At 41.9% G+C, this 71243-nt stretch overlaps 6 protein-coding genes across 12 annotated transcripts in view; 4 read left to right on the forward strand and 2 right to left on the reverse strand.

Annotated features, from left to right (window-relative positions):
* Nucleotides 1-647: 647 nt before the first annotated feature.
* On the forward strand, nucleotides 648-12608 carry RB195_019284 (uncharacterized protein; the record flags this gene model as incomplete). Its single annotated transcript, XM_064187069.1, has 6 exons — nucleotides 648-746; nucleotides 10065-10167; nucleotides 11427-11543; nucleotides 11680-11751; nucleotides 11893-11998; nucleotides 12389-12608. The coding sequence occupies 6 exons, from the start codon at nucleotides 648-650 to the stop codon at nucleotides 12606-12608; spliced, it is 717 nt and encodes a 238-aa protein (XP_064042950.1).
* A 6390-nt stretch (nucleotides 12609-18998) lies between these two features.
* Nucleotides 18999-41090, forward strand: RB195_019285 (uncharacterized protein; the record flags this gene model as incomplete). Of its 4 annotated transcripts, none has more annotated exons than XM_064187072.1 (27): nucleotides 18999-19373; nucleotides 20218-20468; nucleotides 26416-26781; nucleotides 26895-26997; nucleotides 28839-28925; nucleotides 28986-29069; nucleotides 29125-29226; nucleotides 29322-29402; nucleotides 30514-30596; nucleotides 30745-30856; nucleotides 30941-31036; nucleotides 32376-32461; nucleotides 33843-33936; nucleotides 34024-34088; nucleotides 34142-34234; nucleotides 34391-34548; nucleotides 34847-34965; nucleotides 35016-35198; nucleotides 35323-35409; nucleotides 35637-35696; nucleotides 35755-35847; nucleotides 35977-36076; nucleotides 36135-36266; nucleotides 36376-36550; nucleotides 37714-37806; nucleotides 38782-38840; nucleotides 40381-41090. In XM_064187072.1, 27 exons carry the CDS (start codon nucleotides 18999-19001, stop codon nucleotides 41088-41090), a joined length of 4047 nt encoding a protein of 1348 aa, XP_064042951.1. The 4 variants fall into 4 exon arrangements, with proteins under 4 accessions (XP_064042951.1, XP_064042952.1, XP_064042953.1 ...); XM_064187073.1 differs by having other exon boundaries at nucleotides 35983-36076; XM_064187070.1 differs by lacking the exons at nucleotides 38782-38840; nucleotides 40381-41090 and having other exon boundaries at nucleotides 37714-37810.
* A 5007-nt stretch (nucleotides 41091-46097) lies between these two features.
* RB195_019286 (uncharacterized protein) lies at nucleotides 46098-50363 on the forward strand (the record flags this gene model as incomplete). Of its 3 annotated transcripts, XM_064187075.1 has the most annotated exons (12): nucleotides 46098-46195; nucleotides 47114-47181; nucleotides 47264-47381; nucleotides 47443-47610; nucleotides 48095-48197; nucleotides 48252-48331; nucleotides 48384-48505; nucleotides 48592-48710; nucleotides 48986-49066; nucleotides 49817-49991; nucleotides 50055-50185; nucleotides 50253-50363. In XM_064187075.1, the coding sequence occupies 12 exons, from the start codon at nucleotides 46098-46100 to the stop codon at nucleotides 50361-50363; spliced, it is 1374 nt and encodes a 457-aa protein (XP_064042956.1). The 3 variants fall into 3 exon arrangements, with proteins under 3 accessions (XP_064042956.1, XP_064042955.1, XP_064042957.1); XM_064187074.1 differs by having other exon boundaries at nucleotides 49817-50185; XM_064187076.1 differs by lacking the exon at nucleotides 47114-47181 and having other exon boundaries at nucleotides 46183-46195.
* Nucleotides 50364-52588: 2225 nt separating this feature from the next.
* RB195_019287 (uncharacterized protein) lies at nucleotides 52589-53095 on the reverse strand (the record flags this gene model as incomplete). The annotated part of the gene is made up of 1 exon (XM_064187077.1): nucleotides 52589-53095. One exon carries the CDS (start codon nucleotides 53093-53095, stop codon nucleotides 52589-52591), a length of 507 nt encoding a protein of 168 aa, XP_064042958.1.
* Nucleotides 53096-54160: 1065 nt separating this feature from the next.
* On the forward strand, nucleotides 54161-63645 carry RB195_019288 (uncharacterized protein; the record flags this gene model as incomplete). The annotated part of the gene is made up of 16 exons (XM_064187078.1): nucleotides 54161-54174; nucleotides 54241-54333; nucleotides 54414-54495; nucleotides 54549-54671; nucleotides 54727-54825; nucleotides 54912-55001; nucleotides 55883-56002; nucleotides 59053-59208; nucleotides 59269-59345; nucleotides 60069-60160; nucleotides 60363-60495; nucleotides 62355-62480; nucleotides 62542-62693; nucleotides 62763-62841; nucleotides 62902-63022; nucleotides 63532-63645. 16 exons carry the CDS (start codon nucleotides 54161-54163, stop codon nucleotides 63643-63645), a joined length of 1671 nt encoding a protein of 556 aa, XP_064042959.1.
* A 4123-nt stretch (nucleotides 63646-67768) lies between these two features.
* Nucleotides 67769-71243, reverse strand: part of RB195_019289 (uncharacterized protein) — a gene marked incomplete at both ends in the record, with an annotated part of 3677 nt that continues 202 nt past the window's right edge. Inside the window, 2 exons of one of the 2 annotated variants that reach the window (XM_064187080.1) lie at nucleotides 67769-67900; nucleotides 68843-68917. In XM_064187080.1, coding sequence (XP_064042960.1) covers nucleotides 67769-67900; nucleotides 68843-68917 — 207 coding nt within the window. Of the gene's footprint in view, nucleotides 67901-68842; nucleotides 68918-71148 lie in introns of those variants that run through there. The other variant, XM_064187079.1, reaches the window with a different exon arrangement.

Genomic DNA, 71243 nt, shown 5'->3' on the forward strand with positions numbered 1-71243 from the left:
TGCTGGATTTCTTTCCAGCTTTGCTTCTAGGACTTTTCCATACTTTTTTTAGAAGTATATCGAACAATGACACCATTTCAGTATCTATATTTAGATTCACCCTGTCACGAAATTGGTGCCGAAACCCAAGGGAAAAGTGGAGTACAAGGGTGTATAAGAGCGCAAGTTCTAGCATTATTCGTAGGAACTAAAACGGCTCCGAGGCCGTTTTTTAGGACGACCAGAGGCGATTGAGCGGGAAAACACTTTTCCCTAGGGTCTCAGTACCATGTCAATTTCGTGATACGTTCACTTTAAGGACAGGATATGTACCAGTCATATAACTTTGCCAGTGCTCTTGTACTATTACATCCACTGAGTTCTGCTGAGCAAACAACATCGGATATGCTTCGGTCCATTCAAGAAAAGGTTTCAAAAAATTACTTCTTTCGTTCTTGTTCTTCTTCTCTTTCCTACATTGTTTCTTCTTCCTCTTTCTATACTCCGAGGCTCTTTCGCCTGTTCTTATCCTCCGCTTCAATTACATACCTCTTCAAAAATATATATCGTCAATAACGTATGCAATATGTGTAATGTCGTCGAGTACAGCAGTGCTTCTAAATAGGATCAACTAAAGCATTTTGTTTTTTCAGTCGATCTGAGCTAAAATGGTGGAGCTGCAGCGTCTTCAGACCGCAGACGTTCGCTACGCGATCTCACGATCATGCGGGGACATCGTCGAAGCTCTTATCCTGCTGCATTGCCCGGTAAGCATGCGGTTTCTCAAGTCATAGATCAGGAGCTTTACCCAAACATTATTCACAATTTAACTGCCATTCAAACGAGAGGTGTGTTGTTAAACGGAACTCAGAATTCAATTGAACGCGGAAGCACTTGGATAGAGAGGTTGGCAAAATGTTTTCAAAATGGTTTCGTTCTACTCTGTGTTTCTGACGTATATTTCTTTGATTATTTCTAAAAAAAAGTCTGGTACCGAGTGCTTAGGAACTCCCGGTGATTGCCAACGTTTTTAAACTTTAAAATGTACCAGATGAGAAACGAAGTCAAGTTCTCGTTGATTGCGTATCCCTGTTCCACCTCATGGTTTCATACGTAACAGTCAAATTATAACTATTTGTAAAGAAGGTCGTTTTTCTCTGTTTTCTTTTCACGAAGAAGCAACAAACCATGTTCCTCAGGACGGCTTCAGGTGTTGGACAGCGCGGGTCTTTCTTGTGTTTGTTACGCATAGTTGTTCTCATTCAAGGTAGGTGTTGTGCAGCGGAGCTTTCAAGACTTAACTGACATGCACGTATGTACGTGTATGTGAATGCGGGTATGCGTATGCACATGTATGTGTGTATGTACATATGTGCGTGTATCATGCTATACAATAACGCGCTTAGTCGGTGTGTGTGTCACGAAAATAAATCTTTGCAATTTTTGTTTGATACTCTGGTAGTTTGCAAATTTGCAAACTATCATGCGGGCTTATTCTGTCACGTGTGTGCGTCTGTGTGTGTCTCAGTCACGAAATTCCAAAAAAAGAGGGAGACGGGTGCCATGGCGTCGAATTTTTGCGCGGCAGCCCCAATGATAGGATGGGTTTCTATGACTCATTCGCGTATCTATTTCCATGCATAGTTCCCTGATGCTGCTAACATCCTTTCTCCAAGAAGTGGAAACACACATACAAACGGCTGCTTGGATACAACACTGGCCAACGCACGTTCACGGGGTCTGACGTGGAGTTTTATCTTCGCCACCCCGATGATGATATTCACCTCTTTTCATGTTAGCACATCATTCTGTGCTAATAGTTGAGAGCGGAGGAAACCCAAACTTCGAAAAATGTTTCCAAATTGTGGAGATTTGAGAGAAATATAGATGTAAAATCGAGTTTGGTTGTTCTCCAAATATAGTACTGACGGGCTTGGGAAAAAAATCACGAGATCTCATCTACGCCTAAATTTTTAAGGAAAAAAATTGAAAAAAGCGTTAATAGAAGAACAAAAACAATTACAATTTTACGAAAAAAGTCACCACTTTTATATGACTGAAAAATTGTTTTCTGTTTCTGCGATACTGCGATACATATGTATCTCTGAAGATGGAACCACTTCGGCCAAACTATATGTAGTCTCTTCATTCAATTATTTCTTCATCGGCTGCATCGATTTTATTGATTTGGGTGTTCTTTAGCTCTAGACGAAGTAAAAATTTGACCGACTTTGTTTTCTCTCATGCTGAATATGGTTGCTTCTTTTTTTTCCCATAAAAACCGATTTTAACGATTTGCTAATTTTCGTACAATTCATTCAAAATTTAATTAATATGTTTCCATCTGATATTTTGGTGTTGACTAAGAAGACAGTAGTCATCTAGGAAAATTTCAACGGTATCTTTCCATGGATTTTCTTGCACAGTGCGTATGGATCGTATGTATATACGTACGTATGTATACGTAGATATATACACCTGTATAGATGTACTGATGTACGTATGAGTGTATGTGTGCATGTATGTATGCATTTACGTTGGTTGATGCTTCGACTGCTGGTTTAATCAGCAATTACAGTGCTTGTAACGGTGCTGTGGTTGAAAACAGTTGGAACTGTGATTGATCTTGGTGCGTTTCTTTTGCCCTTAAATTGGGAAACTAGGATCTAAACCACAGGTTAAGATCCCCCGAATGTTTAGATTTTTTCTTCTTTTTTTTAAATTTCGGCATGCGGAGGCGATCGTTTGCAAATATCGTCAGTTTTGATCATCAGTCAAAATCGGGCATCGGGCAAAAACAATGGTGAGAAGTTAAAATGCTAAAGAACTGGAAAAAAGCCAGATGCCAGTTACCTGTGAGAAAGTGCCCCATCTTTTGAATTAGCAGTGATGCTTGCATACAAATTAACTCAACCACGATATGACTTCGCACCAATAACTGCTCTTTTCTAAATTCAATCGAAGGCGGATAGCTAAAGTGATTTTTCTAAATTTGCAGTTTCCAGCAAGCTGAAGCTTGGAAAGTCGTTTGTTTCGTTGCGATTGTACTTCTGGAAGGGTACTTTTAAATTTGGAATCTACGGATGGTAATGACCTCAGTGCAGTATCTAGTGTATGTCTCGTTGATATAGTCAGGCTAAATCCTTCTTTCGTTGTGGTAGGCGCTCCGTTTTCCTTAAAACACGTTGCTGGCAGTATGGAAAGCACCTGATAAAGAGTGCCATTGACTCAGTGGATCTAAATGGGAACTTTACAAAAGATGAGCAGTAACTAGCCGCTTGTTGAACTCTTGCTACCAATACACTTTCCGACAAAAATTGCTTAATTCGCAAGGGAAGAACAAAAAGGCATGAAGCTTTTAAAGCACAAAACGTAGGCAGCAGAAAAACCCACGTTGGAAGTAGACAATTCCGACAGCGTTTTATGGAAAGCGTCAGAAGTATAACTATAGTGAGGTCAAAGCGACATAAGCTCGGTTCAGTTGCGTAAGGTTCAGTTGTGGCTGCGCTCGAAGCGGCGTGCGATCAGAATGGGGCCATAGCGAAGTGCGGCGATGAATGGTTCACTCTCGCTTTTCGAGAGCGGCTGCTTATGTAACTGCACCTAATTTCACGTCATTTCGACCTCCTTTAGCAAATAGAACTGTGTTTCAAAAAAAAAAAACTCTATGTTGTTGTCTATGGTTAATCCCGTTTGAGTTGATAAAGAACTCACCTCTGTTACGCGTACGTACGTTTGCCGCAGATATCGTCGTGGTACATCTCCGTGTCCGGAATAGAAAGCAGACATTCACGATAGCGCGAATGATCGGCGTTGAGTTTTTTTTACTAGCAGATGCATATAAAATATAGTTCTCAAGAAAGAACAAAACTTAACTTCTAGTAACCAGGAATCAGCACTTCTAGGAGACACCTGAACACTTCAGTTCATGCGACGAAACAACTATTTACACTTGTACGATTGACGAAATGAAAACTCATCCAGTAGATTGCGTCACGGGACAGGTATAGAAAGATGCCTTGGAGGTGATTCTACCGCTAATACAACTCAGATGTCAACACTCCCAGCTCGTATAGGTTCAAAAAATGTTTCGTTGGGTAAAATAAGGCCTCAGTGTACGTTTGAGTATTTTTGCACTCCCATTCTTGAGAATAATCTTTATGCGTACTAGTGCGAAGTGCCGAACATCGAAAACTTCTGCTAGCGATGTCCTTACGAATCGCAGGGCAGAGGCGACACCATAAGCCATAAACGGAAAAGTCGGACGTCCACAGACGCATTTTCCTAGCAGAAACATTTGGTGCATTAGCCGCCCACAGCTGAACTACAATCAAGTGCAACTAAGAAAAGAGCGGGAGTAAAACATTTAGGGTTGTTTCGAACTTTTCGTAACTCAGTACCTGTGGATCAGATAGTTGCGAAGGATCTCTCTTTTCAAGCTTCGAAAAAGTGATACCTGAAGAATTGCGAATTACCTCAAAAGCGGTGGTAGGAGAAGACCTTTGCAGAAAGTAAACCATGCGAAATCTAGCATGTCCTGCAACAAGAGATTTCGTATTTCCTGGATCTCTTTACTCCTTAATTCTTTACTTCCTTCCGCGGACGCAACAACAACAACCTCAACAATCTAAGTCCGGCCTTTTGCAATATTTGTGAGGTGTGGAGCGAAGCTGGTGAAACAAATGTCAGTGTTGGTTAAGAAAATTCTGTGAGTGAGACCGAAATTGCAGAGATCACCGCAATCCTAATTGTTCACAAGTCGTTCCTGAATTCCGGCTTTGGAAGTCATATTCAATGACAATAGGATCTCCTAAGACTTTTTTATTTACAGTTTAAAAATTAGGTATTAATAATAATAATAAAAACAAAATAATAATAATAATAATTATGAAATTATGAAAATCATAAAAACTTTGGAATTTACTTCTGTAAAGTTTGTACACAGTTGATTTTCCACCTAAAATTAAGGAAAAAAAGTTATAAATTTGAAACTTTCAAACTTGAAACAAATTCAAAACATGTGAAATAACGAATCCAGTCAATAGCAAAATTCCTCTTTTTCCGGAAGGAATGGAGAGAAATTCCAGTTTTTCTCGCTTTGCTCGCTGTGCACTGTTAAAAACTCGATGATTAGGAGAAAAAAGAATTCTCTTTTGTTCCACCAACTACGTACTGATTTCCAACATATTCAAATCTTCAGAATCTCCTGGAAGCGATGAGCGGTGTCAGATGCAGTGTCCTTGTTTTCAACGAGAACCCGCAATAAGTCTCGGTTTTTGCTTTTTCAGCAGTACTTCCTGTTGCTCATTTCGTTCACCTTGGAGTCGTAAGCGCTAAACTGACGTGGGTTCGCTGCTTGCTCAGCCATTTTGCAGTAATTCGCGGTGACATCGCACACATCCTCACTAATTCGAAAGAATTGCTTCCACGTAGCTCCACACACCAATTCAGTTTTCAAGTTGCAGGCAGAGCGATGGCTAAGAAGGTGAGCTGTCAAAAGGTCCTGCCACATGTCTCGCTCCATTCATCAGCACAACTCTTTTCTTATAGCTATTTTTGATCTTTTTCTGCTCCCAGAAGAGATTTCACCCAGGAAGGTGGTGCAGTATGTGCGTTTTTGTGTTGTGTTTAAAGTGAACTCTCGACTTCTCCAAGAGTAAATGACACGTTCAGGAAGTATGGAATATATCATAGTCTGGTCCAGTACAATGGCGTAAGCGGTTGCCCTGACTTAGTCCAACAGATCGAGTCGCTCGCAACTGAAGGCTCAACCTCGCCGCTTCGAGCAGCCCCTTACAGAACTGCATCGAGCTCTAGGTCGTTTTGACCCGATTTTCGTTCCAGCGCAAGTTTCTGCTAGTTTTATGAAAAGTAATTGTCATGCTGATACCAGGTATGGCGGACTAGGTTACTAGACCCACACCAACCTGCTAAGTCGTCTTTTGAAGCTGATTTTGAGGGTTTAGGATAGTGACTAGCAGTTCTGCACCAAATCTCCTTTTATCAACCTATCATTGCCGTAGGAACACTTATGGAGTGAGGTGGAAAAAGAATAAATGTGGAGTCATTAGAAAGACAATGGTCCTTTCATTCGTATAGAAATTAGAAATCTTATTGGAAAATATCAAGGAAGGTTATTCCTTGACAATATGTCGTTCTATAGCAGCCTTGGACTGCTCAATGCTTCAAACACTTCTTCATCTGAGAATTGAACCGTATTCTCAGGGAGTAGCAGTTATTTGAGAGCGGTGTCTTGCTCATACACAGTGACTAAGAAGGTCGTGAAAACGATCGATAAATCAGCACAGTTTTCCTACCAACTCATGTGAGCTTCACAGCAGTTGTTGTTTCCTCAAATGTTATGAATGTTGAATAGTCCTAAAACTTCTACTCTGATCCATATTTTCTTCGGACATACATCAATTTATTCAAAAAAAGTTGTGCATATGGTCAGTTCAACACCAGCGAAAACAGCACAGATTTTTAATTTCTATGTGCTTTAAAATGCGATGTTTCTAATTCATAAAACTCTTTCTAGAGCACATAGTTGATTTGAGAAACCTTTTCGGAGTAGAATGGTTGTTGACATCGTTGCCAGGACGTCTCCTGCCGTCACGCACATTCCATCCTCGCATTAGGTAACATTTTTGTAAAGGTGTGAGGTGGTGGAAATAGGGTGGCAAAATCTCTTTTCACAAGATTGGGAAGCTCCCACATATTTGTTCCGAAGCACATAAACTCACACTTGGACCAATCAATCGATGGTAGCACCTATCCTCTTTAAGTGCTCGTTTAAAACAAGAACTGCTTTCAGCAGCAAAACTCTCCTATTACTCCTATCACTCCCTATCCTAACTTTCATCTTTAAGGTACTTTATTTCCAGACAACATTAGGATATTAATCTTCCATTAATTTAGAGAACTTTAAACTCATGATATGTCCTCCCTGATATCTGGGCGATTTTGGCATGCGATCCGACTGGATTTTCATGAAGCAGATGATTACATAAAGCATTTATGAAAGTTTTGGGTCGTTCCATGACTTTCCTTGACTTCTTACTATTCTCTTTTCTTTTATAGCGGACTTTCGATGTCTCCCTTCAAAAATGGACCAGCGTGACAAAAAACTCCTCACGGCCAACTGAGGAAACTGCATTACTCCCCGGAAAAAAACAGTATGTACAGTCTTAGTGGATGTTTGGAAAGGAAAATTTGAAAACGAAAACAAAGCTTTTGAACTACACCGTCTTCGCCGCAATTTTTCCTCAGCAACAAGCAGCAATGGCGGTCATTATTTTCAATGCTGATGTATAATAATGTAACGGTTTAGTGCTTTGAGTCAAAATTAAATGTTATCCTTTGTTCGTTAAGCACTCGCACTGACATAATTTCGTGAGGATTGGAATCCCATGGAATAGCCAGATGGCCGACGACAAAATTATATAGCTTCAAGACCACTGATATATGTTTTCGTCAATTTCTCATTGCATCAACGGTCAACTTTTTTTCCTCCATTATAGTTATGTACATGACATTTCACGTTAGTGAGTGATCCAGTCACTTTGCTTTTTTTTGGTCCACAATTTCACAACAGCAATATTCCCATTCGCTTCGCTACTGCAATCTTTCCAACTTCCATTCCTCCCGATCTCTCTTGAAACAACAATTAAACAGTACGTTCGTAGCCCAGAAAATCAAGAATCAAGAAAGAAAATAGTACTTTTCTGGAATCTTCCTGGGTGATGGGGGACTTTAAATTCCACTTGGCTTTCGATGACGTCATACGTGGTATCCATAATCAAAGGAAAAACTTAGATTGCGACTAATCTTTTACAGAAGCGCCGATAACGTTTTTTTTTTGAAAAATATGCTTACATACAGCGTTAGTAGATGAAGTAAACAGCATTCGGAGTCCTTTTTAGGTTTAATCCTGTGAGCTGTTGGAATTTGGGAATGGCTCCCGGCTCAGCTTCTTCATGCTATCACGCTGTCCTGTAAATAAAGCGCGGTTTCCTCTACTTTTGATCCACTGCATTTGCTCTTGAAAACTGTTTTTGAAGTTTGAGATTTCTGGAAAACTTCCTTTTGTCTAGAATTTACTCCTTTTCAATGCTTACAATGATAAGACAATAAACAATACTGATAAAGTCAAAAAAGTTTATGCGAATGAAAAATAAATTCACGGGACGAGCCAGTAGTAAATTGAAGTGGAACGCTTGGGCGTATACAGGCAAAGATCAACGCCGTGCACTTTGTTTTTTATCCTTTAACCTTCATCCCAAAAGTTTGGGAATCAGAGTAACTGGAAATTGAGCCCTTACTTCTATTTCTCTAAGTTAATTAAAGGCATTACCACACGAATCTGAGGTGGTACGGGTTTCAGGTGGAGTATCCGTATACGGGATCGTAGATTATGAAGACGTGAGTAATTTCTTCCATTTATTACTAATTGGCGTAAAAGAACGACCCGGAAGATGCGGCGCCGCACAAAGCTGGCGCGCTCCAGTCGAACTCCTTGTACAAAATAGCGCGCCAGAACGTCCGAAGCCGTATCTTCCGGACCGTTTTTTACGGCAATTAGGAAGAAATGGACGGAATCACCCCCTCTCCATAATCTACTGTCCCTTATACGGATACTCCACCTAAAATCCGTACCACCTCGGATTCGTGGAGTGATGCCTTTAATACAGCCGGCAACGTCTGCGAGATTGGGCTTGGCGTGGATCAGGAAAGGATCGGCGTTGTTCGTGCTCTCTTGGAAAAATGTTTGGTCCACTTTTTTCTCTGTTTGTAGATTCAGATTGTTTTGAACAGGTGCATAACTACTGCTGCATAAGTTCACCTGACTTGTGCATAACCACTCTGTTTTCAGAAAACTGACTTGAAAACTTGTACCCTGTATACAGTCCTGATCAAAACATATTATGTAGGCCTCCCTCGATAGATTTGCATAACAACGAACATTTCACTCTCTGGTTTCCTGTCACCACGCGTAGCTCCTCGTTCTTTCGATTGCTTAATCGACCCAGTCTTCCGAAGGTGATGTGGCCGTTACGTAAAGTTTCGTTGCGATTGCTTGTAGGCTGAAAGTCTGTCACGCGAATGTCATGTCCGCATGTGAATTGTGACGTTGTGAGCACAGTGCATGCCTAGGAGAATCATCTTCTCGATGGATGCACGGAGACACAAAATTGCATGTACATTATCTCTTCGAGCAATCGTTGTTAGGACAGAGCCAACGCAAGGCTTTGCTGCTTCAAGCCGTCGAATGGGCTGCGATACGCGATTTTCAGACCCTGAATAAAGGCGTATCAAAACAACCTGAATCCTGGTGCATTGGCATAGGTGGTTGAGGTCGAGATGGCGGCGCAGTGGAAACCTTCCTCATCTCTGAAGTCCGACTGGGGCTAATAAATGTTTTACCTCCACCGCAACCGCTTGCGCAGTTGCACCGGGCTTCAGTCGTTTTTGCCTTGTTGCATGTGCTGGTGTCGTAATCAATGAGCAGCATATATTCTTCTTTCTGGGTTCTCTGAAGGTCAGTATAGAGTTCGGGGTGTTACTTCTGAGTGAGTGCTTGATCCCGATTAATTCTCCCTAATCGTCCTGGAAAACAGCCTTATTTCCTACAAGATACGTCAGGACGTTTTGCGTCTTCGGGCGAGCGTTCGACAATAAACGAGTTCTCCACAGCAGCCTATTCAAGTAAAGTCCATGAATAGGCTGCTGAGGGAACCTGAGCGTGCGAAGAGCGGCAAGTCGTAACCTGCCTCAAAGAGCGAAGACAACTTTCACGCCGCTTTTCAGAAAGATTGAGGGACTTTGAGCGTGGTTAGCTCAAACTCTTTCTGCAAACTGATTTATGTACAGCCGAAACTTCACATTGTCCCACAGAGGTCCCAACAGTTCCATGATATGCTGCTTTTAAAGAATAATAGCAGGAGGTTGCATCGAGATAGGGATTCGGTAGAAAGCACTGTTTCGTCTTCTTCGTCCGATATCTTGTTCCTTGCAGGCTAACCTTGGACATACAGTGTAGAGTGATGAAGCCTCTTAAAATTTTCTTCTCAAATCTCTCAATTTAGGAGAAGATGTCAATGAGAAGTTGCGCAGAGAAGAGATCGTTGTACGCACGCGAACCTGCTCGATCGGCTTCTGCTCCGCCACGTAAACGGTGGTTTCACAAAGGTTCGTACAACTTTCAGTAGAACTATGATTGAATTGTGCTCCCTCGAAATTTTGTTGGCATCACCTGAGCTCATTTGAACTGGTTTACTATACACGTTATAATTTCCGAGGTTAGGTCCTTTCCAATAGTAATTTGGATCTTCAAAAGTATGGTCGAAAACGCGAAACAATAAATCCTGAAATCTTGCCTGACAAAACACTTGTTTTCTTCAACGAAAGAGATGGAACCAACTCTAGACGATTACATTTCGCCACTTGGTCAGGGTGGAAGAAATTGTCTCGCGGAGAAAATTGGCACCTCTGGCTGATAGCTTAATAAAAAGTGCTTTGCTTTTCCGCAGCCACTCTTGAAAACGACATCCAATTTTTTTAGCGGGAATAATGTAACATTAAAAGTTTTCGTGGAAGCGTTCTTCAAGTAGTGTCGTTGCTTCTGCCGTCGTGCATAATAGGTTGTAAGAAACGTTCCACCGAAAATTCTTTTAAATTTTCTGTGACTTTACTCAGAGCAATTAATATCCAACAATATATTTACTACGGAAGTTTATAACCTTCCCGTTCCTGTCTGGTAAGCCATTGATGAACCCCTGCATAGGATTCAAGCCAAAAAGTTGTCAATCGCTGTCTTGAGGTTGTCGAACTCGTTGAACCCCATGAAGAAGGTGCTTTTATTTCGACAGGGACAACGGTAGACCGACGGCGCAATGCCCGGCGAATGCGGCGGGAGGGCAGCCGACTGCTGGCCGATCTCTGCATTTTTTTTGCATTTTGCGGTGTCCATTGCGACGTGCGGAAGTTGTTGTTCACTTATTTTACAAATCAACAAAAGCACGCACGGTCACCTTCACATCGCCACTTAGGAAAAGCTTCGAGAGCATCCTGCACGGTTCTTGCATTTGCTGAAGCATTTCATTTATTTCTGAAAGAAACCTGGATTTTTAATTTTTTTTTTTGTGCAAGTCTTCCCGAGCATCCTAATGTTATCCTCCTGTATATTGAAACGAGACGTATTTATGGTTTCTGCATGACCTTTGTGCATGCCTTTCGTCGGATGCAAGTATCCAGTCACAACGATGAGAGACCGTTAGGGGAAAAACACGCGGTTCCTTTATGTAAAGAAATCCTTTCGTTCTTAGGTCTTTCGAAATTTACCATTGCTTTCAGAACTCTGGTCCACTGCGTTTCGTGACTAGCAGAATAATCCGGATTTGTAACTGGTCACTTTCTTTTTTATTTCCTATCTCCACCACTTTTTTCAGCTCCTCTCGAAAGAGTTCACTCACAGATGACGGTATGTGACGAATTGACTCGCAAACTAGTCGGGGCGATTACCACATGGCACGATATCCACAGCAATCTGCTCAGACTCAGCATAGGTTCTCAGTTTCGGACCGTTCTTCATTCCTTCCTTTGTTCGTGAGCAGGCGGTCGAATCCCGCCGTCGGAGAATGTTGTGTGCATTTTCTGGGAGTGGAATTGGTACATGTTTTCGTGAAGACAGATTTTTTTCAGACAAATCCTGCTCAGACATATCAATCAGTGATCAGTCATCGATTTCCTCTGACTCGGACGAAAGTGCGAATGGTAGGTCGCCTACTGAATGGAGAAGAGTGCTTTTCTCTAAATCAGTGCAATACTTCCTGTAGTTAGTCATTTTAGTGAAAAAAATAGAATTTCGGCCTATAGATGCATATGTGAGTGGCGTGAAAGTTGGCTCTTCTTCAGGTGCCGACTACGCGAACAGCAATGCAGCGAGGTTTTCCCTTTCGAACCCGGAACTCACGTCAATGCAGATCAAACAGATGTTTCCGGAGCTCAGCGAGCACTGGAGGTATGAAAACTTTTCTTAAATTTCACTTCACCTTTTAAGGAATAAACTCTCCTTTATTTAATTTTTTTTCTCGTATGTCACTTATTGTAATAAGGATACTATTGTAATAAATGGATGCCATTGTAATAAACTTCTGCAATACTGTTGTTGATGTGTGGTGCGCTGAGCGACTCAAAAAAGGAAGATGTGCAGGAAGCCTACCGACGAACCCTCCGGAACCCAACCGATGTCTTCGTCGCCGATTTCTGGTTCTTCCAATTTCCGCATCAAAACAGTTCGTTTGAAATTGGGAGCTACTATCAGTCGAATCCCAACGATTTCCAAAAGAAAATAAGCAAAGTGAAGGCGTAAGATCATTCAAAAGATAGCGCTATACCGAGCTCATCGTAGAAGATCGTTGGGATTGGGATTTGCCTGGACTCCAATACGTGAACTAGCCGAGGAACAGCTAATTCGCGACCAAACCTACGCCGGTAAACTGGGAACATGCTACGTTAATCGGATCAGAAGTGAAGAAAGAAGGATGGACTGCGGTACCCCGTGTGACAATCTTGGCACTGTCATCGGAACTGCACTACAGAAGAGGCGACCGTCTGATGGAAGATTGTAGCGGCTCCTTTCTCCCCAACAACAGGACAATCGATTGGAACACTACAGACTCCAAACAGCGAAATCTCTATGGCGAAGATGGAAAGCTCTGAGTCTTTCTCCTATCCGTTCTTGAGTTGGAAGAGGTTGGGGATTTTGACTCTGTAGAACTCTAGTTCTCTCGATTCCTTGGTATAAGCTGAGTCAGTGCGCGTCTTCTGCGCATTTTATCCACAGAATCTATCCTTTAGTGTTTTTAGATCGGTGCATAATCACTGCGGCTTTTTTCATCAAAAATTGTCGTTTTTCAAAATTTTTGTTCGTGAAAATAAACTTTTCGTTTCAGTTGATGGAAATACCATCGAAATTCATGCAGCGTCCGCCATATTGTGCTGTACCGGTTCGAGAAAGGTTGGAATGCAGCAGAGACATTTTGCGACCTCAGTGACAATTCCGCTTCTTTCCTCCTACCCGCCCCACATTTACACCTTCTGGTATTCTTTTGGGTGAAACAACTCGCCAAACCCAAACCTACTTTTTTGAGGTTTCCGAAAAGAAGAAACAATTCATCCCCAGGGAATCTCCAGGTGCGGAGCTTGCTCATTCAAATCTGTAGCAAATCGCTGAAAATTCGAGCACCTTTGGCTTTGTTCTTGTCGCAGAGTTCCAGCCAAACTCTGTATTCTTCCGTGCTTTGAGCGATGGTCGGACGTTCCACATTAAGATCTTCAGCCAAACGTGCCTGGTCCTCGAAATTTCTCTCTTCCTTCTTCATCTACAAGGTTTATATCGCCCAATTTGAACTTCTTGAACTATCTTTCAATTTTGCTTTTGCCGATTGTTCCTTCGCCAAGAAGTTCGTTCAGATCGCGATCGCATTCCATACTTTCTCGAATTGGTAGAGTGTAGTAAGACGGATGTGGATATGATCTTCGGTAGCATTTTCATTGATCCAAAGGAGACGATTATTTTCACACAAAAAATCTAAAAAAGCGACGATTATGAGAGAAGAAAAAATGATTAATAATGCACCGACCCAGTACATTGTTTCCGAATGATATATCGGTACAGAAATATGACGGATGTGGATATGATTGGTAGAGAGGGAACTTTCACCCGAAAAAATAAAGAGAAGACCAGATATTTGAATCGTAAAGGTATAAAAAGGAAGTGCAAATCCCTCGAGATTCTATGTCATCAAATGGGCGGAAAAAAATTTTGCTTAAACGCAAACGCGCCGATCCGACCACGTTGCGGAAGGGGTTTTAAAAGAAGCTTCGTATTTTGCATTACGTTTTGTCGCACTTACAGTTATAGTGGTGAAATGTGATGGATCTGCGTGGCGTTTGCAAACTTGCTGTTCTTTTGTTCGCCGCTTTCTTATAACTCCCTTCAATAGCGCGCATTTTTCAGAAGGAGACTTTTGGGATCAGCACTTTATGATCTGTCCATTGAACTGCCTCTATTATAAAGTTGAAACTTTTTTCGTCATACTTTGAACCTTGCTGCTAATTGACCTCACGAACGAAGCGCTCTCAATTGTATCCCAACAAACAACGGCTGCACATAACTACTGTTGTTAACTCCGCAGCATAGGAAAGAAAGAAAGCAGTGAAAAACCACAAATCTGCAAACATTCAGCAGATTCGTCACATTCCACCGTTAGGACTGTACAAGAAGCTGGACTTTTTTTAAAGTGAACTCTTTCACGCCAATATCCAGTATTAATTTGTGATTGTGTGCGAAAGATTTAAACCTCATTCTGAGCGCTCAGTTCTTCCAACGGCAGATCTAGAGCGATGATAAGAAATTCCACCGCGACTACACGATCGATGATTCAACACATATCCAGAGCAACCAAGCAGTTGTAGTACCTCAGAATTCGATAAATTGGTAGTAGTGAGCGCTTGGTGCTATTTCTGCTGCATGAACCAAGAATTTTAACGTGCTGCTCCCATGTCCAGCATCCATTCCTAAAATGGTCTCATTTTTGTGCGGGATACGGGTAGCAACGAATTTCTTAGTCTTGTCTCGACAAGACGTATTATGAACTTCAGTACACGTGGGCTCAGACTACAATTCACTTCAACTCGTAGTTTTTTTTCAAGACGAAGATAACGAGGAAGAAGTCCATACTTATGACTCTGCTCACCTATTCTAGTCTCCCTTTCTTTTTTCTATACCATCTGAGATCGTTTCGTGTGCATTTTTTCTGATTCTTATAGGATTCTTTTCCACAGATAGATTAGAGCAGAATAAATTCTACTCTACCTTATCAGTTTTTTTTTCTATTCATTTCAATCAGGGACCTAAATGTTTTCTTCTGTTTGAGCCCTTCTACGAGATACGGGATGCAGACGAGCTGCTACATAGTTTCGCACATGGTTGACTGACTTTTTAAATCACAGACTTGGAAGTAGCCTTGGCATCGTGAAACAGTTCTTGCGTCCATTTGCAGTAGCTGGTTGGTTAACGATTTATGAATCAATTCACAGGTTCTCGCGCTTTTTCCACGAATACATCGACAATCCATTCATTATATGGGATTTCTTAGTGTGTTTTCCCATGTTCGCCTGTGAAGAGAATTCTGTTTTCATGGAGTGTACATTGACACAGTAATTCCTTCTCTTCTGTAGTGAATACATCACTGCAACGGTTTTAATCATTGAAAAGGCATCCCAATGCTCTGTCACTAACACAAATATCTCAATCGGTAGATTTTCTTCCAAATATCCTAAGTCACACTTTATCTAAGCCATTTAGGATTGTGCACGTTTTTAGTTCTTCCACAAGGGGACCAAGTGGTTAGTTTTGAGCTCCTGCATATGTCGTATTGTTCGGAAGCAGGTTTCTTTTGTATTCTCCCTTTTTTCTCATTTTTGACCGTAAGGAAAAATGCATGCAAACGATGGATTTCGCTGCAGCCAATCTGTTATCCCGTTAGCGACCGAATGTTTTCTGTATGGCTGCACGAGACGTGGAATCAATCAGTCATTCTTCAGACTTTTGTTTCGTCATTTTTTCGCTGCAGGAAGAATTAACTCGAGCTCCAGAGCGGTGGCGGAAGTAGCGCAGTCGGTAGCAGCTGTTATGCCCGAAGAATCTGGATTAGTCCAGTTTGATTCAGCTCTGCTAATCCTTGTCTTTCAACACAAAACTTCTCAACTGCATTTCCATTTATTAGCAACTTCCTTCTAATTTTCGATACTATCGGTTCGAAACCACCCTGCCTACCAAGCATCTCATTGTTCCGGGTTTAATAGCTTGTCTGGGAGGACAAAAACACTGTCTTGACTCATCGGACACTCGCCCCCTGAAAGACCTCGAACGGTTCTCAGTTGAAGTCGAACGTGTAGGTCCAAATCCCCGAAGTGATTAATCAACGCGATGCGCTTTATCCGTCAACTTATGCATGCTCCAGAACATTTTTGCGTAGTGTTACTAGAAGGTAATTAATTTGTCGAGTTCCCTTATTGTAAAAATGCTTCCAGAAGCAGAAGTGAATGATCAGTAGACCGTCTCCTGTCATATTTACCTCGGTGTTGCCGGTCTCTCGCGTAAAAAATGGGGCATTCGATCGTCAGTTGGTTAAGCGCCACCTTAACCAACTTCTGCACATGTGACGCACAAATTTTTCTGGTAGGACCGAGAAATGATAAGAGACGAGAACTCGAAGTGGTCCGCTTCATCTCCCCTTTTACTAATTCGTTTTTTCTTTCCAATAAATTTTCTGAGAACCAAACATTGAGTTACTTTTGTAGCTTCCATAAACAAAATCCAATTGCAAATTATCCCCATCTTGTTTCATTTATTAATGGAATGAATTAAATGCGTTAAAGACAGCATCGTCATTTGAGGCTAAGAAGAATGGCGAGTAATCTGTTGCCTCATGTCTTGGCATTTGAAAAAGTGTGATGAATAGTTGCATTTTTGCACTTAGCTCATCATGTGACACCTTATCGTAGAAATATTTAGTAAATACTAGTAAATTTCTATAGAAAGGAGAAAATCTGGTTGTCTGAACTCTATCGAATGGTTCTGCGTGTTTAACTCTGCTGAGGTGCAAGGATGTACAGTGTCTGAAATGGTTTTGTTTGAGTTGTTCCTTATGAATTGCAGGGATATTTAAATTGTCATCTTTTTTTGTAAGCTACCACGAAAAAGTCTGTCGAATGTGCAGAATCCGGTATGATTGCGGTTCTCGCCGCATCAGCGGCGCACGAGGTCCCAGTGAGTCCCGGATTGCTGTGTTCCCGCTTCCTTTTCGCTAATGTTGCGGGGTGAATGGGTGCACTGAGTGAACTTCCTGGCAAGCACGGGTGCTGTCACGTGCCTCCTCTATTAAGCCGATCGAATACGAGTAGTTACATAACTAATATCGCATCAAGAGAAGCTGCCACAGAGCATCGTGAAAAAATCTCGCTGCGAAGATTTTCAGAACATGGGTCCCTCACTCTGGTGGAGGATGGGATTTTTCCTATACATTCCCAAATACTGGACTGTGACATGAGTTAGTTTTTCATTAATAGTTTGTTTTGTCGAGAATTGTTGTTAAATAAAACAAGGATAATAAAAACAAATTAATTATTTTACCTTTTGAACAATCTACTAATCCCTTTACGTTAAAAATCGCCTGTATCAAAACTAGTATTTTTGAACTTAGAAATTTCTGAGCAGTAGACCTCCAGCTGCTTTAGTGGTGATTTGACATCGGTGGGAAGCGGAGGTGAATTTAAGATGTTGATTTGTTTTAGCCTGGGAATTCCATTTCGGGTTAGGTTACATTAGCCAAAGTTGAGGTATTCGAGTGAATGATTACAGCTGATGAATGACTGATGCGGAACAGAACAAACTCTTCAAGATAGTAGTAATAGTAAATGCAGTAATAGCCGTATTGAAAATTCTAAGAACTTCTGCTACAACCTAATAAATGCAGATGCCGAGAAGAGGACGAAATGGGAGTTTTCTCAAATTCTGTTCAAAACATCAGCCAGCTCGTCGTGCAGATTCCTCCAAACAATGTGGCAACAAGTGCAGCGCGATTTTCTCATCATCCGCAGCTGAATGCAAGTGCGCTGAATTCCCTGAAACAAGGAATGAGGTTGCTGGCCTCATCTGTTGCTATAGAATGTAATTAGAAATATCATTTTATTAGTTCTTTTTATCATTTCGCAGCTTTCAAAGGCTAGTTTGCCAGTACCTAGCTATGCATGAGCAGAAAATATAATGCAAAATATAAGTACCGAAGCGCGTTGTGCCTTGCTCTTCGATGATTTCATACCCATGGCCTCGAATTATTCTATCCGAGAAATATGAACAGATGCACCACTCTTCTATTTTTCATCAGCCGTTCCAACAAAATCTCGTTTCTCTCCCTCTTCTGATTGCGAGTTAACCTAGAAACGAAGAAATGTGACCTTAACTGGAAAGGTTGTTCAACATTGCACTGGAGCGACTAATAGTCGTCGAGCATCCGAACTAGTCTTTTAAATATTTTTCGTGTCTTTTTTCTGCTTCTTTCTCAGGGAAAATTCAAAAGAAGAGTAATTTCTACACTTCCATTTTGTTTGTTTGTTTTTCCTTTTTTAGCAAAGAAATCAAATTATAAATATAAAACATGGGTTTCCAACTTCGTTGCGGACAACTAGTCGCCTGCGTAATTTTGGATACCTGATCGGTTCCTTTTTCACACAAATAGGAATGAAGCCAAGCCAAGTAATTGCGTGGCTCTTTAATGCGCTTACGTGCACGATATACGTTGTCTGTGCTATTTTTAATTTTTCAATAAGATTATCGGTCGCACTATTATTTCGTCTTTTAATACATTTTCTCATACGTTTCAATTCATATCTCAGTCTGGTTTGTTCGAGCCTTTTTATCTTCAATGCTTCTATTTTTCGTGCTGAGAAGAATGAGAGCGCGTTGAGTAGTTAGAAAAGAATGACGTAGAAAAGTTGAGTTCAAACAACAAAACTCATGATTTCTCTGTGAGACCATCAATGTCGCTCACGTGACTGGAATGTGTTTTTTAATCTCATTGTTGTATATTGTTTGTACATTTTGTATCAATTTGTATACTGCCACTCCAGTTCCATGCCTCTCACTGCCGCTGACCTCAGAATTTTTCTGGATTTTCAGACTTTTAGCGGCTCCGCCCGCCGAACTGAGGTCTCGTGTCGGCGACTCTTTCCACCGCATCATTTCCAGCTGCAAACGGCTCCGGTCGCTCGTCCGCCCGCTGCAACGCATCTCTTTTCCGCATAATCATCGCGAGTTTCCGACCAATCATCTGCCCTCTGTGGGTGGAGCCTGAGAACGCATCACTCGCAGTCCTCTCGCAGCGCATGCAATGCTTCTATAAGGAACCTCTACGTACTCCGACTGCCGTTTGTTCGCAACGCACTACACTGCGATGATGTTGACTCTACGAAAGGACAGCAACGACGTCTTTCACGTGCGCCACCAGGTACCGTCGACGAAGCGCACGCAATCCGACAAGGAACGCAAGAAGAAGGAGAAGCATGGGCGTCGTGAGCGGTCGCAAGAGACTGAGGAACGGCGGAAACGCACTGGTAGGAAGCTGAGCGAGGCACTGTGGAGCCCGAAACAGATGTTGCTGAGGCGAAAAAAGCCGCTCGGCCCGAGTTTGTCCTGGGAACCTGAGCGTTTGGACGCTGTTGGCTCAACCGAAGCGAGAAGTCGAATCCATTCGGACGGCTCCGATGGCAGCGAAAACGAACGCTTGAAGCATGGAGACTGCATCGAAGAACCGCGGTTCGAGCTGGAGGTAGATTTTCGTTGTATTTTGACGTTTAAAAACTTACTATTAAATTCTGGCACATTAGCACAGGAAAAATTAGCCATGAGGACCTTTCTTCCGTCCGCGACTGCAGCCCATATGTTATTGTTGTTATCGTGGAATTCCGCAAAAAAAAGATTTTCCGAAACCACGCAGTACATAGCTTCACTTAGGTCTGATTTAATTATTCGAAAAGAAAAAGTGGAAGTACAGCTAAATCGAACCAAAAAAAGGAACAGAAAAAAGTTGTAGTCCAAATGTGGAATAAGTGGTCCACATGGTGAAAATAGTGTAATTCATATGTGGACTACGTCGTCACCAACGTGTTAAAAAAATGCGAGTCTCAATCGCATCTGCATCTGTATTCAAAACCGTGGCGACGCAGTCAGCTTCTGACACACCGTTTCCTCTTCCTTGAGCTCATGCAACTCCTCATATCTCCTTTTGCTCCCACGCATTTGTTTTTTGCATTTAAGCATCTGTTTTGCGTAGTTTACACCGTCTGTCTTTGCTATTAGTGAGAAACAACGTACAGATCTACTTGTGGTTTGGAACTAAAAACCAAAAGTCTTTTGAATTCCCTTGTTTTTTATTCTCCTACTTTTTCTCCGTTGTAGATTCTTTTAAAATAAGACAAAATCACTGCTGCCTTTTACTTGGTACTTTTACGTTTTTTGCTTGTTCGGTTTTAATTAACGTATTGGCGCAACGAAGAAGTTCCTAAAAATACTCGGAAAATTTTAAGTGGTCATATTTTTTCTGCCTATAGCTGACACTAAAGCTTGAACAACAAATGTGTAGTCACGCCATTTTCCTATTCCTTTTGCTTCAGTTACTGTGCGGGCACTGCGCTCTCGTAGCTGCACACCGTCGTGAACTGCTGAAGACAGAAATCGAAAGCGCTGTGAAGCTGCTCGCGCGTCGCCTGGGATCCGGAAGAACATGGCAGGGAACCACCAAGGTCCCACTACAGGGCATGCCAAACATCGTTGTTTCCTCCATTTCTTCGGACGAAGACGAACTGACACCGGAGCGGAACACCAGCAGCGAGAGGGGATCGTCGCTGCAAACATCCGAGACAAGGTGAGCGAGTGTTTTCGCTTACTGGTAAATTTTTCTCCTATCGGAATTCCTTTAGTCTTTTCTCATTTTTTTTCCTTTTTTTTCTATCCTGTTCCAATTTCAAACTATACAACACCGGCTGTTCATTTTAAAGTTGATTTACGCACAGAATACGTGAAAAACGAGAAGCATTGTAGTCAAGAAAGAAAATGCGCTCTACAAAAAAGGATATTCGCTCTCAATCCTTCCCTTCAATCACTGCGATTGAGTGCATTCGAAATGAAGTTTGGATTAGTTTATTTCATTACATTGTTCATAAATCAAATAATAGAGAACACTCCTCGTCAACAGCATGTGCTATTAACACAAATTGGAGCCGTACTGTGATGCCATGGGCAATTTCTTTGAGAGAGAACGAACTTGTAGGAGGTTGAAAAAGCGCGCGAATTCGTTCGATAATTGTGTTTGTCAAAATCAGGGGAAGAATTACGCAACCAGAAAAGTTCTGATCAGAACTGCAGAGGAGGCAAAAATAAGGATCAAAAGCTGTAGCTCATGTTTTTGGAGATTTTTTTAATTAAGAATTCGCATCTCTGAGGAAATGCAACATCTCGCAGTGACTCTCGACAATTTCCTCTGACATCAACCGCTTTCGCTCCCTATTCTGTCGACGTCGGAAGCGTGTTGTTCTCCGCTCTCTCCCTGAATGTGCCCTAATTTGTGATTCACTTGTTCCTCCTCCTGTTTACCAACACGGTTCCGGTCCCCCGCGTTTGAATTTTTTTCTTGGTTTCCTTAACGGGTGAATTAGTCATGCCGAGTATGTCACATCTCAACGAAGCCGTACGCGCTGAATAACGAGAATCCATCAATGCATCACAGTTACGATTATCCGCCGTGAATGAGTGTATTCAACCAGCAGTTTTCCGTCTGCGAAGCCTACTTGATAGGAGGAAGCCTGCAGTCCTCGATGGCGATCGCCAGCTCTTCGCAATCCGATTAGCACGTCGCATTTGCGCCACTCCATTGAGGGAAATAACTCTCATCATAGTGATAACAAACTTTCAAGGGGACGAGCATTTCATCAACGAAACCGATTAGCCAATAATCCCCCATCGTCATACACTTTACTCACTCAAAATCACTTCCGCATTCTCCTAACCACGTTTGTTTATCATAGCAATTTTAACTTTTGGTGGATGTAGAATGCTGAACATGTGGGAAACAAATCCTAGAAAATGTTGCAGAAAATCGCAAGAAATCATCGCGCTCCAGTTTCTTTTCAGAAACGAACCCGGTTTCTGCTATGCTGTCGTCTGGCACATGATTTAGCCACTTTATAAGGTCATCCTGTCACCAAGTATGCCAAAACTTCACATCATTTCTCCGTATCTTTTCTGATTTCTCGTACCCATAGCGTAAAATCAATTTATGTTCCGCGTACGTGGTTCCTTGCAGAATAGTTTTAAAAAACTTACGAGATGTCCAATTGACGTCGCTACTTATGAGATTGAAAAAATTATTTGAACACAATACAGCAGAGCACCCAAAAGCCATAAAAATCCAAAGCAGAACCAAAGCGCCCTTTCAAAAATAATACGCCTGGACTGGTCTGTGAAGTGGCACGATTTCGAATTTTTCACTACTGGAACAAATTTGTTGGGACTTGTTAACAATGAACTTCTTCTTTCCTGAGCTGAGTGTCAGTTTGGAAAAAGAACTGTTTTACATCGACAATCGCTGTTCGCGTGGAGCAAATGTGTGCCGATGGAACACATTCGTCATAGAAATGCGTCCTTATCATTTCGAGGTTTCTAAAAGCATTACGGATTGAAGAAGCAGTCCGTAGTCGTTTCCGAAGAAACATTCTACAAGATTTTCATACACTACAAAGACTTTCAATTTCGATTATTCTGAAGAAGATTTTGCAAAACGGCACGTGCAGTTTCTTGATCGCGTTCTTATCGAACTCCTTCAAGTAGGCGGTGAATTGTCAAGACTAAAATCAACAAGGCGGATGTGGCGCAGTGATAAGTGGCTCCGCAGCGTCTACGAAGACGGTGGTTCCACACTTCTGAAAACTAACCAAGCCTTTCATTACTACACTGCACTTCTGTCTGAACACTTTTGGACAACTTGGAACAGTCAATAATCCTCTGGAAGGAAGTGGGCATCAAGCAATTGAAGGTTGATTGCTCATGTATGTACTAGGTTGCTCTTTAAGCTTCTTTCAACGCTTTTATTTTGCCATTTCTATTTCCTATTCAACAACAAGAAGTATTTAAAGTATTTCAGTTAGCCAACAAGAAATTAATGGTGTTTGTCTATCGATTGAGTTGTTTGTTGATTCCTTATGCCCGGAACGACTGTAAATTCAGAAAAATGACACCATACCCAGAGGTACCTCAATGGTTATCAAAATTCAAATTAAAAAAAACAAAAAAACAAAAAAAACGTCCAACAACCCTAAATGACTGGTAGCCTGAAAGGACAACACGAACACCACAGGCTTGGTGAGGTAAAGTTTCCTAGAGTTTGCATTGTCCAGGGAGTGGAATTCGCCCGTATTTTGCTGTTTTTGCTGCAGTTGCTTTCGGTGCATTATTTATTATATTCTCGTAGCCTGTATTATACTAGAAATACTGCGATTCGGAGCTGTTAATATAATCTTGGAAAGAACAGTAAGTAAAAAAAAAAGGTGAAAGAAACTTATGAGACAACTCTACAAGTACGATGGAATTGTTACTTTGATAACACTAAGGATGTGGAACGCATCTGGATATCTTCATGAAAACGCTCTTCGTAACAAAACGAAACAAAACGTAACGTAACAAGTTCGTTTCTTCCTTCAGAAACGGTGCTTAAACTTACCTAAATGCCATCTCCAATGATATAACGATTTATGCTTCAGGCTAATGGAAGTGAAAAGTCGTGGATAGGATAAAATACCGTTTTCTCCCCGACATACACTCATCTTTTTATCCGAATGTCATTTCTTATCTTAAAAGCTTGACACTTACTTCGGTACTTCTTCAACAATCCGCTTAATAGAATTGTAATCTGTCTCTTCCCGCCGCTAATCTCTTTTAGCCTCCTACAAACGTTTGTCTTAGCGGTAGCTACGCATGCAGCGATGGGAGAAAAGTACGTTGAGGGTTCGTGCTACACTTTTTTTTTGAAAAATTCGCATTGATAATGACGGGAAGTCTGGTATGCAGAGAGTTATGGGGAGTGCGGGTGCAAACTGCTGCGGTGTCTAATCTGCCGGCGTCCTTTCACGTGCTTCTTCGTTTGTGGAGCTCTCCTACTAGTTATTCCATGATTAATATGCAAATTATGTACTCAGCAGTCAGCTCTACTTCAGCAGTGCACAACAAAACAAATAGTTGTACGCGAGAGAGTAAACAATTACAACACGATATGCAGTCAGAATTAAGCAATGAGATTCAAGGACGGGAAAGAAAAAGGAGAAGAAGGAAGAGAGAAAAGAAGCGCTGATAAGGAAAAATTGGGATCCAGACAACGAATTTTGTTGCTTTTTCGCGCTGTAGACGTTAAGAAGACGTTTTACGTTTTCTACACTCCTTCTAAAAGCAAATATCAAATAATATTAATCGTCCGTAATGGATCCGCAGCTGTTCGTCGATATCAATTCGAATGTCCACCAATAATCCACAAGAAGCTTGCATACGATGCCATTCTATTCCAACAACTTTCACCAAGTATTTTTCTTATCTCCTGACATTTTTCACCGAATAACTCATTAAACATTGGAGGGGAAAAAGAGTTTCACCTCTTCTTACCTCCTTTTCACTACCTATTCCTCAAGATTACATTGCGAAGATTCCCCACAGTTCTGGGAAACCAATCTTTAAAATCCTTGGAATTTATTTGCATGTGGCCGTAGTAGAGTCAAATGTGGCCTCTTTGGATACTATATATACGTATACTCCATCTGAAGTGCTTCCCTGGAAACTGAACACCTAATTTCGTCTGATGAGTTGAGGCGGTGTGTTTCTGCGTCAGTTTTAGCTTTTCTATACCTTATCACGTGAATTGCAGTTACTGTAAGGAGGTGTGTTTAGTGGTGGGAAGTTGAATTGTTGCAGGAAAAATACCACTGCAAATACTGTGCTTGCTGCTCGCTGCTGTGGACCATTATTCTTTTTCAGGCACTTTTGTTTTAAGCGCTGAAACATCTTAAGGAAATTGAATCTAAAAAAAATTTTGATGTCAAATTCCGACATAAGCGATATCTGAAACCATTTTGCAATCGGAAGGATTTCATCGCTTATCCAGATGGTTGACAAATGATGTTACTTGTGTTCCAACAGAGTATTCTCTATAGTCTGCGAATCCAGAGATCTTCCACATGAAATTAAGTGCGTAATAGCCATAATCGCTCAGCTAATAATGAGAAATCTCGCCGGCTTCATAAAGCGAATTATTGGACGAGCAGGTTAATCGACGTGACGTAAAAGGCAGCGCATCACGAAATTGACGATGTTGCGCTTTCTGTTAGATGATATAGAGTTCGGACTGTAGATTACGAGTATAAGCTTATCCACCCTCAATTTTCCCTATTCGTCCTGAAGAATGAACCGCCTTATTTTCTGCAAAGTCCGTTAGAACGCCACACTCTTGTGCTTGTTCGGTTCCCTCATCATCCTAATCATTGGTTTCACTTGAACAGGCTGCTGACGAGACCTAACTGATTTTCGACCGCTCGCTGGTGGACGCGGCGTGCGCACAAATGTGGTTCTACCTTCACGCCTTCTAAGGTACCTTCAAGGAACCAAGACCGTTTCCCACGCTGCTTTCCAGGTTTTTCACGGGGAAACAGGCATAACTTATACTCGTAATCTAGAACTCAAATTCCATCTTCCTCCACAGGAATCCCAACATCGTTAGTTTCGTGACATTCTGTCTTCAGGGAGGTAGCGTATGCATCACGTTGCAGAGATTAACTGCATTGCTACCTGTGCAGATTCCAACCTATCAGCCGCATGACTAATGACCATGCAGCTGATAGGTTGGATGTCCAATTTTGAGTCCAGATTTGAACCTTCTTCAAACTCTGATAACGCATAGAGTGAAGTCTTCGGGAATTCTTCATTTAGTTTCCCACAGCGGCTCGAAATAACAGCCTTTATAACTCGTCGCTCGGCCCACACATTAAAGTCTCATGGTTTTTTCTGATGCATGAGAGAATAGGCTACATAGTACTACATAGGTTCTTTGCACGAAATTAACGATACACATTCCGACTGAGAGAACCTCATATTTGCATGACAGCTCAGTAATTGACGTCCTTGATCTACATCGCCTTGAGTAAAAAGCATCCTTTTTTAACTTTTCGCATAATGTTTGATATAAACGACTTCAAATCCACTGTATCACATGCTTCTCGCCCCAACATACTCTTACGTTCTGATTTCTTTCTTCTCCGTTGTTGAAGCTCTCAGTTAAGCTGTTCCAGTTTACTAAACCAAAATCCCCGAATACCTAGCTACCGATTCTTTCAAAATGTCAACCATTAGTTGTGTTAACCGGTATGCGTAACCAAAATAGCTACGGGTTGCAGTCGTTTGTGTGGCTGGCGCTGAATGTGTTGAACCGGTGCGCTGCTGCAGTTGTTTTCTACTTGACACGCGGTTCCTCATCTTTCCGTCCTCTTTCGATCGGAGACGCGTCACGTCTGGCCAGTTGCACACGTTCAGCGCCAACTATACTTGGGTCATTATCTCAAAAGCAGCGAGAAAGCATGATACCTTTTTCTTTTTTACACAGTTGTGGCCTTCACTCACTCATTTCCATCATCATTTACAATATTACTATTGATCTTGTTAATTGTATCACTGGTTGCTTTTATTTCACATTTTTCTTGCTTGCAATAGAATGGAGAACTCCTCTGCTTTTATTTAGATTTGTTTTTTTTAAAGTTTGCCCTAGTTGCCCCTCATTTCAGTTCACCGTGCAGCTCTGCTTCAGCGTCACCGCAAGTACAACGATGCGACAACGACATCATTTTGGTGGACTCCCAGTCGTCACAAGATCAATCACCTCCACGACTTTTAATGCCGCCAGCACTCCTCTCACCATATCCGGACTCTGCGTCACCTCCTCGCTCGAACTCAGTTGATCTCTCAACGCTACGAAGAGACATTGAACTGCTGTCAATTTCATCTGGCGACAGCGCTACTGAATCTGAATTCGAACCTCCTACTCCAGCCGAGAGTGTGAGAACTACGCGGTCGAAGAGTCATGACCCGGCATGTCCTGGCTCGGTGCTCAGGAGACCAAGCAGAATCGAATATCTTTCGGAGTTGTTCAGGTCGCAGAAGATTTTGTTCTGATCGCTTGTTTTTTTTTTGTTCAGAGACTGTATTTGAATGTGTACTTTGCTGAAACGTACCCTTAATTCCATTTCTGCACCTGGAGTTCTAGGAAAGCTCTCGCCAAATCTCCTGTGGTAAGAAGAACAGCCGTGGAGCAGGAATCGAGGACAGTGAACAAACATAGGACAAGTCGTTACTGGCTTGACGAACAGGTATCCAACAATCCTCCTTTCAACACACTTATAAGCGGTGTCGAATGCGTTCTACCGCGTTCGTGCGACGCGCTATCGATTGGAACAGGGTAGAGATAGTAGGATAGTAGGAGTAGGAGTAGGAGTCTGTCAAGCAGGGAAAGATTGTGCTTTTCAACAAACGTAGCCCGTTCATGCGGTTGAACACAGCTGTCGTAAACTATGTATAGGCGGTGGAACGAAATCGTTCTTCTCTCTTTTACATTCACCAAACGACCCCAAAAATCATTGGATCCCGTCAAATGTTACAAAGAGGAGATTAGAGACTACGTATCAGCTCTAATAAGCTGGAACACACTATCATCTCAGCAAAAACTCAACCCAAGACCAGAAAATTAGATCAAATGCCATTAGAATGCTGTTAGGTGTTATTGGAAGGACGCAAAGAAGCGAAGTCGCAATTCAAGTTCAAACAGTACCTGCAGAGCACTGAAAGCGGAGAAAATCCACCTGCAAAAACTCTGAGGCAGGATGTTGTCTCCCATTAATAAGGTAGCTGCTTTTCTATAGGAAAATGCATTCGTAAGCTTGGAATGATAAGGTGCACGGCATTGATCGATCCCTAAAGAATGTGTTTGCGTTCGACTTCAACTCAGACTTCGTTTGAGGTTTATGCAGCCTTACAATGACTTGCGGGGCTAGCCGATGTGCCAATTCAGTGTTTTTGTCCTCGCAGACAAGTACCAATTTATCGTCTCCGGAGGGATGAAAGGCTTGGTTTGCACTAAGGTGGATTCGAACCTCCGATCGATCGTAGGCACAGCGGAACCTCTTACCGACTGCGCTAAACAGCCCCGACTCATAAGTTTAGATCGCGGAAATCCTCAACACATTTCACTAGCAATAAACACAACTTATTAACATTTTGAGAGAGAGCACAGTCCCGCATCAAATTACACAATTCTCCAGAGAAAAGAGAACAAAGGTTACCTGAGTCAAGAGATCTGCTTACAACCCTCGCACAAGGAAATGCAGTTCTAAGTGCTAGAAACAGCCATGCTGATCCTCCTGAAATCGCCTTGAGATGATCTCAAGAGGATCAGAGCAACTGCTTTTAGTTTTTCAGGAAAATTGCAAAAAAAGGACTATCTACATGTTCTTTGTTCGGTGGAGGGGGGTCTTTACCCGCAGCCGATTATTTGCAGCCAAATAAGTGCCTGCAGAAGAGGCTGTCGGTAGGCCAGAGCAGGCATATCTTAGACTAGTTGTGATCACTAAACCACGCCATTCATCACCTCGTTACTGAGATCATGTGCCGTGTTTACATTGTAATTAAGCGATAGAGTCGACTTCTGGGAAGGTTCAAAGAACAAAAAGGTACCAACGTAGCAAGTGGAAGAGACGTAGAAAATAAAAATGCTAAATATGAAGAAAGAACGTAGAAGATTTGAACAAAAAATTGTTTGTGTGTTCGGTTCAATTTCTAGAACCACATTGTTCGGTTCAATTTCTAGCGTTGATAAAATTATTCGACTCAGCGACATATTTTGTAAGGATCCTCAAGCATCACTACCATTTCGTCCACCAGCGTTCCTTTTTGACAATTCTTAAAATGCAGATCTACCTCCAAAACAATTCATTACTGTAGACCTCATGTGAGATTTTATTTGGGTTACAGACGTATGGATCCTGGCGGAAGGAAAGCAATAATTCCTGACAGATGAAGCTTCTGTGAAGTTGTTTAATGTCGGGATAAATTTGACAGGAAATCGACCCCATTAAGACAACGTTCTATAAAGTTCCCCGAGCCCAAAAATTCTTTGGTAAACCATGTTTCAACTCTAGAACTAACACTTTTTCAGATTCATCCTTCCGAACATATTTGGCTGCCATCATCTGGTCCAGGCTCGTCAACTTCGGTAGATTCCGAATGCTACGTCGGCGAGAAGGTTAGCGGCTCAGTACCTACGTAGATACGGTTTTTTTAAAATAAAATAGAACGTTTTTAGGATTGCCGTAAAGTGGGCGAGAAAAGACGCTGCGCAGCCTGCCACGTGGTCGCTCACACATCCTGCTTTCCACTGCTATCCAAGGTTACCATTTCTGAAAAAAGGCTGCTCTCACCATCTCACCTAACTGCATCTTCAGTTAAACCTCAACTGTAAGATGACATTCTATGATCATACTCTCAAGAAACAATCACAAAAAGAGGCGAACGACAGTCTCAGCATGCACCATTGGGTTCACAAGGTGAGTACCCAGAAGGCACATACCCTTCTTTTTTTTTGTTCACAATTCTATCTTTCTAACTATCCAATCACATTTGTTACTTTCATGATTTTTAGTGGCGACATGAAGGGCGATGCACCAAGTGCGGGAAATCCTTCCAACAGAAAATGTTCAATTTTCAACAGAAGGAAAAAAAGGTGAGTTAATATGAATGTTTCGTTTGCAAATCGTTCACGTGCACTGCAACTATGATAATCTAAGTATTTCATCAATCTCTGCTCCTTCGACGAAACGTGGCTTCATTTTCCTCCTCTATTTTAATTTTTTCACTCTTCTTAACTTTTCAACTTCTCAACTTTCAACTCGCTTTCACAATTTTGCTGTAAATTGTATCTCTCACGTTCATTCATTGTTTCGTAAAATTCATACAATAAAACTTGTCAAATCTGTACAAAATCGTACTTGTTTCTTCCGTATCTAATTCCCAATATTTCATTTTCCATCTGTGGGAGTCTTTCCCTGCCAGGCCTTTTTGCGATTGTAATATATTCGATTTACATACTTCTTGAGGATCAAAATAGTTGAAAACACTTGCCCTTCTTACTGCCTGTTTCTACTTGAAAGCGCTCACCCAATTGAAGACACTAAACTTCAAATATGCTGAAGTGTTCATTTCCGTTCTTCATAAATGAATCGAAAGTATTACTTTTTCCAAAAAGGACCAGTTCTCGTAATTCAACAACTTGCAACTTTCGGAAGTACACTCATGTGAAGATCTCATGACGGCATGTTTCCTCCTGCATTCTTCAGAACTTTGAAGCCTGTCAGTCACTGACGCAAAATATTTTAGCCTATTCATTAATATTGTGATAGTCGTTCTTTCTCGATCAGTGATCACGAATTCTGCAGTATTTTCAAGTCTATATTTTGCATTTTTTTTATTTTACTGCTTCAAATTGGATCAAAAGCATTAGAAGCAAGATCTCGAAATTTCTGCAGTTGTACGGCACTGCATAACAAAAATATGGGGAGCCGTTGGCGCAATCCTGACATACATAGAAGGTATGAGCTGTGGACAGCCATATTTTTGTTCTACAGTGCCATACAACTGCTCCCTAATTTATCCATTTTAGTCGCAAAAAATTGCAGGAAGTGTTGGTAATAACTTCGTTTTCACGAATCACCAATGAATCGAGAATTGGATTCCCTGAACATGATTTACGCAATTATTTCTCCGTAATATACAGTTGAAATAGATGTAGCTAGCTAGACAATTTCAAATGGTTCATTTCTATCTTTTTTTTTTAGGAAACTATGGCTGTGGCATGTTCGTGGTGCAAAGATTCATACCATTTGAAAAATTGTTTCACCAAAGAAAAACTAGAGGAAAGGTAAGATTTTATGCTTTCCCATCGATGGGCTTAAGCTTACATTTTATCTGCTTCGTACTTTCGTATTCCGCTTTTATTCAGTGTTCGAACTTTTAATTAATTGGTAGCGCGATCCTGAGCAGCCATTGTTGTTAACACGTCCACTTAGGTGCGACCGCGGTCAGCTTCGTGAGATGGTCGTGCCGCCGAACTGGATTCTTCGCCTTCCCACCCGCCATCGGAACAAGCACAAACAGAACACGAATCGGCAAAGTAAAAGGGTGAGGAGACTTTTCCTCGCTCTTCCTCGCACTCACAGGAGCTCCCGCTGTAATAATTCGAAACTACCGAAGGTTCTGCTTCAGCCTACTCGTCAGTTCATCGTCAAACCAAATGATTGGTCCGCTGGTCCTTCGCAACCACTTCTAGTGTTCGTCAATCCTAAGTCCGGTGGTAATAAGGTTAGTGACCGGCACGTCACTGTTTTATTTATTTTTTGCCTTTAAACCCCTTATTCTCCATGGATAATCTCATTAATATTTAATACCTCTTTGCTTTTTTACGTCATTGAATGCTGATTTTGGAAAAGTAGAATCGTGACAAATCCATGGAACGAATTGATTTTTCCTTCACAGTAACCAATCTATGTAATTCACTAGGCGTAAGACCTTATGGGACCAGACTGCGTCACCAATATAAATGAAGAATTTAGGAAAAAAATTATGTTGTTAAAGAATCTGCTGCGTTTGATAACCTTAATTCAAATGCTCAAAACATGGCTTAAACAAATTTTGCTATTTTGAATGATTTCTCCGCTACCAAGGTATCGAAATGTTTGAGAGAGCAATAAGAAGACCAAAATCTTATGAATAAAATACTAATGCAGTGTCATGGACGTGTTTTGGTTCGGCACCGTTAGTGCGGTTTCGCACCGTTAGTGAAAGTCACTTACTACAAAAAAGCAGGTGTTATCGATATCCTTTGATCACGTAGATGTCATAGCTACGAAACAGGATTCTGGATCTGAAGACGTGACATTTGTCGAGTCAGTAAAATGATGTTTTAAAAATTGGATGCAATTTTTAATCGAACATTGTTCCACTCATCTTGCGCTAGGAGATGCAGCAGGACACATGGAACCAAATGTTGGAATATAGTTTGGTCAAAACCGCTTGAAGTTTACACTGCCAACTACGCAAATTCACCAGGTTTCAGATAGTTTTGATCCGATTACAACTGCGACAATTTCTCTGAAAAAAAAACCGTTCAAGAGAAACAGGAAAATGTTACTCGATTAGGTATTCGGAATGCTGAAGCATTCATTGCAATGCTCTAAATCTTCGTTCGAGAAACAGAAGGATGTTCTGTATTGTATTTGATGGATTTTCTAGCATTGAAATGAACTAGAAAATCGGTAGATTAAAAGATTGTAAGAAAAAAAGTTGTGAAGGAGGAAAGTGCAGGAAAATGCTAAATGTCAAAACGGCACGAAACTCGGTGGTGCGTGGTGCAAGGGCGCTGCCTCGACCCTAACCGCTGCGCTCCACCGCACCGCTTCGAGCGCAGCCGCTTACGCAACTGCACAGGCCTTCATGTCGTTTTGACCCAACTATAGCTGTCCTATTGCTTTGGCGTGCTTCTTCACCACCGCAGAAAGCTCATTCCTTATTCACCTATCTAAAGCAGCCGTTTTCTTTCTTGTCCCTAAAATTGGATTTTCAAACTCTCTCATGATCCTGAAATATTCCGCTTCTAATGGACACTACTTGTATGCACACACCTACAAAGCTTTCCTTGCAGGGTTCAAAAGCTCTTCATACACTGTGCTGGTTGCTGAATCCCCGTCAAGTTTTCGACATTACCAGCCTAAAAGGCCCAAAGTTTGGGTGAGTTCAGATCTGTGTAGACCGATGTGCAGGTGCTACTTGTCGTAGCCCTCTGTGTCGAATGGCTCGTAGTCCATGTTCGCCTTTACGTTCTAACTGATTAGCTTGCCATGCGCTGGCATACGGCGTAGAAACCAATCGAAAGCATTTTCCTCAACATGTTATTATAGCACGGAAAGAAGTATCACACAAATATGTGCGCAAATAAAGGGACACCAACATTACCCTTCGAAGATACGTGATAAATGCCAAAGCAGAACAGTTGTTGATATGGATGCATAAATTAGGGACACCGTATCATAATATTTACCTGAAACGGAAATCCCAGGCAGAACGTCAAGTTCGGGTCGTAGATTAGGAAAACGACCGTATCTCCGCTCAATTCACCCCAGTCGTCGTAAAAAAACGGCGGGAAAGACGACTAATGACAGCTTTCTTTCTCGAAAAATCTGTCGCGAGGCGCCGCGTCCAGGACGATCGAAGTCTGCTCACCAGCCTAATCAAGTAAAACAAATGATTAGGCTGCTAAGGAGACCGAACCGTGTACAAACGTACGTCGCAGGAACTGAACCAGTTCTCACGCTTACTTTTTTAACGACTAGGGGGAATTGAGCGGGGCTGCACTGGTTTCTATAGTATGCAAACCCAGCGCTACGTTTTCTTCGAAGTTTCCGTAACACGTCAGTTTCTTGATACGCTGTCTTTATAAAGTACTGAGGAAGCTAATGAACGCCTTCAGTTTTTGCGATTCTGAGGACTATTCATGTATGCTGAACTAAATGCAACATGACAGGTACATGCACGTGCTGAAGGCTAAGGAGGCTCCTTAGAAGGTCTCACTCATCAGCATTATATTTCCGTAAATCACTAATCCTAAGGGTAACTGACAGATATTGTCAGTTGAATAGAAGGAAGAGCTGTGGGCGACTGCGGTTTCAGGTGTACTTTCACTGCTTCATCAATGAATAGTTGTTCAGCTTTGTCTGAAAAACATGCTATTAAATAGACTCCTCGTCAGCTGCCTGTCCGAATCAGCCATTTCAACCTCTTAAAATTTATATCATGTCATGAGCAACTGATCAGATAAAAAGGAAAAGACGACGTGGACGCTCCAAAAAGATAATTATTTCCTATTTCGAGAAAAGACCTTCACATCTGACAAACGGCGACTAACTGAATTCTGACAGAAAAAATTATATTACTGAACCCTGCGTCGCTTTTTTGGGTTTGTCTGACCGATTTTGGCAGAAACCTCCCTAAGATGAGATATAAGACCTTGTCAACAAGCTCAATCAGTTCCGTTGGTGACGTCACTGCTGGAGACTCTCTTTATGCTCTAAATGAGTGCAGTTCAGGAAATCCGTAATCAACACCATTGCAGACTGGAAGTGTACCGAAAAATCATTACACAGTTGCGACTTCTTGTTTGTGGCGGTGACGGCACAGTTGGATGGGTTTTGCAGACGCTCGACAACGTGAGTTGGTTCGCTTCCCGCTGCTATTAGCACAACAAGTCAGTGTAACAAGGAACGGTCTTTACGGCTGAACTGGAACGATTTCAGCTGAACTGGCCAACCTATCCTCCAATGGCGATAATGCCTTTGGGGACCGGGAACGATCTCGCCAGGTAATGACCTCCTAGGTCCTACATATCTGAACCTCCGCACAGCATTGTTGCAGATGCATGGGATGGGGTGGAGTGTTCTCGGATGAACCGATGAGCCAGCTCTTGCAGGCTGTTCTTCGTGAGACAACTGTCACACATCTTGATCGGTGAGCACTGTCTTCTGATTAAAATTATAGATCAGTGTCATTTTGACACTTGCATCACTGGGATTACAGTTTATAAGTCTGTTAGTTTATAATTGCAGCGCCATAGACGACATATGAAATAGATTTCAAATAGCGAACTCTTTCTGCTGTTGACAGGTGGAACGTCGACGTCGAACCAAACGAGTCCTCTCCACTGGACTCAACGGATGAGTTAAGTGATGCGGTGCAATCCTCGCTTCCACTTACTGTCATGAACAACTACTTCTCCATAGGCGCGGATGCTCACGTTGCTCTGCAGTTCCACCACAGTAGAAGTAAGTTCTCTTTTCCCATATTTTTGTGGTTTTGTGGTCAGCTAATGTACCATACATCGCACTTCTTGTGCTCATTACTACCATATTAAATGAAAACTAAAATATTTTGTCTTGTTGGGATAAAAACACACAAAAGTTCACATTACAGAAACTGTTTCATTTCCTGTTTCCGCATCACTCAGCTCAATGCAATACAATACAATTTGTTTTTGGAAAGTATGGAACTTACACCCTCGGAAATCGGACATAAGAAAGTTGTTAAAATCCGTTCTGTCTCAGTCCTCTATTATATGTTTAGGTGCCAATCCTCAGATGCTTAATAGCCGCTTGAAAAATCGCATCGCGTATGGCGGCTTAGGGACGATTGATCTGTTTAAGAGGAGTTGGAAAGATCTGTCCGAATACATATATCTAGAGGTACGCCTCAGATGTGCCGCAGATGATTCCCTCAAAGGTGGTGTTTGCAGTGCGACGGAGTAGATCTGACGCCGCGCATAAAGGAACTCAAACTGCACTGTATTTTATTTCAAAACATCACTTATTACGCCGGTGGTACCATCCCATGGGGTAACGATTCAATTGGTGACTTCGTTAAGCCAAGCTGCTGCGATGGATTGCTGGAAGTGCTGGGATTCACCACTGCTACACTGGTCAGTCTTGTCGCTGACAGTATCGACATCCAGTCCTCGTTCATCATCTCCCATCTTTTCTCAGATCTATGGATATATTACTTCTCTGCATTTACTCCTTTCACTATCAGATTCGGTCTTTCAGGCAGCCCTACAAATGGGCGGGAAAGGAGAGCGACTTGCTCAGTGTAGCACCGTGAAGGTGATCACACTTAAGCCAATTCCAATGCAGGTATTCGACCAATCATTCAGTTGTGTACATGATCGGCTAATTTTTTTTAACTCGGTGAGCGCGACGCGTCTACCGTAACGCGAGATCCTTCTCTGACTGACACAAACTCTCCTCGCCCTGCATAGCCGCAGTGGAGGATGCATCGCGCTTTCCGAGTGGAACACATTTGTGGCCGATTTTAGACGAATGTTTTTCTCTCCTGCACTAATCGAAAGATCTCGTTTTAGGTTGACGGCGAACCATGCCTTCTTGCCCCGTCGCATATACGCTTGAATTTTCACAGTAAGGTAAGAGTAGACGACTATTTGCGGCTTTGATGCCACAGTGTACAGTCCTGAGTTCTAGGTACCCATGCTGCGAAGGGAGAAGAAAACGAATTGCACTCCTAATCTGATGCGAAGGAATACGAGGAACTACCACAAGGACTCGCAGGCGAGTGTGCGTATTTCCACTACTTATTTTACGACGTTATGATCTGCGTGAACATTTGCGTCTTCTTGTGAAAATCTCAATAACTAACGTTAAGAAGGACTACTGCAGGAAGCACACGCCTTTATCATAGTTTAGGTGCAGTCAACTTCACTAATAATGCAACTGCCTGTAATCGTTGTGGGACGCCACGATTACGACACATACAAGGATGCATTCGAGAGACTGAAGGACACCGGTATGTTTGGTTCAATTCGCATCTTCATTCGCCAACGAGTCCCGCCTGTTTGTTTAAGCATTCGAGATTGGTGTCATCAACATGGACTCGGAAAGCGATCTTAGTACCGCTCGGGAAGTCGTTCAGAAGCTCCTCCTAGACCATCCCTGCCTGCCCTACGATAGTGGCCGAGAGTGGCGGTTCCTCGATTGTGAGTTTTTGAACTTTCAACTTTATAAATAGGCGTTGAAGTCCAGGATTTGAATTCAAATAAGGAGGATTTCCTGTATAACTTTTTCAAAACGTTACTTTCAATTTAGATGTTACGAACGCTGAAGAGGGAACGTTTCGAGTTTCTCGAGCCCAAGAACATGTCAACTCCATCTCCGATATTTGCAATCCCGACGACTGTCTTCTGATCCTTGATGACGCTTTCCCATCGATTACAAACAGATCAGCCGGCATGGATGCCAATCTTATGTACGCCCCTCCTGCGTGAGTACTTCTTTTGCTTATTTTCATGTTTCTAGGTTTTGAGAAAAACCAGCTTATGTAACGGCTGTCCCTTGAATGGGTTTCTCACTAAGTGTACGGCGTTCTTTCTTGCTCATAAGTCAGAAAGATCTACCACTTGAGGCAGAAATTTCAAGCGAGCAAGGAGCAAGGACGCTACTGTTATGGTTTTGTTTGACCATACTTTGCTACGATGACATGTTTAATGAGAATTCATTTAAATGGGTTTTTTTTAACTTTGTCCATGGTTACCATTAAATCATTATTTTTGAAGTTCCTCCGATTTTTTGATGCTGATCCTAATCTCCCATACTTCTTAAAAACAGTGATCGGTTTTGAATACTAAGCTCGGGAACGAATGCAGTATATTTTGTCAAAGTTGCGACATCATGGGCTACTACAGTTGGCGTCAAATGCGTCCAACCAAGCTGACGCGACACTTCTGCGGCAAAAGCCGATCCAATGCGTTTAAAGGCAGCAAACCACGAATCTGAGGTGGTGCAGGTTTCAGGTGGAGTATCCGTATATGGGGCCGTGGGCTATGGAGACGGAGGTGGTTCCGCTCATCTCTCCCTGTATCACTGCAAACAGCCGCCTCTGGAATGCTGTTTTGTACGACGCCATCTATTGCACGCTCCACCCCTTGCGCCGCCTCCGCCCTGCGATTCGTCGAAAATCAATTCGGGCTAGCTGCTTGCAGTGATTCAGGGAGAGATAAGCGGAATTACCCTCGTTTCCATAATCTACGACCCCGTATACGGATACTCCACCTGAAATCCGTGCCACCCCAGATCCGCGGTATGCTGCGTTTGACGGCGAGCGAATTTATCACTTCTCGTGGGGAAGGACACTATCTCGTTGTTTCCACTGGATCTTCGCGGGATCGTTATCTAAAGACTAAATAACTTCTATTCTGAAACAACATGACATATGGGACACATGTTATGCCGAATATGATTGAGGGCGACAATGCATTAATCGGTAGTTTTGATTTCTACTTTCGAAATTTTCCAACAAAATTTCTTAGGAATCTCCATAACACTGGAAGCGTGGCGCATTTTTTTTTCAGAAGTGGAAGCTTCTAACCCCACAAATCTTTTATTAATGAAACTTGCTTTAAGTTATTACCAAAGTTTTGGTTTCAGTGCAGTGCAGCAGCCGCAACGCACGTTGATGCAGCGGCGAATCAGTGAAACACTTCGGATTGTACTGAGCAGCGACGCGCAAGAGACGCATTTGTAAGCCCCGGAGACCGTCCTGTGCCTCGAGAGAACTGTATACAATACGCATATAGCACCCTACGCAATTTTATGATCTGCCGTTACGTGTTACTCCGAGTGTGTGGTTTTTTTTTCTAGATGTAAAATATTTTATTTAAATGTATAAACGACAGGTGTTGTTGGTTGGTCCAACTTTGCTCTTTGTACAAATTGTTAACTTATTTCTAGCTCATATTATTCTCTTTTTTGAAGTTTTTTTTTACTAATTGAATTCGTTTCATTCCATTACGATTGGACAGAAATGGTCATTGCTATTTCGACACTAACGGCTTTAATGCACCAAAAATGCTCAGATTCAATCCTAAAATTTCTGTACGGATTCATGCAAAGCCATAAATAAATATCGAACTAGATGATGTTGGTTGCTGGAGAAGTTTGTCTCGAGTGTTATTGTTTGATCGAGCGTCTAATGTTGTGCTTGTTACAGTGTTAAACACTTTATCCGGAGTCTTTTCGTCAAAACGAACGAAACGTTGGCGTGAAGATGACATTTGTCGCTGCAAACACGTGAAAGTAAACACTGCCAGACGATTTAGAGGGAATCACTGCATCGACCTTAGAGCCTAACTACCGAATCGCATTTAATAATAATTATGTAGGACTCTTTCACTTCGCATCCCGACAGCGATTTTTAAAGAAGACTATTCTATTTAGTGTGATGATATGTCTATGCAGATGCGCTAATGTCAACGCATACCTACTATTTTCCTGATCCTGGAATATCTTATGTTAGCATCAAAAACGGTTCGAGGACCGAGTTAAACAACATGTTTTGAGAGAAGAACTCTGTTGCACACAGTTCGGCAAAGCCTAGCAGAAATCCGTAACCGTTCGAAAGGGGTTATGACCTTGGGAATTCTGTACGTCGACGACCAATGTTGCGATTTCTGCTCTCACTGCGATCAGCTACCGTCACTTAAACAACGACCATAGGTTATGCTGTGCTGGTGATCGTTGCTCGAAGTTTATCGACCTATGGATGACCTACGACGGTGAGAAGCTCTACTCAGATATTGAGGTGGACCAAAAGGTCAACTAGCGAGCAATTTTTAGGGGATCCAGCTAAAGGTTGACTCGAGCGTACATAATTCAAAAATTTGATGAATGAATGCATCTCGCGTGTCTCTTCTGCACAATGTTATCAATCAACGTTGACTGCTTGTCGTATCAAGAACCACAAATTCACCACGTAAACCTCAAGATCAGGGCAAGCATCAAGGAAATCTCAATCTCCAGATCTTCCCCATAGTAGATAGGGTTTGAGGCATTGTCTACAAGTACCCTAACAAAAACGAGCAGCACCCAGAAATCGGGTGGATCAAAACCGTCACATTGGTAGGTTCAGCCGACAAAATCATTCCTTGCATAGGTACTGATATTTATTGCTGAGATCCACTACGGTAGTAACGAGTTTTTCCGTTAGGATAACTGTTTCGGTGCTTGTGATCTGTCTAAGTTCTGGATTGGGACTGAAATTTGCTGTTTGTTTTGGTGAACTGCATAGTTTTCCCATTTTACAACCAACCGCAGCTCAGTGATATTTGTTTCACATACTCAGGGAGAACAAATAAAAGTTATACGCATGCATAGGGACCACTCTTTTGAATTTCAGGATATATCGGAAGAGTCGATAAATTAAAGAATGAGCAATTAAAAATGGGTAAATTGAAAAACGAAGAAGAAGAATGGAAGAGAACGCGATGTTACTTATTTCTTCTATATCTTTTTTTTGGGTGAACTGCTGGGAAACAAGGACTAGGAGAGGATTTAATAGATTTCTAAAGTGGTAAGAAGGTTGATGTAATCCATCTCAGCCGCCACTAGTCGCCACTATCTTTCATTGTGATTTTGGCTACACATTTGTTCGGACCAGATTCCACTCAGAACAGCTGTTGTCCCCACCACGATCACACAATTGCGCTTGTTTCCTGAGTGAAAATGTACTTCTCTCATATAAAATGAATTCTTGCCTTTCCATCCAGTTTTGTTCCTCAAAAAGTCCGATTCCAAACTTACCGCTCTTACAAAGATTGTAACTAATCCACTGTCTGACTGCATCTCCATATAAACCATTGCCGTAGTTTTGTTGCTGTTCGAAACCGTTTTAAGAGATTTCTTGTTAGTGCGGTCTCAAAAAATTTTGAAATAAGAGTAATTGCATGTTATTTCAACAATGTATACGTTGAACCACTTACTAATTTCCTTCGTTCATCACAAGGATTCGCATCCAGATTGAATTCTAGACAAAGACCGAGCCTATCCGAAGACTGAACCTATCAAACAGATCTGATCACAAAATATTAGGGTGTTCGGGAAGTATCTGCCGAAGTACGGCGAAATTTCAAAACAACACAACTTTTTATCAACATTTAATTAATCGACGAAATAATCTCCATCAACATCGACAACCTTCTGCCAATGTCTCACAAGATCACGGATTCCTTTGGCGTAGAACTCCGGCGACTTGGAGGCGAAGAAAGCTCTAAGGTCATTTTCGAGGTGGTCACGATCATCGTAGCGCTTCTCTTCCAGGTGATGCTGAAGCGATCGGGAGAGGTGGTAGTCGCTCGGGGCCAGGCCCTGGCTGTACAGTGGGTGCGGTAGAACTTCCCACCCAAGCTCCAGAATTTTCTGGAAAGTCGTCTTCGCGATGTGAGGGCTGCGTTATCGTGCAGCAGGCGAACGTTGTCGAGCTTCGGGTGCTTCTTGCGGATCTTGTCGGCCAGTCTTTGCAGTTGAGCGCAGTAGAAATCGGCAGTAACTGTCGTGTTGTCCGGCAGCAGTTCGAAACGATAGACTCCATGAACTCCCCATCAGATGCTCAGCATGACCTTCTTCTCATGGATTTCACCTTTCACGAAAGGATCCGGCATTTCATAGCCAGCGCACCACGCACGTTTGTGGGTGTGGTTGACGTAGAGGACCCATTTTTCATCTCCAGTGACAATGGTGTCCAGCCAGTCGAATCTGCGGCTTCTGGAGAGCAGCTGAATACACATGTCCAGGCGTCTTCGGCGGTTGTCGTCGCTCAATGCATGTGGGAGCCACTGACGAGCTTTTTCACCATTCCGAGAGATCGCAGTCCATTGCTCACGGTGGGCAGCGATCAGCGAAGACTGGCAGCAAAACACCGCACACCTTCATATAAATGCTGCTCCGTCAGATTTTTCACTCCGTCGAACTATATTTCAGCCGGTCGACCAGAGCGAGGCTCATCTTCGAGTTTCTTGTTTCCGGCTTAGATCGTACAGGCCGGTCAGAAGGGGCTTCGGTGACGAATACTTGAATTAAGTTTCGATGGGCATCAGCAGCGGGGTGGCCAGATTCGGACTCGTAAAGGAGTACGTGTATATGGATGGAATGTTCGATCATTATAGGATGAAATAGGGAAGGAAGAGGGAGCCAGATATGTCATGTATACAAGCGGTAGTGTCCTTATATAATAGATTTAAAACGGGAACTTCCAGAACATCTCAAAAAATTTGTGTTACTGCGAAATTTTCGGCAGATACTTTCCGAACACCTTAATACAATTGAATGACAGTCGTTTCAAAAATTGTGCGCCACTACTATTGTACTTTTTCGGGACTTTATCCCCTACTTTTCTTCGGTCTAAGCTTTTCCTAGTTCCCCCTATTTGCTCAAAAGGGATTGTGTATTTTACCTTAAGAATTATAGTCAGTTCTTCTGCTCACATAGTTCGCCTTTGACAATTTTTTTTTTTGAGAATTCGCTTGCATGCGTTGAAAGCAGTGAACACTGTCTACAGTTCTATTCATTTCTACTTCCTGCGATTTTCCCTTAATAAATTATCTTGCAGTACTATCTTCGCCGCAACTGACAAAATAAATGTTCTAAATCATAAAAGAAACGCAAATCGCAAAAGCAATTCCTGTTTTTTTTCTCAAGAAGAAGAAGTGAAATAAGATCGAGGTGCCAGCATTGCTGTTGAAAAAAAGTATTTTCACCAATTCTCATCAATGTCTTCATGGTGGCAGAGCTTAAAATTTAGAATGGATAAATTTGGCACGCTACAATTTACTTTAAGAAATGAACAAACGCCACCGGGTACTTTGATTTTATCTTATAATGAAGAAAATGAAAAGAAATGAAAAATTGGAATTGTATTCTTATCGAAGTGAGTTGGAAAAACATTTAATATCGATCTGGTTTCATGCTTTTCGATCGCTGCAACAGCCACTAATTCAGCATTGTCTGTCGTTACTCTCGTTACGCCGTGAGGGATATATGAGCCGTTCGTCAATGTTTCCTGTTCTTTTGAACATCATAGATGCCACTAGCTTCTAAAAGTAATGACAGCTTTCCAAAAATAACAACAGAAGCTTTCTTCTGCAAGGCTATATCTGATTAGAACAATTATGGAGTTTGAAGCTCGAGAATTGTGCCCTAAACCTGTCGATGGTCAAATTGGAGCAAGAACCAAGATTGTTAACTAACTTTATTGCGGCTAACGTTTCGGCGTCGTCGCTCGTGCCCTGAACATCTAAGTTCTATGATTTCTGGTTAAGAAGTACGGTTGAGAGTATGATTTTGCCGTTTTCGGTGCCATTGCACTCAAAATCTGGCACAGACAGAAGTTGGAAATGTCGATTTTGTATTTGCTTTTGTTCGAGAAGTACGGACACTAATTATATATAAGGGTAGAAGCCAGGTTTATCTCCAAAAAATCGGCCGACCGATCCGTCCAAAACATAATCCAGTGAAGAGATGTCTGGAATTTTTTGTTCGATCTAAGAACACAAACTTCACTGGACGTGCAAGAGCAGCAAGCATGACCTGACTGAAGGTTTCGTGAATTTGTTTGACGCTTTATAGCTTGGAAGTCAGAGTCAAATAATCGAAATTTGCTGCAGGCATCTTACCACTCCACACATCGAAAAGGAGTTCTCCCAAACAAACATTGCCTTAAAAACGAATTTCCTTCGCAACCTGGTCCGATGGCTCGGAACACCTGTCATTTGGAAGCTCTTCGGGAGCTTTTGGAGGATTCTCCAATTCCTTAGGAACGTAATGAAACGGGATTTTTTTCAAATCCGAAGTTTCGCTATTTGTTGAAGCTAATCAGTAATTTGAGGAAAATGGTAGAAGTGGAGATTTCGGTGGAATTGCTAAAAGGCTAGGATCTTTTCCCAGTGGGGTTGGAAAGTAATTCACAGGTACTACAGTAAAAACCTGCCAAGTTCCCCTCCCTTTTGCAAATCCTGGAACGCCCCTTATTCCGACTCCTAATCACTGTAGGACAAGGAACTAGGGAACAGAAACGAAATATCTTTGAGGTCCGTTCCAAATTCTTGACCGACGTTGATAAACATCACAGGAAGAAAGTGGAATCATCATATTCCTAGTAGTAGAATCATCACTCTACGACACGTAAGTCATTGCGACAGAGACGTTTCCGCAGAAGGATCGTACGGACGCTGCTGATGCCTCAAATTCCAGAAATTCTGGATATGATAGCACAACATTTGTGAACCAGCCACTACTACTAACGCTTCTTGTAATCACACTCGTCTGCAATCCGAACTCTAGATCCCCCACAGGGGCCAAAAAATCGTCGATTTCGCGGTGTGCTGCCTTCGGGGCAACTTCTAATGTATTCAGTACTTAGTACAAACACATGGAATGCCTAACAGCATATGGTGCATTCAGTCGTGCCACACATCAAAAATATTATATGTGCCTAGTGTTGTTCAGTGTGGACTAAAGCTGGAGTGTTCCACTCACCACAGTATTAACAAGCACATTACACCTTCAAATAGTTTATTAACTATGCTAGTTAACTTTCAAAGTGCATAATTTCTACCACCGCTATAACGTCATCACGTTCCATTGCGTCGAAACAAAAAGAACATCTACATGTGCTGTTTGCGTAAGAATGACCTCAAGAGCGAACTCTTACGAAGAATATCTCCACATCGTACTACAAACAACTGTTGTTTCTGCGCAGAATGGCTTACTTTTGGCCTCTTGACCTCGGCCGGCTGGTATTATAGCCTGAAGCGGTTGCCCGCATCTTCGCCGAGGCTCATCGTTCTTGCACGCAGCTCTGACCAACCTTCTTGATCTAGAGAAAGAGCTCCATCTGCAGAATCCATCCATACGTCACCGTTCCATAGCTTGCGAGACTTGGTGTCGCGCACTCTGAACTCGACACCGAGTGACCCGAGTACCTCAGGTCGAGAATGCTCGGCAGTTTAGCGCAGCGAAAAGTTGTTGTCAAAGGTCCCACTCCCTCTAGATATTTGACCTAATTGGGTTGGGCTTTGGCAGTGGCCAGGACAACAGCACCTTTCCAATATCCAAGTAACTTCCGCAATGTAACTGTGCAGGTTCTATAGTTCGTACGTGACCCAGCGTGCCCCTCTGTGTAGAAAAGAAAGTGTAATTCGTACCTTCATTAATGTTTTCAACCTGCGAGAGCAATGTTCGCTACATTGCCAAGATTTATGACTCACAGCAACGATACAACGCAGCCGCCTGTCGCCCTCAATGACTTTTCCCCTTTAAATCCAAAACTTTGAGGCAAATGTGTTGAATGCTCAGGACACAGCGTACCATCAACGTGTGGTGCACTATTCACCCTGACTTCATCCTGAATTTTCCTCATACTTGTCCACATGGCACATATGGTGCTATTGCTCCTCTTTTCTTAGCTACAGGCCAACACATCAAAATGTGTCGGAAGAGGGAGTTGATTACAAATACATGGTTTTGCGAACATATTCTTCAATCAATAATTTTATTCACATATTGTGAATAAAATTAGTATCTACATTTGTACTACTTGTTCTATTTATTTTATATTTATGTCTCAGAGTTACGGCGGTGGAAAACCTTGCAATTGTGTTTTCTATTAGTGCGTATACGCGATTTGTGGGTGGGAGTTTTAGATAATGTTTGAAATTTTTGAATGTTGCCCTCTTTAGGAGTAGAAATATATAATAATAATAATAATAATATATGATATGATATTTCTGTTTCTTTAGTAGTTAATATGGCTTAAGTCGTCTTTTTTCCTATGTACCGCACATAGTCGCATCAATCATAGTTGGCGGAGCTAACTACACAAGTGCCATACGACCTAAAACACAACCAACACATTGTATATGAGGAATAAGGGCTAAGGCGCATGTGGTTTGTTTAATCATTCTGAGTGCACCAAAGCGTTTGAGATCACTCCAAGATTTCGAGCATTTAAGAGAAGTTTGTGAGTCCTCTAGAATGACTTGCGAATATTTGGCTTGTCCAATTAGTACCCTTTTTTACGGACAGCTACGACACCGACCTATCGACGTCGCAAAAATGAAAGGTTCTCTTGCCTTTGGATGGGGTCGAACCGTTGACCGCTCGGACTCAGTGGAACCTCTCAGCACCGGATATATTTGATTATTATTTGACTATTAGACGGATATTCGTGGTTTCATTTTCTTTGTTCTATTTACAAGCATAAGATTCCTCCAGAGGGAAATTTTCCTCACTAGCAAACTCATCACCGTTACTGACGGAATCTATTTGGATCTCTTCATCCAATTCATAAGAATTGCTTCATAACTTCCAGTAAGAGACTCATCCTCCTTTTCATCTCCTTTAGAGCATCTTTACATGGTTAAATAAATTACCAAAATCATTGTAGTTTTACGAACTCACGACATCCAAATCTTTTTGCTTAAGCAATCTCTCGCTCTTTGCACCGCCGTGTGGTGTTGTTTTCTACTGAGCAATCCTTCAATTTACGTACCGTTTCATCGTTTAAACACATTACGAGAAAAACTCCCCATAAACTTTCTCATATTGATGCAATAACAATCGCATCACCTAAAGAATTTGGGAGTTCCTCATCATTCTCCTCTTTGTGCACACTTGCAAAATTCCAGTTGACCCATGCCCTAGCTTTCGTTTTCGTTCATCTCTTCAACTTTGGTGTTCATTTTAATGTGAACATTTGAACAAATAAATGTTTCTGAAACAAAAGGGAAATTTGGACTTCCCAACTCATTGTTTCTTTTAGCTCGTTATTGCTTACTATTATATTTGTATTTACTTATTTCCATGATAGTTGTGTTGTTTAAGGTGAATTTCCCAAAATGTTCTCTGTTTAATAGCTGTTTGTTTGCTTTATTTTGACCCTTCTTGCTTCAAAGTAAGTGCTGCCATTTACTTGCAGGAAAAAGAACACATAACAATGGGATCTGCACCTCATCAGCTCTGATAAACTTCTGAAGAAAGCTATGCCTCGCATGGCGGAACGCCTTGCGAACACCTTCGCGGGTTCAGACAATAATTCAGTCAATCTCTACCAATTACCTTCATCTCATGTCGTCATACGGTACGTCACTTTCAAAGCGGCATACCACGTATCTGACGTGGTGAAGGAATCCGCGCGAAAATCTAGGGATGGGTTGTAGATTGCGGGATCAGAGGTGTTTCCGCTCGTCACTTCCTTATCGTAGTAAAAAACGGCGTGGGAACCGGTTTTCATTAGTTTTTACCAACTAGGTTTAACGCTCCTACATCTACACGATCCTCTCCTCTGCAGCCTACTCATTGGTTTCACTTGAATAGCCTGGTGAGGAAAAACCGCTCGCTCGTGGACGCGGTGCGTGCACAATGGTGGCGTTTTGCGACGGAAATCGTGAAAAGGACACCTTTCACGCCGCTTTTTACGACGAATAAGGAGACATGAGCGCAGATTCCTTCACCACGTCAGATTCTTGATGTGCTGGCTTTAACCTTTAATTCTCAGCATTATGAAACAGTAACTATATCGGAAATTTAGCGAAATGACCTTCAGCGGTATTCGAAAACGTGGCAGCTGTCCCAAACTACGCTTTAACTGCTGTTTCAGTTGTGTTGCATAGCTTGTATGAGGAAGAAACCGGAAAAAGCTTTGATCTCATAATGGGATCGATTTTTTTGAGACAAAACTCCCCCGAAGATGCTATAGTATTCGATCTCTTCCCAGTGTAATTGTCTTTAAAAATCCCATTCTAAGATTCGGCTTTTCTTGCCGTAAATTCCTCTCCAAGGCGAAGACGAAATACTTGAAAGTGTTTCTATTGACACTTAAACTTATTGCCTTATGTTTTCAAGGAGAAGAAATTAGCACCTCACCTAATCAAGTTCACTCGTTTTCCAACTGTCAATTATCTTAAAGTACTCTCTTCTTTTCCTCATCAAAAAGAAGTCGAAAATTACCGTGTTCCTTTTCCACCGGATTTCGTGTCGTTTTCACTTCTCCATCTAGCTCACCAGCAAATTCAATCTCTCTTTCGCCGCGCTCTCCATCACCGACCAATCGAAGGTTCACTCTCAGTGAGTTCAGCACTTAAATTATTTTGCTTGCAACTGCGATCGCACGTAGAAAGGCACATTGTGGTCTCATGCTTCGTTGTAGTCGAGACTTCTTCTGGAGTGTTGGAGTTGGATAGCGAGAAAAATGATCTCCTTGATATTGTAAGGGAAGCTAACATGGATGGCGTACGCCACCTGAAAGCGAGCGATCCACTCTCCAGGTAAGCTCTACGCGTAGGCAATCTGAGTTCATATATGTTTTCCAGAAATACTTTTTTTCAGATACATATGGTGTTTCATTATTGTAATATTCGTTATACTTGCTCTTGTCCAAATTTATTTCCAATTAGCATTATTCTATTCGGAACCGGTAGCCACCAATATTCAGGCGGAATATCCTTCTTCCATTGCTTTCCCCACTGTTGCAATATGTAACAACAATCAGTTCAGGTAATTTCTCAACTGTTCATTTTTGCATGGTGTTCTTTTAATTTTTTTCTTCCAACTTCTTTGACTTTTTATTTTTTACAAGCCAAGAAAAGTCTGCCTACCAACAGTCTACTCACTCAAATAGTCAGTATCCTTCTTCTAAGGCTGCAAATTCTTCTGAAACACATTGTAAACTACTACAGATAAAAAAGCGGGACCGCAAGGAGAAGCCTGTAGGTAGCATAACATAATATACGTACAATACTCCTTGCTTCTCCTCAATTTACGATATGTCAGGCCTAATCTTTCTTTCGGCAGAAAACAGCTTTCGATTTAGTATAAGGTTCAAAATCATATAAAAACAGAGACACAAAACAAATGCGAAGAAGCGAAAAAAGTAACTTTCTGCGGCGTGATGAAATTAGTGGACAGCAAAGAGGAGTCGTAGTGTAGCGAAGTGTAGTCGTTCTCTAAAGACAGATAAAACATGTAGAATTCTCTTAAGATTGACCTACATTACGGGTGCAAGAATACTCAACAGGCGGGCACGAGCAAGTAACGGTACCCTGAAATCCTTAGCAGGGAAACCGAGGAATATCTTTGAAGAGGTGACTTTTTTTTGTTACGCTTTCGCATGGCTAAATTTCTATGCGCAGTTGCAGGTAATAGAACGAAGTTGGGACATGGATGCGGTCCGTTTCCTTCGCAACGCAGCACATTGGAAGTCTAGAATGATTCTGGGGTGTGTACGACTCAGTGGGTTGATTGATTGCTAAAAGATGTCAGATTTTTAGATGTACATGGCCCAATGGAACAAGTTGTCGTCTAAGCGACTTTAAGCCCGTTTGGACGTTGACCGGGTTGTGTTGGGCGATAAATACAGACCCTAAAAATCCTCTACAAGTTGTAGGAAGTGGTAAGTATTCCTGCCTTCAAGGTATTCCTGTTTTCGGTGAAAGAAATATAACTTGAGCGCCATCTAGTTTCTTGTACCATTTTGAGGTGTGGGACATTCTATTCGACTTCTTCTTAACGTTGAAACTTATGAGAGAGTCGACGCCTGCACAACACATTTCCGCACGAAGTCACTTCCTGGACTGAAAATTCTTATCTACAATCAGGTAAGGTTCCGCGATATCTCATTACCTGTCACCCTACCGATGTGATTGTATTTTGTGGAAACCATAACTAAGCTCTATTTCTCGGCTTTTAACCTAGGAACAATTTATCCCTATTTTTTTGGTGAATAAACAGTAAGAATTGGGCGACACCATCAGGGATTATTGCAACTCTACTCTCAAATCCCTTATTTCTCATTGTATATCTTTCTAGATTTGTCGTTTCAGTCGGTACAGTAAATCTATTTCTAGCTTTGAGCCCTCTGTTTGTGTTTAAGACAAGTCAACCGCTCACGAGTCACAACGGCGTCAACATCCCTTCTGGCTATGCCATGGATATTCGGTTCCGGATGCAACACGTGAGTGATTCTTTTCTGACTGCACTCTCTTCGATGCATATTTTGGCCAAACCAGCAGAACTCTGGTGCAGATGCGTGCGCGCATGGGCTTGTAGAACGGCGGTGGAACTAACGGTTGCAGTGGAGGCGGGACCGTCGCTCGCTCCGCTCGAACCCTGGATATGTGTGGAACCAGGGTGGCGTTATGACTGCAACCACTGCTTCGACAACGGGCTTCTCCAGGCTTCCGGTCATTTCGACCCGACATTATATTTGTATGGAGGTCCATACAGAGTCATATTGATTTTTTTGTCTTGGACAAATTTTGGACGTAAAGATTGTGGTGTAAGATTTATTTCCACAAGAAGGACAAAGTCGGACGTTTTCATTTCATTTATAAATATGATGGAAGCGGGTATAGTGCAGCGGTGAGACGTCACCAATAAATCTGTGCAGTCGATGGTTCAAAACCGTCGTAGAACAATCAAGTCTTTCATCCCAGTGGGGTCGAAAACTTGGTACCAATCTTGTCTGAAAAGATGAAAAACCGATTTGTGCTTCAGCTAACAACGCGATTGAAGGAAGTTAAGGAAATTTAGTAGGAAAAGGTAAATATGAAAATACCCTGCAAAACTCTGTAATCTGTATGCGTCGCTTGCACATCCACCACCCTATTCTGAGTAGAAATTGATTTTGCCAGAGCATCCGTAGGGAATAACAAATACCAACCTCCATGTTCTGTATCTTTTGTGTTTATGATAATTAATTCAGCATATCCGCCTGCCAGGACAGCATTGCACTACTGAAACTCCTGAGCACATGGAGGCTGCTCAAGACTTCAATTCCTCACTCAACATACGCACGTGCGAAGTGCGCAAAATACTGAGGGAGATTGAGTACGAGTGCGAGTGCTCTATGGCTAGAGCCTTCACTGATCCACAAATAGGTTTGATTTCGTACTTCGTTTCGTGTGAATTCGACTGCCTACAAAACTTCTTATTCCTCTCAGCATCAGTGAAGCCTTGTAGTGTTGATGACTATTTCGGTTGTGTCCGCGCAGTTGTGAGTAAGGCTATGGAAGAGGGTGCGAGGAGAGACTGCCTTCCACCTTGCGAATCCGTTGACTATACACCATGGCAGGTGCATCAGTTGATGTGTAGTAGATTAATTAATTCAAACTAAACCAACATAATCTTCTTGAGTTCAGGACCTCAACAGACTTCCTCAGAATTTGATGCCAGCTCTAATCGAAGGTCATGAAGAAGAAGATGAGTCAGACGTGGAGCAAGACGATATGGAGGAAGAAGTGAGGGAATAGATATCCTTAGATATTACTAGGTTGATGAGTGAGTCATGAGCGTTTATTTTCAGACTGAAAATTGCAACTTTAAATTGAAACTATTTTTAAAATATTAGGACCATTCGATAGTGAATTGGAAAATCAAAGTGACGAAGTCTTGTAGAATGAAAAATTATTTTTCGAATTTTACATGACATTTTGTAGCTTATGTAAAACGCTTTTTGTAAGTAATTCTAATTTCTATGTGTTTTTCTCACTTTGAAGAAAACTCAAGACTTAAACTTTCATTTTATAGTTTCACTATAACTCGAAAAAGTCTTTGTCGGTTTTTTTTGAATAATTTCAATTACCACTATCCGTGTTTTCCTTTAAAACATCATCGTTGAGATCAACTAACTAGCCTTTTGCAGAAGTACCTGTCGCTGATGAATCGAACTGATGAGAAATTTTTCTTGTGCGAAGAAAATGCCTTCTTGGATGCCACACAGGTGAAACAAGGTTTACTTACTTTGAATAAAGGTATGACTATTATATTGACCATACAACTACTTGTAATGCATCTAAATAGAATTTACCTGGGTTGTAAAAAAACACATTCTCTACACAAAAACCCCGTTATTAATGCTACTACTGAATATTTGCAGGTCAATCGGTTCCAATATCTGTTTTAAAAAACTGTTAAAGAACCAAAGATTTATTCGAAATAAGTTCAGCGTACCACAAATTAGTCGAGTTTGAGATTTTATCACGAATAGATAGAGAGTAGAGTCATAGTTCACGATTAAGAACTTGACCACCTTCAGTTCCTAACAGTTGTGTAGAAGAAAGCGTGTGAATGTGAAACTGCCTTGTTTACACATGCTTCCACAATGCGATGCTACCTACTAAGTGGTAGAACACTGGCAACGCCACAATCATAGGCGTAAGTTGCGCCACGTCACGTAAATTGCGTCATGCGGCCAAGGCAATTTCTCACGTTTTTTCTGGATTACCAGGCAAAGTTCAACTTGATCACGCTTTTGATCGTCATTTAAACTTGACCTGTTCTGAACTAAACATCGTCAATTGACTTACTTTGACTTAAAGGCATCACCCCACGAATCTGAGGTGGTACGGATTTCAGGTGGAGTATTCTTATGCGCGCTAGTAGATTATGGGGGGTGGGGTGATTCCTTCCATTTGTTCCTAATTGCCGTAAAAAAAATGGTCCAGAGGATGCGGCGCGTGCACAAGGTTGGCGCGCTCCAATAAAATAGCGCACCGTATCGTTCGAAGCCGTGTCGTCCGGGGCGTTTTTTACGTCAATTAGGGAAGAAATGGACAGAATCACCCTCCTCACCATAATCTACGGTCCTGTATACGAACACTTCACCTGAAATCCGTACCACGTTGTTATCCTGCCAAACCTGACATTCCGTTTCAACTACTTATCGATGAAAATTTTTCTCAGGCCCTCGTTTACCACGTCAATCCAAAACTTTAGTTTTCTACCAGGTGGCCTTTTCCAGCTTGAACCCGACAGACTTCTCAGAACGCGACCGAAAAGGCCAAAATAATTTTTTGTAACTACTTTCGATGGCGGTGCGAGATGTTCATACCTTCTACGCGTCATGCGCCGGTACACCACAACCAATTTCCGCGTAAACATCTTCATTCTGGCATACCTTAGGCTAAAAGCAGCCAACCTGCAATTAAGTCTCTCCGTCACCGTAAACGGTGCTGCCCAATCCGTACATGGGATGGGGTGAACTGCAGATAGGTAGACTCACAGCTTGACTTCGTCAATGATGGGGGTCGAGCACAGGCATTTCGTTAAGGGGTTAAATGCAGAAATGCTTAGCGGGTCTTTGCTGAATATCCTTGTCGTAGCTGGCGTTGTTCTTCAGCATACGGCCCAGCTAACAACTCATCAACGAGTTCGACCAGTTGCCCGTACATCTTGATTCCCGTTCAAGGTCTCAAGGAGAATCAAATCTGCTTGCAATTATCAGTGCGTAGATGTATTCCATAGATGAATTATGATAGCGTGCCTCCTCGAATCAGGTATCCTTTTGTCGATCCATGTTGTGACCTTCGTCATTTCACTGACCCCAGACGAAAAAAGATATTTTAGCATTTCTGTTCTAATTTCATCATCTCCATCAAACTTTCGATCGTCCACCTTTTGGTTACAGAACAGAACCTCCGACACAGTCGGTAGTTCTTCGCTAACCTCATGTATCGCTCTATGAACGTGCTCGAGTTCAGTAGTTGACGGCGCTCGCCGGTTCATTAACGTCTTGAAGTGATCCCTCCAAATTGGTAGTGTTCCTTTCACCAACAGCCACTTCATTATTAAGAACTGGTGAACACCTTCTCACCTTTTGGCTATACTGTCTTAATGAAGCATAGGCTCTCTGCGAGTTCTTGTCCTCAAACGATTTTTCAAAACTCTTCGCTCCCAACGTCCATTCGCTTTCAGAATCTTGCTGCAGCTGACGGCAAAATTTCCCTCTCAAACGCTTTTCCTGGTCAGGATCGCCAGTGTTGCGAGTGATGTATGCAGAATTATACTTGAATCTTATTGCGGCAGATGCAAAGGCAAATCTCATCAGCGGTGTTAGAACTGGATGCGTTTCCTTTTTAGTGTTCTTGATACACTTTGTGAAGAATGTCTGCATCGAGCAGCTTTTTCCTGATCCACACTCCATATGAACAGATACTCGTTGACGGAACTTCGTTTTCCATTCTTCGTCTATCAGAACTGTCATTCGATTCTCGGTTGACTAAGAACTGCTCAGCTTGCCTTGTGGAACCATCTCTTGAAAATGAAAAGTGTCCCAATCAGCTCTAAATATTCGAGCTTCCAATTGAGGAATGTTCCTCACCTGGACTTCATTGAGTTGAAGTTTGAGAATTCTCATCTTCCGCTAGCGCTAAGGCGACAAAAGGGTTGACGTTTACCACGCAAGCTGATGACACCAATGATTCCTCTTGAACGTGATGATGAGGCACGTCTGTTCATAAAAGTCACATAACTCAGACGATGTGCGCTACGCTATATTCTATGTACCATTCTATACCATTCTCGAAGCACATCGGATTGTTGCTTGAGTCCCATCTGCTTATTCGCGTTGATCGACCACCTGCTGGTTGAGTGCCTCAGACATCAAATTCTTGACTTCATCATAGAAGGCGTCCTGATCGTTGTCTTTGGCGGTTTCCACAGGTCTATGAGCACTTACGATCTAGGACTTTAATCTAGTAACCTTTGATCGAGCAGTCGTACAAAGGCGCATCTTGACGACGTTGAGCCAAATTCCTACAACAAGTTGTTGCAATAGTTTCTCAAGGCCTTCCATCTTCTTTCCATCATTATTGCCGCAGTAGATAGTGCAGATTCCGGATACTAAAGACGGGCTGGCCTCTAATGCATTTTTTCTGTAGCGCAGCAAAGAAGCAGGGATTTCGTAGAAGCCTAGAAAAGCATTAGCAAGACATTAGCAAGACTTGGCCAAATTTGTCATGACGCATGATTCATTCCGTTTGGCAGCAATGTCACAAAATGCAGGTTGATGCACAGCTACTCGTTTCCAAGTTCACCGTAAATAAGAGATTGTTTCACTCAATTTGATTTTTCCTACGATTTTAGGCCTCGAGAACTTGTTAGCGTAGTACTGTCCGTTCTGCACTGTTATGCATTTTATAATATTCGTAAATCCGATGACATGTAGGTCTCCCATATAAAACGAGACGCTCACCGAGCCTACGAAAAACAAGCTCGTCACCAGGAGGACATTTTTTTGAGGACGAAGAGACGTATTGCACGGTTGAGGATGGCTCTGTGGAAGTACGTAAGTTGAGGTTTACCTGGATCTTACTTGAAAAGTCCTCTTTTTCACGAATAGTACTTAAGTGTTTCCCAAATGAATTGGGGATGGCATGGTGAAGATTTCATCGGCGTATTTCAACGACTTTCGGAGGGCGCGGCGTGCTTTGCAAATTTCAGGTACTCGCTACTGTGGAACTTCTTACTTAGTAACTGTTGGACAAAATTCGAATAGTTGTTATAACTTAATTAAATACCAGCGTTCGCCATGAAACTATCTCTTTGGCAATGGAGAATCATCCGACATACAGCGAAGAGAAACGCGCCAGTCAGCTTTTTTATGTGAGATTCTCTACCGAATAATTTCCTAGCAGCGGCAATAGACTTTTTTGCAGCTGATTGATCCTGATGCTCAAAAAGCGAGTCCGAAGAAATTCAAAAGTATAGGAGATCTAAAAAGATTTTATGGAGACCAAGTCGATGCATCACTCAGAGCGCTGCAGGATGTTGGGGAGACGGTGATAGTAGTTTTCCAGAAAAAGTCTTGTCTGTGGTTATCTTTGCGCCTCATAGGTCGAGAAGCTGTGGCATTTGTTTTCACCATCGACCTATGAAGGTGTTGTTCATGACGAAGCAGTAAGAATGGATCGTGTTGTTGAGTTGATGACGCAAGTGAGTTTTATCGTATGTTGATGCTTGGGCTGAATTGAAGTTTCTAAACAATATTTCATTGCTCCAATTGACTTTATTCATTTCAGTACGAGACAGGGAAACTGCAGCGTCGAGTGTGGGCGGAAAAAATGCAATCCAAACAGATGCGACATTTTTTCGAAGATGAATTCTCTGAAGTAAACTCCTTGTCACAAATGCTAGGAGTTGAAAAGACTTGAAAAGCGGGAACATTCATTAATGGCACTGAACGCACAGTTCGAAACGTCCCAAAATCTGAGGTTTAAAGACAGCGCACTGCGACATTCACGGTATTGGAATCTCCACAATTTGCTAGGCTGTAGGTGAAGTGTATGAGGATGATGAGACTCAATCACCCCTAGTGATCCGAAAAAAAGGAAAACGGCCTTGTGTGATCAGATCTCTTAATCACGCAACCACTTACGCAACTAAACACATGTAGCTCCTCGTCCGACGCTTGTAATGCTGATCTAACTTAAGTAAGCAGTAGAAAGTGCTCCGCTACCACAATCATAGACGCCATGTGGATTGCCATCGCTCTATTGCCCGTGATAAGTTGCACCACAAGAGAGAAATGAGCATTGAAGGCTGTTTCAGACGCCTTTTTTGGGTTAGGAAATGGATTTGGGCATAACAACATGTAGTTGGGGGGCGCGGGGAGGCACTCAGGCGTCCTTATTTCTCCAAGTAAGTAACCAGATCAGTCGGAGCCCTAAGGCCCAAGCATTAGTCTTAGAGGACATGCAAACTGAAGCTACTAAGAGACTGGTCAGATTTTGGAAGGAACCGAGGTAGGTGAAGCAGAAAATCACTGCAGAGGGTCCAAAGAAAAACGAAACGTCTGGATGGGACACAAATAGAAGGCTTATTAGCACGCAACTCATTCAACTTGCGTCGGTTCACCTCGTTCGCGACCACACAATGCGAAATGCAAAGACACATGAGACCTAAACCAAAATAGATACTATCAAATATTATTCTTACGTAACATAAACGTGGATGACATTTTCTGGGATATTCAACACCTCACTATGTTTAGGGTTGGTACCAACCGATTGTTCACGATTTGGAACACTCTCTTTACAAAGTAATAGTCGAGCTCGAAAAGGAACTCTGGCCAAAATTTCAAAGCTATATGTCCGATGGCACTGCCATGAAGGTATACTTTTCTTATTTGAGTCTATCTGACTATAACTAGTGATATGTTTACCTATTACAGTAATGTCAAAACGCTTTTGAATTAGGGGTCTGCAGTAAGACCCCGTTGAGCCAGTTTTGGTTGCGCGCGGTGTGCAGTTAGACGAGTTAAAGTGTGGGCTGTTGAGCAGTAGGGACGGAAGGTTTATTAACTTACTCACAGTCTACAATAGCAGGCGTCTTGTATAGGTGCCAGTTGTCCGCATGATATAAAAAATAAAAATTAAGAAAGAAGTACAAGTATATTAATAATAATATGATAACACGACTTACTTGACTTAATCGACTAGTTGGCGGTTGCCATCTTCGCTGAGGCGTGTCGTCCTTGAACACAGCTCTACCCAACTTTTTTCGTCCTTGAACACAACTCTACCCAACTTTTTCAGCTTCTTTTACAGCAAAGAATCCATTCATACGTCATTGTTCCATATGCGGCGAGTCGCTGGAACTGAAGATCGAAACTAAATGTTCGACAATGTCCTGCAATTCAACGTAACAAAGCGGAAGTAAAACAAACAGTTTGATTGTGTGCTACTTTTTTGAGCAGAACCAAGACTGGTATTGATCCTTATTCTGGCTAACGTTTCGTCGTCGTCGCCTTCTTCAAAGCCTGGAGAATCAAAGACACGTGTAATCTACTCTCTCAAACGCCTCGTCATCCTACATACAAGCTATGACTTAGCAAACAAATTATTCAAAAACAACGTCAGAAAAGCAGACCACCATAGCTCTCACCTTGATAGCAACAACATCGTGATGTTAGCGGACCGCCACTTGTTAGAGCTGCGCAGCTAGTAGAAACTAGTGACGATGCCCCCACCTCTGACCTCTTAAGTCAAAACCCGCGAAGGTCTTGATATGGCGCCAGTTCGTTGGTCACAGATGAAGACAAAGAGTTTTTATTCAAGCTCCAACGCTCCTCCTAGATATATGACCTATTTGGGTTGGTTTTTGGCAGTGTGCTGAACAGCAGCACCTTTTGGCAATATCTGCTTTTTCCGCATATAACTGTGCACGTTATACAGTTCGTACGTGTCCGAAGCGTATACTCGAATCCTTGATTGCATCTAATTTTAAAACGGCCATCGCGAGCGAGTAGCAATCAAACTCGCATACGCAGCTTTTTGACTTACTTAACATAATTGGCGGGCGGGTGTTACAGTTCACGCACACCTCGGTGAAGTTGCGGATAACCGTTACGCGGTTATCCCCATCCTCGTCGGAGAGTGTTGTCCCTCACACTCCCCCCCCATTTTTTTTTTTTTTTTCTTTTAATTTTTTTTTTTTTTTTTTTTCCCCCCTCCCCCCCCTTTTTTTTTTTTTTTTTATTTTTTTTTTTTTTTTTTCCCCCCCTTTTCCCCCCCCCCCCCCACGTGTTTCCTCCCCCCCCTCCCTTTAAAAGAAAAGAAAATGAAAGGAGACGATAATCCGAGTCCATCCAGAAACTGTTTCTCAAGAATACACCATGCTTTCGTCTTTTTGCCTTGCTATGAAATCGGGCACTAAAAATTGTTGTTTGAAAGAAGAACAGCTTCCATTGAAAACATAAATAGGAATGAGATATTTCGCCACTTAGAATTATCAGATTCGCTATACACAATTTTCTGATTAACATCATCTTGGTTGACATCTTCAAAAAGAGAGCAATGTCAAATCACAAACACGCGAACGAAGACCCTTTCAGCAAATCTGTCCCCCTTCCTCCAATATGTTAGGAAATTCATTTGTCAATTGGATCTGTTTTCTTTGTCTATCCGTTTAGCGGGGCTTCTTTATGCTGAAGATACCCATAGTAAAATAAAATGCTGTGAATGATAAATCGTATTTCATACGTGAGCACTCATTAAGGCCACTCCAAATAACCTTCTATAATCTTCTAGGGTAAAATAAATGAGCAAAAAACACGAAAATTTGCAAGGAATTCTCTGTGTGGTCGATTTCTAAAAGTGAGATGGAGCTACATCGAAATTTCAAACATAGATCAATGCGAGTAAGTTAAGAGAGCACTGTTTGGATTTTTTTGGTGCTGCTCTTATATTTTAAAGCGTTGCTTAAAAAATTACATGGATAGTCTAGTTGTAGCATAAAGAGCTAGAAACTCGCAAATAAACGGGTTTCTAAAGGCGTTTTTACGGACTACTAATTTGTTAATCTGATTAATTTGATCGGAAGAACGCACCCTCTTATGACTTCTTTTGGTACCAAAGTATAACTCTAGTCTAACACTACATTGCTATTGTGGAGGATACTATTTTGCTTCCCATGCCCTCACACATTATTTTGAGAAAAATTTAGCCAGATGGTAGTGGAGTGCGTTGACTCAGTCGGGTGCACGTGCGAAACAGTTTGCTTCGTCCTATTTCTTAGCCACTCATCTAGGCAGAAATCTCTGAGCGATGGTGTTCATCCTCACACTGAATGGAGCTGGCTTTATGAGGGGTTTACGGCTGGACATGATGCGATATGGCATAAACGTGCAAAGTTGGATGGTTTCTAATCACGTTATTATTAGTGACAATACGTTGCTGAACAATGGCTGTACAAGTATGGACAATCTTCATTACTGCGTCTCAGTCTAGATGATTAATTAAAGGCATCACTCCATGAGTCTGGTATGGTACGGGTTTGAGCCGGGTATTCCCTCTACGGGGTCGTAGATTGTGGGGAAGATGGTGATTCCGTTCATCTTTTCTTGCATCAGTATAAACGGAGGACCCCGGAACGCTGTTTCTCATGGCGGTTTCTGTTGCAAAGCGCAAGCTCTATGCCCACCTGCGATTCGTCCGGTTTTCGATAAAACGTTGTTTACATTGATACAGGGAGAGATGAACGGAATCACCCTCTTCCCTACAATCTACGACCCCGTTAGGCATTACACGCCTGAAACCCGTGCCACCCCAGATTCGTGGGGTGATGCCTCTAGGGAAGTGTTCAGTAAGACTAACATCAACATTACGGGACGTAAATTTCTGACCCGATTGTAGATAGAGCGTGAACAAGAACATTTTTTAGATTGGTGCCGTCCTATTTTTTGACACGGTCACGGAAGAAAATAAAGAGAAGTTTAAGACTCTTGCCTTTGACATGTACAACTGTACTATTGGCGAAGTCAAAACATTAGCCCATGAAACCTTGAAAGACTTCAAACGACTTTATCGTGAGCTTCAGGTTCGATGACTAATCATTTGTTTTCCTTCCTACATATAATCCTCATAACCTTCAATTTAGTCATCATACACGAATCTATTCAAAAAGGAGTTGACTGAGTACTTGGAGAACTTCGAATTCGGGACAAAATTCGTTAGGTATGTTTAAGAGTGTCTTGCATGTAATAGTGGGCAAGAGGAAACGTGCGGCTTGACGGGCATGTGAGAGCATCGAGGATGTCGCCACCTTTTCAACACCACCGTTCTTCTTGCTTTGACCAACGCTTCAGAAACCTGGGCGCTTCGCAAGCAGGAGGAAAACACGATCTGCGTGATAGAATAATAATGCAAGGAATATATTGCTTTACACGACTACAAGAAAGGATTCGAAATTCCGTCACCAGATCGAAGATCAGAGACGCTGACGCATATGCCAAGAAAAGTAATATTAAGTGGGCGGACACGTGATGAATTCAACGACAGTCGTAGGAACGGAGCCGACTGGATACCATCCAACGCAACGCAGGAAGACCGCGCAGGTGGCCAGAGCTGTTCGCGAAGTCCCTGTAGGAAAAATATGATGCTCTTCGAGTATTTCTCGAGAAGGCCAGTGTGCACCCTTTGCACGCGACATTGGGACAAATGGAAGTGTTACTGGTGCCCGCTTGAGCAAATTGACAGACAACGGGAGCACAGAAGATGTTTATGGGAATTCCTCATGTCTGCTAGAACAAGAAATGTCAAAGGATGTCAAAGGTACTCGAATCTTTGTTTGTTTGTTCACTTACACATTTGTTCGTGATATCAAACTGAACAACTTCTTCATATACTCTTAAAGTGTCCCGTTTTTTGTCTGCTAAATCCTCAGAAATTCATTCTTAGCGAAAACTTCGCAATGGTGAACGTTTTTCTACAACAAATGCATTTGGAACGCTGGAGCCAAGATCGAACATATGGTTTCTGGAGTCTCGCATGTGAGGAACTATTGTATCACCTTGATTCTTCATCAATTTCTAGAGACTTGTTTGTTCCCTGTCACCCTCTTCAACGCTCAAGAGTCTAAAGTCTAAAACTGACATATCTCGTTACCATCAGCACTCCTTAGAAGTACACAAATCTTGCAAAATCACTAGTTTTGTATCAAAATGGATCTGTGCCGAATATTCCACTTCTTAGGTGATGTCGGAGGAGCCTTGGGCCTGTTTCTTGGAGCAAGCATGTTGACAATAATTGAGCTTATATACCTCTGCTACCAATACAAAATTTGTGGGAAGATCGCCAAGAAAACCGACAGGCATATCAGAAAATGGCAAGGATTACATTTAGTTCGACGTTTTCACTTTTCATTATCTAATTAAATGAATGAACAACATTTTGACGCAGAATAAGGATCTTGAGTTGTTTCCATCATACGGCATTAATATTTCTGGTTTTGAACATTCACTTCTATACTTTTTGTTTTTACGTACTTACATATATGGGGACTGGACTACACTATTTCAGGGACATCTTGACAAGTAGAGCAAAGAAAAAGATCAAGCAAGTTTGTTTTTGCACACATTTCTCACTTACGTTTTTCACAGATATTAAGAGCCTACAATGAGCGTCAAGCGTCCCCCCGTGATATGGTCGGTCAACCTCGCTAAGCTCTTCGGAGCTCTTTATTCTTCGCTTTTTTTTTAAAGTTGTTCGCTCTTCCTTCGTGAAACTCAACGTGTTAAGACCATGTCGTCTTAACAAAATGATTTGTGTCAGTTTAATGGTTGATTTCGCTACTACAGCTTCATTAAAATTTTTATTTGGAGGGAAAGCTTATCATGCTCAATGACTTCAAAAACAAACGAGATGGAAACCAAATTATTATAAACCATTTACGATCTTTAGGGAAATGCTGTAGCCGTAAAAGAAGCTGTTAAACTGAGGAAAAGGAATTCTGGTGTAACTACGATCACGAAGGAAGCTATTTATAGCAAATAAATAAAGTGGATAAGGAATAAAGTATCTGGCGTTAATCCATTTGCTTGGAATGTGCCACCGCGTTTACTTCAACACAGAATCGTTTGAGTTTAAAGGCATCGCCCCACGAATCTGATGTGGTACGGATTTCAGGTGGAGTATTCGTATACGGGATCGTAGATTACGGAGAGAAGGGTGATTCCGTCCATTTCTTCCTAATTGCCGTAAAAAACGGTCCGGACGATACGGATTCGAGCGTTCCGGCGTGCTACTTTCTACAACGAGTTCGGTTGGAGTGCGCCAGCCTTGTGCACGCGCCGCATCTTCCGGGCCGTTTTTTACGGCAAATAGGAAAAAACGGACGGAATCACCCCCCGCCCCCTCCATAATGATGCCTTTAACGAACGTGTGACTAGCCTATAAAATGAATTTCCGGGACTAGCGGATGTGCCAAGTCAGTGTTTTTTATCGTCCAAGACAAGAAGCGAGGTACCGACTTATCGAACTCAGAGGAATAAAGGACTCTGGTTTCGAAACATCGACCTTACAAGCAACAGCAGCGAAAGCTCTTATCAACTGTGTTACTCCCGTCCGGAAAATGCATAGTTGCACAAAATATGAGGGAAGTATTCAATCCTTTGGAACCAACATTCTAGTAGCGAGGAAAATGAGAAAACTAACAACATAGAAAACTTTAGTTAGAACTTATTTGTGCAGTATAGACACAAAAAGAATGAAGCATCAAAAAACACAAAAAGGATAATGAAAGCTTCTAGAGCTTATCCAAGCTGATAGTGATATCAGTGGAGGAGGAAACGGAAATAAAAGAAGCTACCTGTATCTGTTTGTGTATGTTACGTAAAAAGTTCTTTCGGTTCACTTTGGGTTCTTAGAAGAGGAGTTTGGCTCACCTCCCCAGAAATTTGCTTTTAGAAACATACTTTCACATATTCACAAAAAGTGTTAACAGTTGTTTCAGTTTGAATTTCTATTCTCCTTGGTTACTCCTAGGGTCATTTCAGAAATGAAGTCTCCAGTCTCTGAGCAATTATTATGCTATAATGCAACGATGGTAGTGTTAGCGTATGGTAGCGTAGGTCTGTATCAAAACGCCCTTAAAATATGAATTATTCGATCCTAAAGTTCGCAGTAATCTTAAGAATTCAAGAAGAACCTTGAAAAAGAGAAGTTCGGTAATGCAAATTTTTTCAGTTGGGATCATGGGTGCCAACACATGAGTTATTGCAAAAGTTGTCAATCGAAATCACTCAAGAACAGTTATTTATCCGAAGACCTTGAAACCTCATTAATGCTTAATCCGGAAGAACGAGAGGAACGGTGGAGAGAATTAACTATTAGACACCACATATCTTCAACACCTGTTACTATTTATTTCCAGACAAAAATCTTCATGGTTAGGTCCCCTCTCGGACTATTCGCCAACATACGCTATGCGAAGAAAAGCAGATGTGGAAGATCTTCTGGATTTTATGGATGCTAAGGAAAATTCACGAGCTAAAAAATATAAGAACGATCCTGGAGAGCACAGAAGTAAATAAATACTGAGTGAAATGTTCTTAACGTTTACGCCGAATCAGTTCTTACACAGGAATTTTTCAGGTTCCGACGAACCTAATTTAGTGAAGCTTCAAAATGGGAGACTACAGAGTTCTAGAGAAGGAAACAACAAACGTGATAGGTGCAACAACATGGCAGTTCTCTTCAACTAGTGTCTACTTGCAACAAATTATATTTGTAGGTTGGCTGACATAATTGAAGACGACAGCGGATTAGAATCGGATGAAACTGGACGTTTGAAGAAGGCACCGATTGGATCCCAATCGATGCTGCCTGAACAGAGCAACATTTCATCTCCACGGGTAATCACATTTTTGTTAAATTGTCCCAAAAGTAATTACAAAAAACAAGTACGCGAGATAGAAATATCACTATTTTTGGTAAAAAAAAATGTAAGGGATTCTGCAACGTATACTTTGTGTACAGTGTTTTAGACAGTGTGACAAACTACTGCTGCTCAGGTTGTTTCTCGCGTAAAAAATTGCGTAACTACATGAATTTTCGCACTGGAAAATGCTTCCATTGTTTGCGCGGGAAAAGTTTGGTATTCATTTGAAAAGAGCTCGCGGTAACAGTTCTGATGCAGAAGCACATCTCAAACGATGCGAAGGCGCTTTTTGCTAGTACAGTGACTCCTGCTATCGCATTACTCCACAGTTAAACATGGTTGTGAATCGAATTTTTTAAATTTAGTCGTGAAATAAAGCTTTCCAATTCTGAGACATGATTAATCCTTTGAGAAATCAACTCTCTCTTTGCTACTCTACAGCAGTTGCCATGTTGCTGTTTTACTGATCTAGTATGAATTAAGAAGCCTCCCCCACAACCGCAAGAAGAAGAGGAGAACTCACAGATGACTGACTCGTTTGCGAACGCAACACCCAAATTATTTTGTGATCCCAAAGACCGTCAAACAACGCTATGAAGCTTTCATTTCTACTAAATTAATCTTGGTTGTGATGCTGTCAGCAGACCGCTTTTGTCGTCCTGAGAGTGATGATCACTTTTCTATTTTCACACAACATTTTTTTTTGCTCTTAAAGATGTGAAAGTTCTTAAAGGCAGCATAACACGAATCTGAGTGGTGCATATTTCAGATGGAGTATCCGTATACGGGGTCGTAGATTATGGAGACCGCGGTAGTTCCGCTCATCTCTCCCTGCATCATTGCAAGCAGCCGCCTCCGGAATGCTGTTTTGTACGACGCCATGTATTCCACGCTCCACCTCTTGCGCCGCCTCCGCGATGCAATTCGTCGAAAATCGGACTGCCCCGATAGGCAGTAAAGGACGCTGCGTGTGCAAGGGTTGCGCGCTGCAATAGAAGGCACCGTACAAAAAAACATTCAGGAGCCGGCTGCTTGCAGTGATTCAGGGAGAGATGAGCGGAACCACCCCGGTCTCCATAATCTACGACCCCGTACACGGATACTCCACCTGAAATCGATACCACCCCAGAATTGTGGTATGCTGCCATTTTTAATGCAATACCTTTTATATCGGTATCTCTTACTGTCTGTTGTTTCCTTTGCCATCTTTAGTCTTGAGGACTCCCCCAGTTTTCTGTTGAGTTTCTTCATGTTCTAGGTTTTGTTATGTTATTACTTACACCCCACTTCAATATAGTTGATGTTGGTAGATTTGATTTATTGGATCTTGGGCACCACATGCTGACCCGTTTTTCCTCACAGTTCCCGCTTCCAATTTGAATCCTAAAAGCAACAATAAAGATTTGAAAGTCTTATGTTCGGAAAAGTGCAGCTGACAACTGTAACAGGCATTTTGCAAATATAAACGGTCTTGAAGTTTTCGCCAGTCAGATGCTGACTTCTCGAGTGTGAAACCGAGCAGGATTGGATGTGCAGCCATGTCGTCATTATGAATAACAAGGCTGGATGTTCCACAACGATGATCACCTACATCGTCGCCCAGTGGTCATCCACAAATGTTCAGTGTGAATTCGCTTCCGATAGTTCCTCAGCAGATGTTAAATTTCCTTCACCACTACTGTTGTAGATGTTTGTTCTGTTTCTGGCGTCAAAATAGTTCGTTTTTAACTACTCTTTTGTGTGTATTGCTGAAGTGCAATAGTAACAGAGGATCATAAGCAGTGTAGAGAGCACGTTGATGAAATAATTATGGCCAAATACTTTTTTTATTACACGGAAAAGTTCTTTTCCTAATGATTACTTCATAAATTCTCATCGTCTTGAAAAACGCCGTGCGAAATTTTCTAGGATACCTGAAAGCGCTACCTTCATACATAACACATGCTCTGCGTCCGCGAGCAGACTCACCCCATCGTCTTTCGAGACAGTTAAAACCAGTTGAACGTTAAGACCTCAGTAGACGTTGTAACCAATCTGATTGAGTAGTAGTGAAGAACGTGAAGAACCGCAAAGGCAAAGGAATGGTAGATGACGAGGACGTCGTTGAGATACGTGAGGTAACGTTAAGATATCCTGAGGAGACATAGTAAGAGGTCGACCATTGTGGCCAACGTCTAGAACACTATGTAGCTCTTCGAAATCGATTTACTTCTCGTTTTCGTTTAAGAACTATAAGATGATGAACGTTTGCAGTGTTTCATTTCATAAAGTCTCTTTTTGCAGTTTTCGTTTGCTTTCGTGTTGTCTTTAGTTTCCTGCATGTTCAATGAAGTGACGCAATCCATTACAGTTAAGCTTCAATTTCAATGTGCAACGTTTGCCCTGGTCACACAATGGGTTTCTATGCAAAGCGGGAAGATAAGAGTTTATGATTTTTGGGAGTATTTGTGTGGGTCTTTGAATTTCTGTTTGTTTTCTGATCTACCTTTTAGACTCATTGAGCTGCTGAAGGCGAGCGGTGTCATCGTTATTTTGTTTGGCGTTTCGATGTCTTGTGATATCTTTTAGTATTCTGCGGCGTATTTTGCTGTTTTAAGACCCAACTGTTCCATTCAGCGCCACTTTTCTCGGCGAATGCATCACTCTTGCTTCGGTTGTTTGTTCCTAGCTATTGTCACTTATTTGCATTTGCCAAACTTTTATGAACCTTTGTTGATATTATCCCTGCAACTATTATATATCAACAACGAAAACTGCTCAAACATGTACCTAAAACACGTGGAAAATCAAAAAGAACCATATGGAATAAGTGCTTTAACAGGAAGACGTGTCAGCAACATTGGAAGTCAGATAACAACCATTGCAACTGTACAACAATCAGAATGAAAACTACAGCTCTAGCTGAAAAAATCAACCTCACCAGAATTCTCCTTTGTTAAAGAGATCCCCTTCCTGACTTGTAACTGGTCTGCAGAGTACTGCGGAACTCCTTGGACTAGCTGCAGTGGTTGCCTATACCTCTTTGCTTGAACTACCGCCCAGCGGATTTTCTTCTTCAGGTAAAAGATTTTAGGACTAAGTGTACTTAATGCTTACGTTGACTAGTATAGATGACGGAATCGGCATGCACTCTACATATTTACCAACATTTTTGTTTGATATTGTTACTTAATTTGGTATTATTATTTAGTGCTGCATAATATTTGTTGTATCTCACTAGGGAACGTAGGGGGGATCGGTTGATCTATGCAGCAGTGAATAGGAATAAAAACAACATTTGTAGAAACTCCTAATAGGTAGGCCGTAAATCCTTCCACGTTCTGCTTAAATCTCTCGGAGTGAATCTCTGTTCTCGTCTACTATGCTTGGGTCTGCTTCTGCGCTGCATTTAACAACATACAATAGGGTTGCTGTAGACGTAGATGGTATATTGTCCACAGTGGAAAAGTGCTCTAGTAAGTCACATCTCCCTTGTGTCGAGTACAGTAGACAACCCTATCGAAACAGTACACTGATGTTTGAATTAGGAATTTTATACTTGTTAGACCCACCTAACTGTGGTGCTTACATGCGCATGAAGGCACGACATGCTCATCTCGGTGTTGTGAGTGCATTCGCAGCGGGACCCGCATGGAAATGAGTTACAGCCGTTTTTGCAGTAGTCGTTCAGCTGTTTCTCCTCCTTTTATAATTTTAGCCAATCATAGCATTTTTGTTTTTGGTTTTCCGTCACCAGAGCAGATCGCTTCTTCAACCAAACGAACGTCCCCGCTGTCCTTCACTTTCCATTAGAGATTAGAGGTTCCTCTTGTTGCACGATCGGTCGGAGGTTCGAATCCGCCAATCAATCTTGGGATGCGCCCCCACGTTCATTTCAATACAGAATCGTTTGGGATTTACGAATGTGTAACTGGCCTATATAATGACTTGTCGTGGCTACCCGATGTGTCAAGTCAGTGCTTCCATCCTCCCACACAAGTCTGGTACCAATTCATCGCTCCCGGAGGGATGAAAGGCTTGGTGAGCACTAGGGCGGGTTCGAACCTCCGATCGATCGTGCAGGAAGCGGAACTTCTAATCGCTACACTACACCCGCCCCTTCACCATATTATGACAGCCTAATACGACTGAATAAGAAATAAAATCGATTTAATCCGCTTAACAATTCCCAGAGCTTCAAAAATATCGGAAAAAATCTTTTTATATATGGGAGATTCATCTAAAATAGGTAGAAACGAACTGGAGCAGGCTCATGAATGCCTTATAGATGCCGTTGATTGTTATACGATGATGCAACCATACAGGTAATGTACCCGAAGATCCTTTGTGACTTTGCCATAGCCATTACAAAAGTACGGAAAAAGAAATGGATGTAGTTTTGATTTGATTTTTAATTTAACTTCTGCATTCTGAATAACGCAATCTATAGAATGTAATACAAAAAGACTGTGTCGGGTAATCCTAACTCTTTCTTCGTTTCAACCGTTTTACAGAAGCACAAGGTGAACCGCTAAGCTGAAACAATTACTGGAAGGATATCAGAGCTTCATAAAACTTGCAGTCTTCAAGCAGTAGCCTCCAAATATTGTCCCCTGTTGAAATTTTTGGGAGGAAATGTTGGACAGACCATGATAAATTATTTTGAAGGAAACTGATAAGAGTTGTTCTATACATTCCTCCATTTCTGATCTTTATTCACACGTTACATAGTGAACGTGTTTCACTGCGGGGCGGTTTCGCAACATTCGGGTATAAATACGTCAGTGTTGATGAAAAGATTCCTATGCCCTACACTCGATGGTATTCCGATGTGAGACACAACATGAGCATGAAGCATGGAGCATGGACACACCTAAAGAGATAATCATTACTGTGATGTCGCGCATGGATAAAGATAGGAGGATAAAGGTAGATTACTTTATTGAGTAGCTCACATAATTAAGCCATTACCATTCCAGATGGCACGTAAATTTCAAGAAAGTAGACATCGACTCCAAGATCACCATCGCGCTCCCATTTTCTTCAATGTTAACGATAGCACTGTAAAGATGGTGGAAGAGGTAGATGGAAAGTGAAGGACAGCGGGGACGTTCGTTTGGTTGAAGAAGCGATCTGCTCTGGTGACGGAAAACCAAAAACAAAAATGCTATGATTGGCTAAAATTAAAAAGGGAGGAGAAACAGCTGAACGACTACTGCAAAAACGGCTGTAACTCATTTCCATGCGGGTCCCGCTGCGAATGCACTCACAACACCGAGATGAGCATGTCGTGCCTTCATGCGTATGTAAGCACCACAGTTAGGTGGGTCTAACAAGTATAAAATTCCTAATTCAAACATCAGTGTACTGTTTCGATAGGGTTGTCTACTGTACTCGACACAAGGGAGATGTGACTTACTAGAGCACTTTTCCACTGTGGACAATATACCATCTACGTCTACAGCAACCCTATTGTATGTTGTTAAATGCAGCGCAGAAGCAGACCCAAGCATAGTAGACGAGAACAGAGATTCACTCCGAGAGATTTAAGCAGAACGTGGAAGGATTTACGGCCTACCTATTAGGAGTTTCTACAAATGTTGTTTTTATTCCTATTCACTGCTGCATAGATCAACCGATCCCCCCTACGTTCCCTAGTGAGATACAACAAATATTATGCAGCACTAGATAATAATACCAAATTAAGTAACAATATCAAACAAAAATGTTGGTAAATATGTAGAGTGCACGCCGATTCCGTCATCTATACTAGTCAACGTAAGCATTAAGTACACTTAGTCCTAAAATCTTTTACCTGAAGAAGAAAATCCGCTGGGCGGTAGTTCAAGCAAAGAACCACTGCAGCTAGTCCAAGGAGTTCCGCAGTACTCTGCAGACCAGTTACAAGTCAGGAGGGGGATCTCTTTAACAAAGGAGAATTCTGGTGAGGTTGATTTTTTCAGCTAGAGCTGTAGTTTTCATTCTGATTGTTGTACAGTTGCAATGGTTGTTATCTGACTTCCAATGTTGCTGACACGTCTTCCTGTTAAAGCACTTATTCCATATGGTTCTTTTTGATTTTCCACGTGTTTTAGGTACATGTTTGAGCAGTTTTCGTTGTTGATATATAATAGTTGCAGGGATAATATCAACAAAGGTTCATAAAAGTTTGGCAAATGCAAATAAGTGACAATAGCTAGGAACAAACAACCGAAGCAAGAGTGATGCATTCGCCGAGAAAAGTGGCGCTGAATGGAACAGTTGGGTCTTAAAACAGCAAAATACGCCGCAGAATACTAAAAGATATCACAAGACATCGAAACGCCAAACAAAATAACGATGACACCGCTCGCCTTCAGCAGCTCAATGAGTCTAAAAGGTAGATCAGAAAACAAACAGAAATTCAAAGACCCACACAAATACTCCCAAAAATCATAAACTCTTATCTTCCCGCTTTGCATAGAAACCCATTGTGTGACCAGGGCAAACGTTGCACATTGAAATTGAAGCTTAACTGTAATGGATTGCGTCACTTCATTGAACATGCAGGAAACTAAAGACAACACGAAAGCAAACGAAAACTGCAAAAAGAGACTTTATGAAATGAAACACTGCAAACGTTCATCATCTTATAGTTCTTAAACGAAAACGAGAAGTAAATCGATTTCGAAGAGCTACATAGTGTTCTAGACGTTGGCCACAATGGTCGACCTCTTACTATGTCTCCTCAGGATATCTTAACGTTACCTCACGTATCTCAACGACGTCCTCGTCATCTACCATTCCTTTGCCTTTGCGGTTCTTCACGTTCTTCACTACTACTCAATCAGATTGGTTACAACGTCTACTGAGGTCTTAACGTTCAACTGGTTTTAACTGTCTCGAAAGACGATGGGCGAGTCTGCTCGCGGACCCAGAGCATGTGTTATGTATGAAGGTAGCGCTTTCAGGTATCCTAGAAAATTTCGCACGGCGTTTTTCAAGACGATGAGAATTAATGAAGTAATCATTAGGAAAAAAACTTTTCCGTGTAATAAAGAAAGTACTTGGCCATAATTATTTCATCAACGTGCTCTCTACACTGCTGATGATCCTCTGTTACTGTTACTATTGCAATACACACAAAAGAGTAGTTAAAAACGAACTATTTTGACGCCAGAAACAGAACAAACATCTACAACAGTAGTGGTGAAGGAAATTTAACATCTGCTGAGGAACTATCGGAAGCGAATTCACACTGAACATTTGTGGATGACCACTGGGCGACGATGTAGGTGATCATCGTTGTGGAACATCCAGCCTTGTTATTCATAATGACGACATGGCTGCACATCCAATCCTGCTCGGTTTCACACTCGAGAAGTCAGCATCTGACTGGCGAAAACTTCAAGACCGTTTATATTTGCAAAATGCCTGTTACAGTTGTCAGCTGCACTTTTCCGAACATAAGACTTTCAAATCTTTATTGTTGCTTTTAGGATTCAAATTGGAACTGTGAGGAAAAACGGGTCAGCATGTGGTGCCCAAGATCCAATAAATCAAATCTACCAACATCAACTATATTGAAGTGGGGTGTAAGTAATAACGTAACAAAACCTAGAACGTGACGAAACTCAACAGAAAACTGGGGGAGTCCTCAAGACTAAAGATGGCAAAGGAAACAACAGACAGTAAGAGATACCGATATAAAAGGTATTGCATTAAAAATGGCAGCATACCACAGTTCTGGGGTGGTATCGATTTCAGGTGGAGTATCCGTGTACGGGGTCGTAGATTATGGAGACCGGGGTGGTTCTACGAAACCCTTCCACACCCACCATATTCGTCGGATCTTTCCCACATGGAGTAGAATTTCTTCAAGCACCTAGACAACTTCTCAAAGGATAAATGTTTCAGGAACAATGGTGACATCTAAATGACCTTCAGAGAATTCTTGGCTTCTAGATCTCTAGACTTTTATGCAGTTGGTAGCTTGTATCTCGTTGGCAAAAATTATGTTGATGGTTGTGGTTCTTATTATGACCAATAATGGTTATTCTGAGCTGAGATATGTCTGTTTGAATTTGTCGTAATGTCTGTTTGAATTTGTCGTATGAAAACGGACATCACCTTCCGAACATCCTAATAGTAATCCTTTTTCCCACCTTTTTCAGGACGACTAGCGTGAGAATGATCATTTGCACACTCGTAATCTACATATTCAACCCCATCTTTTG

The sequence above is a fragment of the Necator americanus genome, chromosome II (assembly GCF_031761385.1).
Source record: "Necator americanus strain Aroian chromosome II, whole genome shotgun sequence".
NCBI lineage: Eukaryota > Metazoa > Nematoda > Chromadorea > Rhabditida > Ancylostomatidae > Necator > Necator americanus.